This window comes from Mobula birostris, chromosome 10 (assembly GCF_030028105.1).
Source record: "Mobula birostris isolate sMobBir1 chromosome 10, sMobBir1.hap1, whole genome shotgun sequence".
Lineage (NCBI taxonomy): Eukaryota > Metazoa > Chordata > Chondrichthyes > Myliobatiformes > Myliobatidae > Mobula > Mobula birostris.
In genome coordinates, this window is record NC_092379.1 from 100,890,470 (window position 1) to 100,945,881 (window position 55,412).

Sequence of the window (55,412 nt, forward strand, 5' to 3'; positions counted from 1 at the left end):
AACATATAAGATACTAAAGAGGGTAGACATAGAGGCATTTTTACTAGAAGGGGATCAAGAAGAGTTACTTTCAAGTTAAGGGACTAGACAATTTAAACAGTTTTGTATAAATTTCTTCTCATAAAGGGTAGCGAATCTTGGAATTCTCTGCCTCAGAGAATAGGGGAGGCTCCATTCGAAGCACCTAATGGCAGGTAGATATATTTTTGAAAAAATGGTGGAACTGAGGGCTTTAGAGTATGGCACAGAAGAGGAGGTGTGGCCTGGGGTAGACTAACTATGATTATATTCAAAAGCAAGGCAGCTTTGGGGGTTGAGTGGTGTGTTCTTCCTATTACTTTACTGGGCTTTTCTGTTCTTGTGGAGAAAATACATTTACTATCTCCATAACCCCACCAAAGTCTGTATGAAATTAAAATTAGACACTTTGCACATATGCAGATTGAGTTAAAATCGCTTTCCACGCTTAGCTACTGTGGAGTGTGCCAGCTTTTGTAGGTAATTTTTCCAGGGTATGTATTAAGATCTTTTCAAGGCTCAATTGTTTCCTGTTGTCAAGGCTACACAGCTTACAGTGACATTCCTTCGGCCTGAACTGATAGAGCTAAATGAGTTCATTATCTCTAATGGAACAGAAAGAACATCACTTACAGTTACACAGATGTAGAAAATGTTTTTGAAAATCATGTTTCACGATGTTCTTTGTCAGCCTGGAACCATTCTGAGTCCATAAGTAAAACTTCCAAGACATACCCTTCTGGAATAGCCAAAATCATAATTTTCTGTATTTTATTTTGGAAAGGAATGAGTTTATTACAACAGCAAGTCACCTGGTGAGACATCAATCTCAACGCTGTCACCACTGTGCCAATGACCCTGACTGTATTCAAAATCATTTGGACATAAAATCCGAATTGCTGAACTCCCTTTATTCAGCGGTAGACTGTTCAATTAGATACTTGTTTTTTTTTTAAATCCTGACATTATAAACATATCTGCAATACTGACCATCAAAGCTAAATGGTTTTTGTCGGGAAGGAGCTTTCACTCTTCATTGCCAATACCGACAAAGTATCTTCAAAGGCACTGACTCTGATCTTCAAATCAAATCAGCCATGTTACAGCTAGTTAAAGCTCAGCATCAAAGCTGTGTGGCTGCATTGCATTTACTTCCTAGTTTTGAAATGAATCTAAACCAAACAAAATGAGAACCAAAGGAGTTTAATTGTTACAGTGCTTATTTACAAAGTGATACTCTAAAAATAATTACCATTATTATTATTAATACTAACAGAATGACAATTTAATGTTTTATATTTACATTTATTGAAGTACTTAATTATAAATTTTAGGAATCACGCAACTGTGAATTATTTTGAAGTATTCTCATCATACAGGATTGCAATCCCACATGAGGGATAGAACATCAAGCAATCAAGAATCACTCTGCTAACCACAAACTACAATTTAGACTGTCATTTCACTGAAATGACTGTATCACTGTTGTAGATAGTCTTCGGACTAGATAAATTTATAATACTCAATCTGCCCTCACAGCAGGGCAAGAAAGTAGACAGAGAAATGCCTGATCAACACTCAATCGATGTTAATGAAATGTGACATAAAGTAATTTAAAAGCATCAAAAACGCAGATGCTGGAAATGTGAAGCTGAAAACAGAGAATTCTGGAAATGCTCAGCAAGTCAGTAAGCAAATGTAGAAAGAGAATCTTAGTTAAAATTTCTGTTCTGTCAAAAAGTTATCAAACTGAAACATAAATCGAGTCCTGCATGCAGGATAAGAAATAAGGTGGATGATCTTGTTGTACAGCTACAGATTGGCAGATATGATATTGTGGCCATCACTGAGACCTGGCTAAAGGATGCATGTCTCTGGGAGCTGAACGTCCAAGGATACACGGCGTATCGGAAGGATAGGAAGGTAGGCAGAGGGGGAGGCGTGGCTTTATTGATAAGAAATGATATTAAATCATTAGAAAGAGGTGATATAGGATCGGAAGGTGCAGAATCTTTATGGGTTGAGCTAAGGAATAGCAGGGGTAAAAGGACCCTGATGGCAGTTATTTATAGGCCTCCAACAGCTGCAGGGATGTGGACTACAAATTACAACTGGAAATAGAAAAGGCTTGTCAGAAGGGCAGTGTTATGATAATTGTGGGGGATTTTAACATGCGAGTAGATTGGAAAAATCAGGTCGGCACTGGATCTCAAGAGAGAGAATTTGTAGAATGTCTGCGAGATGGCTTTTTAGAACAGCTTGTTGTTGAGCCCACTAGGGGATCGGCTGTACTGGATTGGGTATTGTGTAATGAACCGGAGGAGATTGGAGAGATTGAGGTGAAGGAACCCTTAGGAGGCAGTGATCATAACATGATTGAGTTCACTGTGAAATTAGAAAAAGAGAAGCCGAAATCTGATGTGTCGGTGTTTCAGTGGAGTAAAGGAAACTACAGTGGCATGAGAGAGGAACTGGCCAAAGTTGACTGGAAAGAGACACTGGCGGGAAAGACGGCACAGCAGCAGTGGCTGGAGTTTATGCGAGAAATGAGGAATGTGCAAAACAGGTATATTCCAAAAAAGAAGAAATTTTCAAGTGGAAAAAGGATGCAACCGTGGTTGACAAGAGAAGTCAAAGCCAAAGTTAAAGCTAAGGAGAGGGCATACAAGGAAGCAAAAATTAGTGCGAAGACAGAGGATTGGGAAGTCTTTAAAACCTTACAAAAGGAAACCAAGAAGGTCATTAAGAGAGAAAAGATTAACTATGAAAGGAAACTAGCAAATAATATCAAAGAGGATACTAAAAGCTTTTTCAAGTATATAAAGAGTAAAAGACAGGTGAGTGTAGATATAGGACCGATAGAAAATGATACTGGAGAAATTGTAGTGGGAGATGAGGAGATAGCAGAGGAACTGAACAAGTATTTTGCATCAGTCTTCACTGAGGAAGACAGCAGGATACCGGACACTCAAGGGTGGCAGGGAAGAGAAGTGTGCGCAGTCACAATTACGACAGAGAAAGTACTCAGGAAGCTGAATAGGCTAAAGGTCGATAAATCTCCTGGACCAGATGGAATGCACCCTTGTGTTCTGAAGGAAGTAGCTGTGGAGATTGCGGAGGCATTAGCGATGATCTTTCAAATGTCGATAGATTCTGGCATGGTTCCGGAAGACTGGAAGATTGCAAATGTCACTCCGCTATTTAAGAAGGGGGCAAGGAAGCAAAAAGGAAATTATAGACCTGTTAGCTTGACGTCGGTGGTTGGGAAGTAGTTGGAGTCGATTGTCAAGGATGAGGTTACAGAGTACCTGGAGGCATATGACAAGATAGGCAGAACTCAGCATGGATTCCTTAAAGGAAAATCCTGCCTGACAAACCTATTACAATTTTTTGAGGAAATTACCAGTAGGCAAGACAAGGGAGATGCAGTGGATGTTGTGTATTTGGATTTTCAGAAGGCCTTTGACAAGGTGCCACACATGAGGCTGCTTAACAAGATAAGAGTCCATGGAATTACAGGAAAGTTACATACATGGATAGAGCGTTGGCTGATTAGCAGGAAACAGAGAGTGGGAATAAAGGGATCCTATTCTGGTTGGCTGCCGGTTACCAGTGGTGTTCCACAGGGATCAGTGTTGAGGCCGCTTCTTTTTACATTGTACATCAACGATTTGGGTTATGGAATAGATGGCTTTGTGGCTAAGTTTGCTGACGCTACGAAGATAGGTGGAGGGGCCGGTAGTGCTGAGGAAACGGAGAGTCTGCAGAGAGACTTGAATAGATTGGAAGAATGGGCAGAGAAGTGGCAAATAAAGTACAATGTTGGAAAGTGTATGGTTATGCACTTTGGCAGAAAAAATAAACGGGCAGACTATTATTTAAATGGGGAAAGAATTCAAAGTTCTGAGATGCAACGGGACTTGGGAGTCCTCGTACAGGATTCCCTTAAAGTTAACCTCCAGGTTGAGTCGGTAGTGAAGAAGGCGAATGCAATGTTGGCATTCATTTCAGGGATGTGATGTTGAGGCTCTATAAGGCACTGGTGAGACCTCACTTGGAGTACTGTGGGCAGTTTTGGTCTCCTTATTTAAGAAAGGATGTGCTGACGTTGGAGAGGGTACAGAGAAGATTCACTGGAATGATTCCGGGAATGAGAGGGTTAACATATGAGGAACGTTTGTCCGCTCCTGGACTGTATTCCTTGGAGTTTAGAAGAATGAGTGGAGACCTCATAGAAACATTTCGAATGTTAAAAGGCATGGACAGAGTGGATGTGGCAAAGTTGTTTCCCATGATGGGGGAGTCTAGTACGAGAGGGCATGACTTCAGGATTGAAGGGCGCCCTTTCAGAACAGAAATGCGAAAAAAATTTTTTAGTCAGAGTGTGGTGAATCTATGGAATTTGTTGCCACGGGCAGCAGTGGAGGCCAAGTCATTGGGTGTATTTAAGGCAGAGATTGATAGGTATCTGAGTAGCCAGGGCATCAAAGGTTATGGTGAGAAGGCGGGGCAGTGGGACTAAATAGGATAAAATGGATCAGCTCATGATAAAATGGCGGAGCAGACTCGATGGGCCGAATGGCCTACTTCTGCTCCTTTGTCTTATGGTCTTATGGTCTATTTCTGTTTGGAGACCTTGTTGCATGTGCTGCTTGCTGACGTTACGAGTAAATTTGTTCAAATGCCGTTTTCACAAGAGCAGGTTTCCCAGTCTGGGGTCTATGGATCCCTACTATTAACCTCGGTTAATAGTAGGGATCCATGGCATAAGAAAGGTTGGGAACTCCTGCACTGGAGGGAGAATCTTGAATAAAGCCACAATTAAGGGGCTGGTAATTTAAAACTGAGAATGTGTAAATTTCTTCTCGCAAAGGGAGCTGAATCTCTGGAATCCTCTGTCTGGCTGGATGTGGATGTTGGATCGCCATGGGTATTAAAAATGAAGGTGGATAAATAGCTGATAGATCCAGGAATAGAGGGACATTGTGAAATGGCACAGAAGAGGAGGTGAAATAAGCATAAATTATATTAAACAGTGGGGCAGGCTTTAAGGGTCCTGTTTTCTCGTGTTCCGTGCATTTGTTATTATAAAGGCTATCTATACAAAATGTCTCAAAGAGCACAGGGCCAAATGATTGTCAGTCAACAGGTCCATTTTGTTGCAGTTACTAATTTCTAACACTATTGGGTATCCAAAGGCTGAATATTGGGGACTAGGTGTAAAGAAACCCACCTCCCCAATTTCCTTCCCTTTCACAGTTGTATAGCTGTTAGTGTTGCTGCTTCAAAGCTTCAGTGACCTGGGTTCCTCCCCGACTTCCAGCACAGTCAATGCAGGGTTTACATGTTCTCCCAATGACCGCATGGATTCCCTTTGGATGCTTCACTTTCCTCCCACGGTGCTGGCTTGCAGCTTCTTATCTGCTGTAAGTTACTGCTAGAATAGTCGGGTAGTTGGGAAGCAGGGGATATTTGAAGGTATGTGAGAGTAGACTGTGAAATCAATGGGAATTTTTCTGTCGGCTGGCACAGATTCAATGGGTCTCCTATATTATAAGAAATAAGGCAAGATCCATTTGGGCCAGAAGCCTGTTCCCAGACTGTGTTACTCTATGACTCTAAAAACATTAAAAAGTGAAACCCTCTGGTGAAATTCCCACCATATTTAATATTGCTGTCTCTTGTTTCATTTGATTGAGATTTATTTAAGTTTGTGCCAATAATTGGAGTCACAGTCAAGCAGGCTTTCTTCTTTAGTATAGTGGTGTGATGTTATTAAAAACATACTATTTTGAATGAAAAAGCCTCAGAATTCCCACATGTGGAAGTGGATAGTGAAAAGACCCTGCATAGAGGAGCAGGACCAGTTTAATGAGGGCTGTGACTGATCAATTTCCTTGCTGCACAACGTGCATATAGTTCTAAGCATCTAAGCACTAGGCATCGTTTCCAAAGCCACACAAAAAAAGGGAACTAATAATGATCTCCTGCATAGTTTTAGCTCGAAAAATCCTGACTTGATAAAGTAGATTTGCAGGTGATGTTTGCTTCTCCAGAAGGACCCAGTATAGGGCTCACAGTTCGAAAACCAAATTTTTTCCTTCTCTCAGAAGGTTACAAGGTTTTGGAGCTCGCTTTCTGAAAGGGTGGTGGAAGCAGTTTCTAAGGAAAGAACTTTGGAAGTTGTCGGTGAAGGATGGAAGTAGACGGTGTATCTCTATAATCGATGGTATATCAGGTGGTTGGAGATGGTATTCATGTCAGGACTGATGTTTTTATGGCCCCTCACACACCCTGAAAAATAGGATTTATCTCAACCAGTGGAAACACCATGGTCCACTGCAGAGATTTACTCTGAGTAGGCTTTATTCCTCCCACTGAGACTTACGCTTGCAATCTAGTCCCATGAAACTTATAAAACATCTAATGCATTTTCATATTGTAAAGCATCAATGGCCTGTTAATCTTGTTTCCATCCTCCAGTACATTCTGTGCGGAAGCATATCACACAAATAAAAGACATTAATGAGGAAAAAAAACATATGCACTAAAAAGTAGAGCTTCTAGTGTATGAAATTTAAAATAAAACAGTGTTTAATAGTTACCAAAATGTTAATCAAATCAAGGAGAGGTTACTAGTGGCAACAAGTGTCAGACGACTACTAGGCAGGTTGATTAATAAGTACCAGCTGAGCACTGGGGCGGAAACTAATATAACAGTGAGCATGGGACAGGGAGCGACAGCAAAGTACAGTGTTGTGGGATGCCCTTGTGAACACAGCTTGCATACAAGTTGAAGACTAGACAATCTTTGCAGTTGAAAAGACTGAGAGTGATCAAAAACAGGTAGGAATTTGTCTTGGAAAAAAATCTGTTAAAGAACATGAACTTAAATTAAACCAACCAAGCTTTTCTGCATTTTGGTAGGTAAGAAAGAATTACAGTGCTTACTGTTAGAGTACAATGATATCTGTATGTTAGACTAGAGATTGACAACAACGTTGAAACCCACCTTCAGAGATAGATTGAAGGTTGAAATTTACCTTGGGTTGGGCTGGATGGGGGCTGATTTAGGTTTGATCTCCTCTGGTCCTCCAAGGCACAAGGTTTGGAAGATTTTAACTCTCTCTGTATCGTAAGCATACTGACCTCCGCCCAAAAGTGCAGAGGAGTGTGAGGGCACGAATGCCATTCGATGAGAGTGGAATTTTGCAAGAATTGTATTGCTGAGGGAGAGGCACAGCAGTGGTTTCGGCAAAGTAAGTGAGGAAAGGAGGGACTGGTTTACCGTTCTTGCTCTCCTCAGCCGACAGTGAGCCTATAAACCATGTGCACCTGCTGCTTCCTTCTGTAGGCCCTGCAGTCTTTAGTTGTCGGACAGAAAAAAACTGATATATGCGTTCTAAGACATTGGGCAACCTTCCTGTATTGGATCTGAGAACCTGTAGAGAATGGTAAGAATTCCCATGAAATCATAGTTCAGAAACCATGGGCACCAGACTAGAAGGTGCAGAAAAGAGAAAGGTTAAAATATCTTCTTAAGGTTGCTGTAATCATGAAGAATTAACTAAACGGTATTCTGTGTCCATGCTCTGGTCGTGAATTCACTTGAATCATTCAGCCAAGCCCTTGGCACAATGACAGCACAGAAACCATCCAACCCATACCAATTTTATGTGGCATTGCCGGACACTGTAACTTTGTAGTTTCTGCCTCTTGATGTTTGCATAGCATTCAACAGCACTGCTGACACTTCTGTCAGTGACTCTCCTCTGTCAGCCCACTTCATCTGAGTTTCTGTTGTTCTGTCCTGAATGCAGCAAGATTACTTCCATCAATTGTTCCCCTTCTCCCACAGAGTCAGTTCTAGAATTTCTTAGGGATCTGGATTTTTTCCCCTACATTGATTTTGTCCTCTACATTGAGTGTCCCTAAGATAAAAAGAACATTGTTATTCAATCCTGAGCTGAGCAATCAAACTCATCTCCCATTCATCTATAACACACATCTTTGCGGCATTAAGTATTCAAATACAGAAGCTCCTTTTAATTTTCAATTTCAACGCCACCCTTCTACATCCCAGTCTCAATAGAGTAAGAAAATCATGGCATGCATCTTGTTTGCTTTCCCTACTGCTGCTGCTCTTCCTGATTTTATCTTTCATTCCACCATTTAATGGTTAAACTCAAAATCTTTGTTCTTCTCTTTCAGTCATTGTGGGAAATTGGCAGTTTCTGATTTTATTATAATTTTTTTTGGAATGTGGAATATCAGCTACCTATCTATTGTCTATGTCACCGACTTTGATGTCTGAATATTCCACAGCTCAGGTAGCATTTGAGGAAGAAAAGTAGAGTTAATGTTGGGAGTCATATAAGTCATAGAGTAATACAGAACCATATCAGGTCCTTCAGCCCATCTGATCCATGCTGACCACAGTATTCTCCCTGCAGGTCCCATTTGCCTGTGTCCAGCCCATTACCCTCCAAGTCTTTCATCTCCATGTACCAAATGCCTCTTAAATGTTGCAATGATACCTGCCTCGACCACTTTCTCTGGAAAGTCGTGCCCGGTACTCACAGCCCTCTGTGAGAAGAACTTACCACTCAGGTCTCTTTTAAACCTTTCCCCTCTTATCTTGTATCTAGGCCCTCTAGTTTACTGTAGGACTTCCCACCCCTGGGGTAAATCATACCTGTCATGAACTTATGAACTTCTTTGAGTTTATTCTCTTACGTTCCAATGAAAACAGGTCCTCTGTGGCCAACTGCTGCCTACTGTTTTTGCCTTCTAGTTCAGACAGCTTTATTGTAATTCTGTACTACACTCTCTCAAGCTTGACAATGCCTTTCTTGTAATAAGGTGACCAAAACTGTACACAATACTACAAATTTGGTCCCACTAATGACTTGGATAACTGCAGCACAATATCCCTTCTCCTAAACTCAAGACCCTGACTGATGAAGGCCAACGTACTAAATGCCTTCTTCACTGCCCTATCTTCATTCATCTCTTTAGCTACCTCTTCAAAAAACTCCAAAAGGTTTGTCAGACATGACCTCATACTCACAAAGCCATGTTGACTATTCCTGATCAAGCCTTGACTATCCAAGTGATTGTAGATCTTGTCCCTCAGAATTCCCTCCAGCAAATTCTCTACAACAGAATGGAGGCCCACTGACCTGTAGTTCCCTGCCCTGTCCTTGCTATTATTTTTAAACAAGGTGAAGACCCTTCATCAGAATGGCTTCTGTGAAGTGTGTTTGATCTGAAATTTTAACTCTGTATAATCTTCCGTAATCATAAGATATTTTGGAACCAGCTTGTTCTTTGCTCATTACAGTGCAGCCAGGACAACCTGTGAAGTAGTAAGTGAGATAGGTAGACAATCTTTTAATGTGATGTCAGATAAGGGATAAAAGTATGAAAAGAAAGCCCAAAGAACTCTTTGTCCCTCCTTGAACTGGAGTATCATCATTAGCAATACCTCACTATTAAACTACTGGATATGTAGATGCACTTTCAAATCAATTTGACTTGAAATACTCTTCTGAGCACTACACATAACTCCAAATCCAGTTTGCAAGCCAGTGCAATATTAAGGGATCTCATAGCCTTCCCCAGAAACCTTTTATACTACACCATACATCAATCAAGCCACTGTTATGGTAGTGATAGATTCAGAGGTGCTCCTCAACTTTGTCTCCCCTCACCCACGAGCATCTCCCATCCACTCACTCAGATTTTCATCATATATTGCTTTCCACAATTCTAGGCAAACTTCTGCAAAGCAATTTCCTCTCTTACCTTCAGCACTGAATGATACTTCACCCTCAAGTTACAACTAAATCACCACAGTCCCTTCAACCCTCAATGCTATTCAGTTTGGTGTAAATGCAAAATCTTCCCAAATGTTTTTATCAATTTCAAACATCCTCCCCATTAAATTGTTCAGTTGCCTCAACCTTCAAAGACTTTGGGTTCAATATTTACTTAGGGCTGAGTGAAGAGTGGGGTATGAGGACAGTGACATTTCGGAGAGAAAATTAGTTTAAAAAAGAGCTTCTCAATGACAAAGCAGAAGTTAATTGCAGATATTTTTACCACTTTCTTTACAAGAACCTGCATCAAAATTGATCACTTCAAATCTTAATTTAAGTAGTGGCAGTTGTCAGTGTAAGCTCCACAAACAACAGTGAAATACAGTAAATGGCCACTTGTGATTGCTGTGCTGGATCTTGGTGTGCTGAGATCTTGGTCGAATACTCAGCTTCTTTAAGTGTTGGTGAAAGACTATATGAAACCAAGAGATCATCTCTGTTCCACAAGCTAGGTTATACCTAAGAGGGTGAGGACTTCTACATCTCAGTGGAAAGAGCAGGGCATCCAAACTGTAACAGCAGAGTGTTAGGACACATTAACCATGAAACTAGGTTTCAGCCATTTTTGATGTGTGAAATGATTCTTGTGTTTCCTGATACCAAATCCAAAACAGTTGTTACTTTAGAATATCCTTACTTTTAGAATTAGCTATTTTTTTTCTCATGTGAAAGCATCGATAGCCAACTTGAACACTATGGAGAGTAGCTGTCTACAGAACTTATAGCCGTTGTCCTATCATGTACTTCCTGACATGAGGCTGATAGGCATTGTGAAAAATATCTCTTTGTGCCACTTACACAGGTAGTGAAACAAAATGTGGAGGGCAAAAAGCAAGCACAGGAAGTGTAGACACAAACAAGTCCCCACATCAGAGGGAATTTGACATAAAATACACAATCTTGTTTCACATTTGTCAGTAGGTGAACATACTTCAAGACACCTGTAATGAATTTTCAATGTCTGGTGCATGCTTAAAAATGGTAATTTTTTAAAGGTATTTATAATGCTCATGTACCTGGAGTCAGATTTAAATCACAAACTGCTGACTTAGTCCAAAGAACTAAGCCTTCATTTTATGAACAATGCCATAAAATCTTCTCTCCTGCTATATTCCTAACTCTTTCTCCCTCCCTGCTATATGTTTGCTCTGTCATGCTGGCTAATCCAAAGTGAAGACACGTGCTACTCAGAGCTGAGCTTCAAAAGAGCACTACTGTGCATTTCCAGCTCTAGATTTTACCAGGTAATCTCCCATAGTACATCATCAACAAGTCTGACTGGTCCAAACCCTCCCACATGGAATTCTATTTGTCTGTCAAGCACATAATCACACTGCTGTAAACTTTCATCTCCAAAGCCCTTCATGAAGCAAGGTCATGAGTCCTCTTTCATATTTATTGCAGTGCTGGGGTCAGTAACATCACGCTGATTGAAAGATATTTCTGGCTCTACAAATCAACTCTAGTCAACTTTGTGGTATGCTTTAATATTCATACCTCTAAAATTATTGAAGTGATCTTCTCCTCCTTACTCAACCCATCCTGCCATAATCAAGTATTTCATGATACCAGATATTATTTAAGAACACACCCCCCCCGTCTCCATTTCTGTTCACACTGTACACCTCATAGTTTCAATATAAATCTGAGTCTTGTCACTTGCAGAAGTTCTCTGGTGACTCTGCGGAGGATGGGTGTATCAGAGGTGGGCTGGAGTCGAAGTACAGAGGACTGATAACAAGTTTGTGGAGTGGTGCGGGAGGAATCACCTGCTCCTGAATGTGGCCAAAATCAGGGAGATGGTGATTGATTTTAGGAGGCAGAGGACTGTAACAAGTCGTGTATACATTCTGGGAGAAGTTGTGCTGGTGGAGGAGTACAAATACTTGGGTGCTCACCTTGACAACAGACTTGACTGGAAAACCAACACAATGGCTGAGCAGACTCTATTTTCTAAGGAAGCTGAGATCCTTCAATGGGTGCAGCAGGATGTTGGAGATCTTTTACCAGTCTGTTGTAGCAAGTGCAGTCTTCTTTACAGCTTTATATTGGGGGAGCAGCATCAGTGCTGATGATGCAAAAGCACTAAATAAACTCATCAAGAAGATTGGATCCATACTTGTTTACAACCAGGACTCTTTTAAGTTGGTGCTGGACAGGAGGTCACTAAATAAATTGTTATCCATTACAGACAATCAGGCACATCCTCTTCATAACCTACTGAATAAGCAGCAGAGAGCCCTTTCAAACAGGCTCATTCAGCTCCGTTGTCACAAGGATCATTACAGAAAATCTTCCCCTCCAAATGCAATAAGCATATTAGATTAGATTATGAGAATACTCAGTCCTCTTTTATTGTCATTTAGAAATGCATACATGCATTAAGAAATGATACAATGTTTCTCCGGCATGATATCACAGAAAACAAGACAGACCAAAGACTAACACTGACAAAACCACATAATTATAACATATAGTTACCGCAGTGCAAAGCAATACCATAATTTGATGAAGAACAGTCCATAGGCACAGTAAAAAAAAGTCTCAAAGTCCTGAGTCTACTGATTCCCGAGTCCCCAATAGCGGAGGCAAAAGGGAGAAACTCCCCGCCATAAACCTCCAGGCACCGTCAACTACAACAGTTCATTTCTGTGCGACAGGAGAATATACATCATAGTACAATAGTCTCTGTTTATTATTTCGTACATTGTTATTGCACATTGGTAAACTATCATTGTGTACATTATTATTAGTTATTATTATATTTATTACTGTTATTTATTATTATTGCTAAGTGTGTTTTTAAGTGTTGCTGCTGTAACAAAATAATATCCCAACTAGGATCAATAAAGTACTTACTATCATTATTATTACAAAATTGGATCCAGTCCAATAATGAGATCACACGACCCAGAAATGACCCCAATTTCAAAGGAATCCAAACCTCTTTCATCATCTCCGATCTCTGACTAGTAAAATGTCAACTGTCCTGAAGTAACCACTTTTGAGGCCCTGTTTCTCAGTCCAATTCTTACATTGCTGTACTGTTGTGGGACCTTATTTTTATTCTTTGTAATATGAACTGTAGTTAGCATTCTTCTTCTCAAAATCTCTGTACCTGGCTCATAATGAACTTTAACATGGACTAGTGGGCTAATGTACTTTTACAGTAATCATATCTTCCTCATCAATATCTTTTCATTGCACTGTGGTGCTGTTCATGACAAGTTCAGTAATACTAATGGATTTACCAAAGTAATATTCTTGGAGGACTCCTACACTCCCTTTTTGCTCCTTATTCCATGGATTGTTTAACTTTACCCTTTCCTCCAACTCTTTCCATAAATATCCCTTTCCTAGTCATCACTCTCACGGTACAGTATAGGTCAATACAGCTGCTGATGTACTAGCCCAGGCACTCTCCCCACCCATCAAAATTTCCTATATGCTGGAGTTCCTCCACAAGCTTGTTTTTATTTGCCCCATATCCTAGCATCTACAGTCCTTTGTGTCTTCCTGCATGTACACTGTATATCACTCAGACCAGTTTTAGTGTCAAATGTGACAAATTGTGATTCTAACTTGCTAATTCTGTTGATGTTCAATTGCTTTTCAATGGACTGCAATAAAATCAAGTGCCTTGAACAAATGTTAATAATGGGCTGACTCCTATTGTGAGCACTTGCTGATACTCAAAGAGGCTGAACTTGTTACCATTGCATGAGCATGTGACAGAGATAAAGTAAACACTTGTTTCCACCATAAATTAACCTATGCACCACAAAACTACATTCATTTTGCAAGAAGAAATAATACCTTTACACCATCAAAGAGAAGACAATGATTGTTAATAAATACAGGCTGCAGATTAAGATAAAATATTCTTCAAATTCTTTTGAAATAGAACTTTCTGAAGTGCTTTAGAACATTGTATGCTATGGTAATATAGATTAGAACAAAGGGTTTAGAGAGTTAATAACAACCAAATATTTCTACAAAAAGAATTACTTCAACAAATCATGAATTAAGCCAGGAATGGTGGTTATTTCCTATTTTAAGCAACAGAAGAAACCTAAATGAATATTAAGACATAAGACTATAAGATGTAGGAGAAGAATTAGGCCATTTGACCCATGGAGTCTTCACCACCATTTCACCATGGCTAATCCATTTTCCTCTCAGCCCCAACCTCCTGTCTTCTCCCCATATTCCTTCATGCTCTGATCAACCAAGAATCTATCAACCTCTGCCTTAAGTATACATATAGACTTGGCCTCCACAGCTGACTGTTGCAACGAATTTGACAGATTCACCATTCTCAGGCTAAAGACATTTCTCCTCATATCCATTCTAAAAGGAAGCCCTCTATTCTGAGGCTGTGCCTTCTGGTCATAGACTCTCCCACCATAGGAAAAACATCCTCCCCACAACCATTCTATCAAGGCCTTTCACCATTCAAGATGCTTTGATGCGGTCACTCCTCATTCTTCTGAATTCCAGTGAATACAGGCCCAGAGCCTTGAAATACTCTATATATGACAAGCCATTCGATCATGGAATCATTTTAGTGAACTTCCTTTGAACTCTCTCCAGTTTCAGAACATCCTTTCTAAGATAAGGGGTCCAAAACTGCTCACAATACTCCAAGTGAGGTCTCATCAGTGCTTTATAAATTTTTAACATTACATCCTTGCTGTTATATTCCAGTCCTCGTGAAATGAATGCTAACATTGCATTTGTCTTCCTCACCACTGACTCAACCAACAAATTAACCCTTACAGAATCATACACAAGGACTCTTAAGTCCAATTGCACCTGAGATTTTTGTATTTTCTCTTCATTTAGCAAACAGTCAATCCTTTCACCAAAGTGCATAACCATACACTTCATAACATTGTATTTTATCTGCCTCTTCATTGCCCATTCTCCTAATCTCTTTCTGTAGTCTCTCTACTTACTAATAACTACCTGCCCCTCTGCCTATCTTTGTATCATCTGCAAACTTTGCAACAAAGCCATCAATTCCATCATCCAAATCATTGACATGTAATGTAACAAGAATTGGTCCCAACACAGACCCCTGTGGAACACCACTGGTCACCAGCAGCCAACCAGTAAAGGGTCCCTTTAATCCCACTCTTTGCAGCCCACCAGTCAGCCATTGCTTTATTCATGCTAGAATCTTCCCTGTAATACCATGGGTTTGTAGCTTGCTAAGCAGCCTCATGTGTGGCAGCTTGTCAAAGGTCTTCTGCACATCCAAATAAACAACATCAACTGATTCACCTTTGTCTATCCTGCTTGTTATTTCTTCAAAGAATTCCAAAAGATTTGTCAGGCAAAATTTTCCCTTGAGGAAACCATGTGAACTGCGGCCTATTTTATCATGTGGCTTCCAGCACCCTGAAACCACAGCCTTAACAATCGACTGCAGCATCTTCACAACCACTGAGGTCAGACTAACTGGCCTATAATTTCCTTTCTTCTACCTCGCTCCCTTCTTGAAGAGTGGAGTGACATTTGCAATATTCCAGTCTTCCGGAATCATTTCAGAATCTAATGATTCTTGAAAGGTCATTACTGATGCCTCCACAATCTCTTCAGCCACCTATGTCAGAACCCTGGGGTATGCACTATCTGGTCTAGATGACTTATTTATCTTCAGACCTTTCAGTTTCTCAAGAACCTTCTCCCTAGTAATGGCAACTTCATACACTTCATGACTCCAAACACCTGGAACTTCACTCATACTGCTAGTGTCTTCTACAGTGAAGATTGATGTAAAATACTTTTTGAGTTTGTCTGCCATTTCCTTGACCACCATTACTAACTCTCCAGCATCCTTTTCCAGCGGTCCAAATCCACTCTCACCTCTTTTTTACACTTTATGTTTCCAAAGAAACATTTACTACCCTTTTGAACATTATACACTAGCTTAAGTTTATATTCCATCTTTACCTTCTTAATGACTTTTTTGAATTGCATTCTGTTGGTATTTGAAAGCTTCCTAATTCTCTAACTTCCCACTAATTTTTGCTCTATTTATGCCCTCTCTTTGGCATTTATGTTGCCTTTGACTTCCCTTGTTAGCCATGGTTGTGTCATCTTGCCTTTAGAAAACTTCTTCCTCTTTGAGATGTATATGTCCTGTGTCTTCCAAAATGCTTCCAAAAATTCTAGCCATTGCTGTTCTGCTATCATCCCTGCCAGTGTTCTTTTCCAATCAATTATGGTCAACTCTCTCATGCCTCTGTAATTCCCTTAATAATATTGATACATCTGACTTTGGCTTCACCTTCTTAAAATTCAGGGTGAATTCTATCATATTATGATCACTTTCCCCTAGGGTTAATTTACTTTAAGGGTCTCTAAACAATTCTGGTTCATTGCGCAACACCCAATCCAGAATAGCTGATCCCCCAGTGGGCTCAACCACAAGCCATCTCAAAGGAATTCTAGAAATACCCCGTTTTGGAAACCAGCACCAACCTGATTTTCCCAATCTACTTGCATATTAAAATCCCCTTGACTATTGCCACATTGCCCCTTTGGCATGCATTTTCTATCCCCATTGTAACTTGCAGACCACATCCTTACTACTGTTTAGGGTCTGTATATTATTCTGATCAGCGTCTTTTCACCTTTGCCGTTCCGTAGCTTTATCCACAATGATTCAACACCTTCCTACCCTATGTCACCTCTTTCTAATGACTTGATTTCATTTTTTACCAACAGATCAACATCACCGCCTCTGCCTTCCAGTCATCCTTTTGATACAATATGTATCCTTGGACATTAAGCTTCCAGCTATAATCTTCTATCAGTCATGAATTAGTGATGCCTGCAACATCATACTTGCCCATCTGTAACTGCTACAAGTTCATTTACCTTATTCCGTATACCATGCGCATTCAAATATAACACCTTCAGTCACGTATTCACCATTTTCAATTTTGTCCACCTTTAATGTTGCAAGTCTCCTTACTAAGAGTCTCACTACACATTTCCTCTGTTTGTAAACCAATGACCTTATCTCCGCCACTATCACTCCAGTTCCCATCTCCCTGCCAAATTAGTTCCAAGGATATTGGACCCCCTTGGGTTCAGGTGTAACTCTTCTCTTTTTTTACAGGTTATAGCTTCTCCAGAAAAGATCTCAATGATCCATAAATCTGAAGCCCTGCACCTTGCACGAGTTCCTCAGCCACGCTTTCACCTGCTAGATCATTCTATTCTTACGTTCACTGGCATGTGCCACAGACAGCAATCCTGAAATTACTACCCTGTTTCTCAGCTTTCTACCAAGCTCCCTAAAATCTCTCTTCAGGACCTCCTCACCTTTTCTACCTCTGTCATTGGTACCAATATGTATTAAAACTTCTGGTTGCTCACCCTTACCTTTGAGAATGCCATGGACCTGACTCAAGATATCCCTGATCTTGGCATCTGTAAGGCAACATACCATCCGGATGTCGCAATCACGCCCACAGAACCTTGCCTCTGTTCCTCTGACTGAGGAATCTCAAATCAACACTGCAGTCCTTTTTCACCTCTCTGCTCTTCTTAGCCACAGCACCAGACTCGGTGCCAGAAACCCAGTCACTATGTTCCCCTGCCCCATGTCCCCACTAGTAGGTCATCCCCTTCAGTAGTATCTAAAGTTGTATGCTTATTATTGAGGGGAACAGCCACAAGTGTAGTCTGCACTGATTGTGAATTTCTCCTACTTCTCCCCAGTTACCTGTTTCCTGCAACCTAGAGGTGACGACCCCTCTCATTCTCTCATATGAGTCGAATGTCATCAAGTAGCAGCTCCATTTTCTTAATACATCCTCTCAGGAGCTGCAACTCAGTGCACCTGGTGTAGATGTGTTTACCTGGGAGATTTGAGGACTCCAAGACTTCGCACATCCCACATGGAGTACAAAATACTGCGCCGGGAGCCATTTTCTCTATACTATGCACTAATATATGAGGAATGAACACATAAGGAATGAGAGAGAGAATCTTACAAGGTGATGTACCTCACCCAAACCTGACCTTGTCTAAGCCTGATGAGGCAATGTTCCTCTAAACACTGGCACACTCCAAAAGAACAGCCGCACCACTTGCACTTGAGTTATTCTTATTGGCGCTTTCTACAGAATCCCTCTTGCTGATTGGTCGCTCCTCAGCTCAGAGAAACTGCCGCAAAGCTCTGCCTTTGAAATCTCGATTGCCCTCCTGATTAAAAGGTAGCTCTTTTTACGCAGCCCTGACGTGGATTGTATGAAATTTTGAGTTTAAAAATTCACAGCAATTTAAATCCTCCAGTAATTGTGATGCTTCATGCAGAACCTACACCAGTGAATTGATATTTTAAGTTATTTTAACCATTAAATAGGGTGCTGTGATTTAGCACTTGTTATGACTGAATGGTAAAATCATGGCATTCAGCCTCTGTTGCTGTCTAGAAGCATCTAATGCCTGTCTTTTTTAAATTTCAGTTTCCTTCTCAAGACTGCCACTGAGGTAAGCAAAACTTGTTTTCTTTAAGTGTCCTTGATTAAATTCTAAACAAGTAGCTAGATATACTTAGAAAACTACCATATTGCCAGATGAACTATAAAAGAGTAACAAACTACATAATCCATAAAGCAAGTTTGCTTTAGGTATCTAACAGCAAAACTCCCCGCCAGGATATTGGTCTCCCTGAGATTCAACCTGTCCTTTTTGTACAGGTCACTCCTGCCCCAAAAGAGGTTCCAATGATCCAGAAACCTGAATCCCTGCCCCCTGCTCCAATCTCTCAGCTGCTCATATATCCTCCTCCTCATTCTCTTCCTATACTCACTGTAACGTGGCACAGGCAGTAATCCCAAGGTTACTACCTTTGAGGTCCTGCTTCTCATCTTCCTTCCTAACTCCCTATATTCTTCTTTCAGAATATCGTCATTTTTCCTATCTATGCTATTGGTACCAATATGTACCACGAGCTCTGGCTGTTCTCCTTCCCACTTCAGGATATCATGGACACGATCAAAAACATCCCGGGCCCTGGCACCTGGGAGGCAAACTACAAGCCCTGTTTCTTTCCTGCGTCCACAGAATCACCCCTCTGACCCCCTAACTATAGAGTCCCCTATCACTGCTGCCATCTTCCTTTCTCTACCCTTTTGAGCCACAGGGCCAGACTCTGTGCCAGTATTGCTTCCCCCGGGTAGGCTGTCCCTCCCAACAGTACTCAAACAGGGGTACTTATTGTTAAGGGGGACAGCCACAGGAGTACTCTCTAGCACCAGACTCTTGCCCTTCCCTCTCGTGACTGTTACCCAAACTGAATTTTTTGAGGATGTGACTAAACACATTGATGAAGGTCAAGCAGTAGATGTAGTGTATATGGATTTCAGCAAGGCATTTGATAAGGTATACCATGCAAGGCTTATTGAGAAAGTAAGGAGGCATGGGATCCAAGGGGACATTGCTTTGTGGATCCAGGACTGGTTTGCTCACAGAAGGCAAAGAGTGGTTGTAGATGGGTCATATTCTGCATGGAGGTCGGTGACCAGTGGTGTGCCTCGGGGATCTGTTCTGGGACCCCTACTCTTCATGATTTTTATAAATGACCTGGATGTGGAAGTGGAGGGATGGTTTAGTAAATTTGCTGATGACACCACAAAAGTTGTGGGTGTTGTGGATTGTGTGGAGGGCTGTCAGAGGTTACAACGGGATATTGATAGGATGCAAAACTGGGCTGAGAAGTGGCAGATAAAGTTCAACCCAGATAAGTATGAGGTGGTTCATTTTGGTAGGTCAATTATGATGGCAGAATATAGTATTAATGGTAAGACTCTTGGCAATGTAGAGGATCAGAGGGATCTTGGGGTCTGAGTCCATAGGACTCAAAGCTGCTGAACAGGTTGACATTGTAGTTAAGAAGGCATACAGTGCATTGGCCTTCATCAAGCGTGGGATTGAGTTTAGGAGCCAATAGGTAATGTTGCAACTATATAGGACCCTGGTCAGACCCCACTTAGAGTACTGTTCTCAGTTCTGGTCACCTCACTACAGGAAGGATGTGGAAACCATAGAAAGGGTGCAGAGGAGATCTATAAGGATGCTGCTTGGGTTGGGGAGCATGCCTTATGTTGAATAAATTTGGCCTTTTCTCCTTGGAGCGACGGAGGATGAGAGGTGATCTGATAGAGGTGGATAAGATGATGAGAGGCATTGATCATGATGATAGTTGGAGGCTTTTTCCCCAGGCTGAAATGGCTAGCACGAGAGGGCACAGTTTAAAGGTGCTTAGAAGTAGATACAGAGGAGATGTAAGGGTAAGTTTTTTACGCAGGGGGTGGTGAGAGTGTGGAATGGGCTGCCGATGACGGTGGTGGAGGCAGATACAATAGGGTCTTTTAAAAGACTCTTGGATAGGTGCATGGAGCTTGGAAAAATAGAAGGCTATGGGTAGCCCTCAGTAATTTCTAAGGTAAGGACATGTTCGGCACAGCTTTGTGGGCCAAAGGGCCTGAATTGTGCTATAGGTTTTCTATGTTTCTATGAAAAATATACAGAAGGCCCGCTTGCTTCCAAACCAAGAGTCTCATACACTGATTCACCGGCATAATTTTTGACACTGAACCCATAAAGATCCTGGGGTTACACTGATAGGAGAGAAAGCATTTAAGTATAGACATATTGTAGCAAGATCAGTAAATAAAGTGGTCTGAAAGGCACATGAGCACTTCCCTCTTGTTGGTCAAGAAATAGAATATAAAAGTAGAAAGCTCAAACAATAACTAAAGTACAGCTAGATAGCTTTAGTTAAGAAATTACAAGAACATGATAACACAAGATGGGATGTAGACGTTTATCTTAGCAGGATTGAAAAATTTTAGCTAAGAGGAAAGATCCTATTTGCTGGAGTTGTTTCCTTTGGTTCAAAGATGGCTGAGAGGTTTAATCAACATGCGTTTAGGAGAGATTAATACAGTGGATAAGGTAAATTGATATATTTTTACAGTGAAGTGGATAGATTTAAGTCACTGGTGGAAGGATTAACAGGACAATGATGAGAATCTTTTCACCAGAGGATGATGATGGTTTGGAGCTCAATACTGAAAGGATGGTACTGAGAGGAAATTCACTGCAACTTGAATAGCACTTGACATCTCATAAATGACAAGAGATGGGCACCTGCTGGGATGCAGGATCATGCTGCCTTTTATTTTGACAAAACAGACAGTCTATTTCTATGACCTTGTGGTTAGTGCCAAAAGTTGCATAAGCATATGTTAAAATTAGCATCCCCCCCATACACACACACACATACACACAGACACACGCGCACACACACACACACACACACACACACACTTTTATATTCAAGGATTTTTCTCATTTATCTCATTTATTTTGGTTTTGTTCAGTGATAGATTCCTACCTCTCTACTGTGAATTCTTTTACTCTGTCTCATCTCATTAGTTAGCCTGTATAGAGTGAATCAGAATCAGGGCTAATATCACTGACATATATCGTGACATTTGTTGTCTTTGTGGCAGAAGTACAATGCAATACATAATAATAGAGTAAAAACAGTGAATTACAGTAAATGTAATAGTTAAATTAAATAATTTTATTATCAAAAATAAAAAAAATTTAAAAGTAGTGAGATAGTGTTCATGGTTCAATTTCCATTCGGTTGGCAGAGAGGAAGGAGTTGTTCCTGAATCATTGAGTGTGTACCTCCAGTCTCCTGTACCTCCTCCCTGTTAGGAACAATGAAAACAGGGCATGTCCTAGGTGATGAGGGTCCTTAACCATGGATGCCCCCTTTTTGAGGCATTGCTCCCTGAAGATGTCCTGGTTACTACAGAGGCTGACTAAGTTTATAATTCTCTGAAACTTAGCTTGATCCTGTGTAGTAGACTCTCCCCATACCAGATGGTGCTGCAGCCAGTTAGAATGCTGTTCACATACATCTGTAGAAATTTGCCAGTGTTTTTGTTGACATACCGAATCTCCTCAAACTCCTAATGAAATACTGCCTCCCGTGCCTTCTTTGTAGTTGCATTGATATGTTGGGCTCAGGATAGATTCTTAGAAATGTTGATACCCAGGAGCTTGAAATTGTTTGCTCTTTCCGCTTCTGATACCTCAATGAGAACTGCTGTCCACAATTAGTTCTTTGGTCTTAGTGATGTTGAGCGCAATAGGCTAGGCCCATTAATAACATCGTTTTAACATGGATTGGTTCCAGTTCAAGTGGCATGATAAGAAACTTTTCATTTGTTTCAGTGGAATCATTTTCTATTCTGTTCTGCTCCACATATTTCAAGGTGATAAAATTTCTGGATTTGGAAAGACTTTTATTTCAATCATTTAATGTACAGTAGATGACGATCTCACTCAGGTGAAGTACAGGCATTGTCAGTCAAAGTAAGTACAGAGCTTAACCTTTATAAGCACAAATGTATCATCATCTAGTGATTCAGTGTTCATTGGATCACTGCTGCTGACTTTAGAACATTTTCAGGAAGGTATAATTTTATGAGTAAAAAATCCTGTGCATCAGACCATGAGACAGCTCTCCCCATTTCAGTAGATATTCTTGAGGAGAACTTTCCAGGCTGTGCCTTTGCCATGTCTGAATCTGGTGCCAGTTCCACTGTTGGGAGATTTTAGCTCAGAATTTGTGTCCAGCAGGAAGCCACAAGCAATGCCTTTGATGGCAATAAGATCCAGATACTGTACTTTGCTTTAAAAGCCCAAGAATCTGAACTAGGACAAAATAATGCGAGATTTTTCTGCAGAGTGACTTTCAACAATGTTGTTTTGTAGTTCTATAAAATGGCATAATGAGAGCCTATTAAAATTAGACCTGCCCACAAAATAAGAGCAAGAACATCTCTAAGGTATGCCCTTGAGTTTAATCCGAGCTGCTCAGAGGTAAGCCACTTTAGAAATATTTGGAAACTTGAAATCCTGTGTACTCTATTGAGAAATTTAAGCTTGTGAAAAATCCTAATTTACATGCTACTAAACGTATTATACAAAAGTTTGGGAAATATTTAAAAGGTCTTTTAAAATCATTAAGCTGCTTAAAAAATCTGCTGCCTGGGTCTGACACAGCTATTCTCCTTTATTAAAATCTCCATTTAACAGAAGGAACAGTTCACTGCACCTCCTTTGATCAACTGAAAAATCATTAGTTCAGTTATTTCTGTAAGTATTGGGCAATTGGCTCCCTTGTTGATTTTGGCATTGGCGTGTATGCTGAAGAGTTGCATCAAATCACTGACAGAAACCTGGAATTTCCAAGCTAGCACCATACAAATGCAGAATTTGCTTGATATTGAAAGTTGGTGTGAGTTTTCTCAGTGAACACCTGCACTTCTGCCATCATTGTTATTGCGACCGCTCAGCCATTATATTTTGGTGTACCAGTTTGATCTAATGAGGTGACTTGCTGTGCATCAGAGAGGTAGGCAAGAGTCAGCCACAGTGCTCTGGACCTGGGATTTCATCAATTTCAGACAGGTAAGAGGTAAATTTATTTTGCTAAACAATGTTACATGGATGTTTACAGCTGTGTCAGTTTCATGGTAGTCATTTTGCCTCATATTTAATAACATTTAAATTCTCGCAATGCCGTTCAATCCCATGACACTGGATTGTCTACCCCAGAATATGCATTACTGGTCTTGTAACTTAATCACCATGCAAGCAGTTCTTAACTGAGTATTGGTCCCCCATATTTGTGAGCTGTCTTTCATGTCAGGATAGAATTATGCTGTGGATATATCAAAATGGTTGGATTCAATGTCATATGTTTCAGGAAGGACATGTCACACATGAAACCGAGCCACTTGTCTTTAAAGAAGGTAATAACTGAAAATGCTGCACTCAGTGGGAATGGCAGCATCTGAGGAAATAAAGTATAGCCAACTTTTCAGTTTGAGGAAACTTTGCCAGGAAACATTTGTTTGTTGGTAGCGAGCTAGAGAGTGTGGTCTCCAGGAGGGGTCGGAGAGAGTCAGAGAGGAACAATGTGAAAGTGAGAACGAGGTGGAAATTAAAAACAAGAATGATATTTCTTGCATTCCAGAACAGTGCAGGAAACATATTTTTTATTATTCTTGATAGAACTTAAGAGGGTAAGAGATTAGTGGTTTAAATGCTAAATGCAGACACTGAATTTATATACAGTATTTTTCCAGTGGAAAACAACATCTCAGGGTACAGTACACTGTATTCTTAATATTACAGGCATATTTAAAGTTAAGCTGAACGAATTGGGCCTACAATGCAAAATGTACTTCTAAAATGTTGTTACTTAAATACGAGATATAACACAATTTTGACTCTGTGAAAATTCAATAAGAACTGTTAATATTTGTAAAGTTTAGTACTTAGAGTAACCAAGTATTCAAGGTCATTACTTGATATTAGTAAGTCTTTAATCTTGCTGGTTTCAGATACGCACATGAAGGCAGGTGTCTGACGGCAACCACAGATGTTTGAAGCACAAGTTTGTACAGAAAGTATGCAGTAAGGATCCACGTTTTTCCAGCTTTAAAATCTTTTGAGTTTCACAATGGCTAACACTGCCATGCAACTGGTAGCCTTGATTGTGTGCATAATTGGCATGATTGGGACATTGTCTGCTACTATTATGCCACAGTGGAGTATCACAGCACACATTGGATCAAACGTTATAACTGCCATTATCTACATGAAAGGGTTGTGGTGGACGTGTGCCATGTTTAGCACTGGTGTCTTTCAGTGTGAGACCTACAACTCTGTTTTGGAACTTCCAACTGATCTTCAGGCTGCTCGAGCCCTGATGGTCATCTCTGTTGCCGTCTCAATGCTCGCTATTACAGTCTCCGTGGTTGGCATGAAATGTACTGTGTGTGCCAGGGATTCTCCAATAAAGGACAAGGTTGCTGGAACGGGAGGAGTTTTGTTTATCATAGCAGGACTTATGGGCTTAATACCTGTGGCATGGACAATGAATGAAGTGATAACGAGCTTCCATGACCCCTTAATTCCAGGTGACCTCAAGTTTGAAATTGGTGAGTCCTTGTACCTCGGGGTTGTTGCTGCTGGTTTGACCATCATTGGCGGAGTCATGCTGTCCCTGTCATTTATAGATACAAAATCTGATCACTACAGAAGACGACCAATGTCCTACCAAAATCCTGCAACAAACCGTTCTGCTCCTCCACGGTCAGCTGCATCTCTTCATTCAAAAGCACCAAAATCAGAATTCAACTCTTACAATCTGACTGGTTACGTGTAAGTTCAGTTGTGTATTCGGTGGCAGTGTGAGAATCACAGTGATATTACTTAAACGAGTAATTATAAAGGTTATTCTTTATAGTAAAATCATTCTCTATGAGGGAATAATTTACATTCAGCTGTCAAGACCTTTGCAAAATAAAGATTAAAAATATCCATTTATAGCACGCAAATGATTATATACTCATTTTATTTAAAGGTAATCAATTTTTCCAAAGTATTTGAGAATGAGTGAAGTAATTTTCTAGGATAGAAGTAAAACTGGTTGGTGAGATTGAAACTTAAAGAAGCATGGTTTCTTCCTGCTTTTACTCCTAGGTGGAAGGATATTGCCTGAAATGCTTGGGGACTGATGCTATTTAAAATTAGCTCTAGGTTATGTGTAAAAATGACCACAGAATAAATAAATTACATTTTGTTGAAGGGAAAATCATGGATATTGGTGCAGATTTTTCACCAGGATTGGTTTTCATATGAATGATTGATTACTAATGAGGAACTATCCATGTGACAGATCTGTAGCTGTGAAGGACAGTTTTTAAAATAGGACTTTATTTCTGATGCCATGATGAAACAGGGCTTAAAATTCTTCAAAAATACATGTTAAAATTATAGATTTAAAGTAAGTCAATGTGACGCACTGACACTTATCCCTTTGGTTCAGTAGCTCTCCCATTCTAACAATTATTTCAAATAGAATAAGGCACAATGATTTTTTTTCTCATCAAAGGTGAGATCTATAAATAATTAATACCTCAGCATTAATTATTTATAGCTGTCACCTCCTGTTTACAACATTTCCAGTTAATTTTAGTTAATATCCCCAGAAAAAGTTCCTTACTAAATTTGAATATTTTAAAATGATAATACTTCTTCAGCATTGAACAGTAGTGCATTATGCACCCAGAAAAGAGTTGGGTGAAGCATTCCCCAAGTGAATTCAGCAGCTGTGTTGTCAGTGTCATAAAAGCTCCATCATTTTACTACCTTACCTATTTACTCAGATTTGCCTGTTCCAAAATAATACATCAGTTTGCTTAACTATTTGCTTGACAATTTTTATCCATGATTTAAATACCCAATAAGTTTTACGGTGCAATGCAGGAGATCAACATTTCATACCAATTCAATTTGGTATACAGATAATTCACAGAGAAGCATTCATAGGAAACCATAAAATGTCTTGCATTGCTTTTAAGTTGGTTAATTTGTCAATCATAAAAAAAATGATCCAATTTAATGCAAGAGCAACATTGTATGATTACTTGCCCAGTAGCAGAAGAATTAAATGGTGTGGTGTCTTGTAAAGTAGGATAATATTCATATTGGCAATTATTACATTTATTACAAGTTAATTGTTACATTATAAAAGTAACATGGTAATTTGGGTTGAAAGGGCTAAGCCGAACATGAAAGATCTACATTTAGCAAAGAAGTGATCAGTAAGATCCCTATTTATGATAGCCTTTTATTTTCTCAGCCCTGAAAGTGTATGGTTAACTAGTTGAATAGTCTGCAGTGCCTATTGCTCAGGATCATTTCTGAGATTGTTGGCACATATGAGATATTCTTCAGACCATGTGAGCATAGAACATAGAACAGTACAGCACAGGAACCTTTTTGAAAAGAATGTAATACTCTATTTTATACCATGTTGAGAATTTTAATGGATGTGAGTATTGAATGCAATAACATCCATTGATTAAGATGTCATTGTAAATTGTTTAGCTTTGCCAGCAGTCTCTGTGGTGAGAATAATGTCAATAGCAAAATAAATGTTCTCAGGGGCCTTTCACACTATGTACGTACAGGCCCTAGTGAATGCCTGCTCCACCATGGCTTCTCAGGAATTCCCATGTCAGGGTGACATAAACTGACTGCTCAACCGATAACACTTGGCTAATAACGCTATTGTCTTCAACTCAGTCTGTCAGTGGAAACAAACATTCAGCATGTTATTGCTGAATCGAATTTGGACATTATGTGGTGTTCTCACACATCAAAGTAGTACTTTGGCATGTATCCATTCGGTAACATTCCAAAAGTGCAAATGGAATCCTCACATCCTTCCCTGGTGTCAGCCATCTCAGTACTCTCCACTTCAACTGATTAGAAACTTGTCGTACAACAAGAGTTACAAACAAACTGTTGTTGGGTCTTTGTATAAGTATTTGATTAAAAGAACCTACAGTCAAAGAAACAACAAGGGCCTTGCATGATACTGATTATGCTTGTCCAATTCTTCAGCAAAACAAAGCTGTGTTGGTTCTCAAGAAAGATTATGTGGACTTTGAGACTATGGCTAATTTTCTTGAAGCTGTAAAAGTTAAATACTTGGAGCTTATGCCAATTTATTTTGTGAACTCTAAACTTTTTACACTAATTTTGATTTTAACTATTGAAAATAATAATATTCCTTTTTGTTAGGCATTTGGAAAATAACTACAAGATATTAACTTTAGAACATTTTAAAATGGAGTCAAATTACTGTTCTGTTAAAGCTTCATTAACTGCAAGTTACTATTGTTATTACTGATTTGAGTTTCTCAGGAATGTTGAAGATGAAATTGATGTGTAATTTTTTTACTTTCTCTCACTTTTTGATAATTTCCTTAATATTATAAATTTAAATGTAAAATGTCATTGGTGATTAGCAATTGTAATCAATATTTACTGGAAAAAAATAAAACACATTGATTATGGTCATTGTCTTTTGCCTCCCTCCCTTCTTAAAGAGTGAAAAGATACTTGCAGTTTTGCAGTCCTCCAGACCCATTGCAGAATCTAGTGATTCTAGAAAGATCATTACTAATGCCTGCACAATCTCCTCAGCCACCTCAGCATCCTGTACATGTATACTGATCAATGATAACCAAATCTGAAGTACATTTGAGTGATTTGTATCTGTTCCTCACTATTATTACACAACCATACTGGTGCAGTGTTTTCTGGTCTGCTTGAACACATTGAATTATGGAGATGGAACTTTTCATGTTGCACCAAGTTGCTGTTTCAGTTGGATTTCAGCAGAGATCTGTTTTGAGTGGATCACAAATTAATAACAGTCAGGAATACTGGGGATTGAAATCGGCATTGTCCAGAACCTCCTCACTCCCACAAAGTGCTCTGTCCCATCAATCAAATGAGCTAAATCAGATTTTCTGTGACCTGGTTTCACACAGATATGATTTCACAGTTTAACAAGTCTGACTGTTCTCTGGTTATAGGTGATCGGACCTTGCATATTGAAATGATTTAGTCACACAGGTGTTGGGAGGCCTGGTCTGGTCTGGCCTGACCACACATTGATTACGCTAAAACAGATACAGCAGTGAAATACAATGAAACTTTATAATCTGAAATAAAAACATAACATTTTGGAAATGACATACCAGGCAATATATGTTGATGTTTCAGATTGTCTTTTGGCAGAGCTATTGGATAAAACGTCAGTGACATGACACTCTGATTCCTCTCCCACTATTTCCAACATTTTCTGTTGTATATATCCTATAAACACAGGATCCAATGATCAAATGACTGGATGACATATTAAAAGGCACTGAAATTTAAAATTTAATGTGCCAAATTAACTCAGTGTTTAAATGCAGGCAGATGGCAGCATCTGCAATACTAAGTGTGTATAAGATTCAATACAGCATCAGAATTAACTTAAGGATTTCTTTGTGATCTTGGAGAAGTTGCCCCTTTTTAGGGTAAAGCTGAGTTGAATATGATACACATGCTCTGTGCATTTGAAGAGGAATATTAGTTGACGGAAATCAGTCATAAAAATGAAAAATATAAGAAGAAAATAACCGCAGATGCTGCAAATCTAAAATAAAAACGGAAACACTCATCAGGTCAGCCTGCATCTGTGCGAAGAGAAAGTGTTCACCGTTCAGGTCAATGACCCTTCAGATCTGGGAAGGGAGGGAAAGCTCATTGAGTTGCATGGAGGTTTCAAAAGAAGAGTTTCTCCACAAGTGTAAAACTGGGGTGAACACGGAGATAAACTGAAAACAAGGTTATCCGGTCAATGACTGAATCAAAACAGTTAGAGAGTAAGAACATAGACAAAAAACAGAGAGGCACAAGAAACCACAGAAACTGGAATAAGGAGTAACAAACCGATGCTGGAAGATTTCAATGGGTCAAGAGTATCTGTGGATTGGCGAAGGAGGAGAGGAATCGTTGATGTTTCAGAATGAAACCCAGTAGCAGAGTGCAGAGGGGAGATGGAAGGTGAGACAGGGGTTAGTAGGAGATAGGTGGATCAAAGAGGGGTGAAGGATGGAGGGGGAGGGATGGAAGTGGTAATTGGTGGAAGTGACATGGAAGAAAAGGCAAATGGAGCCAGGTGTTGGGGGAGGGAAGAAGGTGAAAGTGGAGAGGAGTTGTAGAGTGGGTGAAATGCACAGGTGAAGACAGGCTCAGAGCCATCAAACACGTCTCATAATTAACCTTTTCATTCCCAGAATCATTTGCGTGAACCCTTTTCAATGCCAGCATATTCTTTCTTAAATTTGGGGCCCACAGTACTCCAAGTACGATCTGACAATACCTTGTAAAGTCTCAGCATTACATCCTAATAATTCCTTTGAAATTCTAGTCCCCGCAAAATACTAAGATTGCAACTGACTTTTGTACTTCCAACTCAACCTGCAAGTTAATCTTTAAGGAATCCCGCAGTAGGACTCCCAAATCCCTTTGCACCTCTGATTGCTGAGTTTTCACCCCATTTAAAATTTAGCCTATACCTGTATTCCTTCTACTAAGGTACATTTACCCACACTGTATTCGATCTGCCACTCCAATGCCCATTTTCCAAATCTGACCAAGTCCTTCTGCAGCCTTCCGGCTTCCTCAACACTGCCTGACCCTCTATTCACGTTTTTATCATTGCAAAAGTGGCCACAAAACCATCTATTCAATCACATAACATGAAAAGTATCAGTCCCAACGCCAACCCTGTGGAACACCATCGGTTACCGGCAGCTAACCAGAAAAGGCTTCTTTACTCCCACTCTTTGCCTCTTGCCGGTCAGCCAAGCTTCCGACCATGCTAGTTACCTTTCCTATAATATCAGGGGCTCTTATCTTTTTAGTAGCCTCATGTGTGTTCCTGGTCAAAGGCCTTCTGAAGGTCCAAGTAAACAACATCCCCTGACTCTTCTTATGTCTTCTGTCTGTCATTTCCTCAAAGAATTACAACAGATTTGTCAGGCAAGAACTCCCCTGAAGGAAACCGTGCCGACATAGGCCTATTTTACTGTGTGCTTCCGATTACCCTGAAACATCATCTTTAATAATGGGCTCTAACATTTTGCCAAACACTGAAGTCAGGTTAGCTGACCTATAATTTCCTGTCTTTTGTCTCACTCCCTGCTTAAAGGGTGGAGTGACATTTGCAATTTTCCAGTCCTCCAGAACCATTCCAGAAACTAATGCCATCACATGGGTGCAGAAACAATACAAATGACAAAAAAAAGTCAAGTCCCAAACACAGAAGATTCTGCAAATACTGGAAATCCAGAGCAGTATACACAAGTGCCGTGGAGGAACTCAGCAGGTCAGGCAGCGTTTATTATAACAGTTGGTATTTTGGGCTGAGGCCCTTTATCAGGACTGAAACAGAAGGTGGAAGAGACCAGAATAAGAAGGTGGGAAGAGGGGAAGGAATACAAACTAGAAGTTGATAGGTGAAACTAGGCAAGGGTTAAGATAGGTGAGTGTGGGCGGGGTTAAAGTGAGAAGCTAGGAGGAGATCAGTGGAAAAAGTAAAGAGCTGAAGAAGAAGGAATCTGATTGAAGAAGAGAGAGGACCATGTGAGAAAAGAAAGGAGGAGGGGCTCCAGAAGGAGATGATAGAGAAGTAAGGTGGTAGGAGAGGAACCACAGAAGGGAATAGAAGAGGGAATGTGGAGGAACAAAAATTAAAGTTACAGAAATCCATATTGATATCATCATGTTGGAAGCTACTCAGATGGAATATGAGATGTTGCTCCTCCAACCTGAGAATGGCCTCATTGTGACAGTAGAGAAAGCTGTGCGTGACATGCTGTTATGGGAATAGATATTGGAATGAAAATGTTTGGCCACCAGGAAATCCGGTTTGTTGTGGATGGAATGCAGGTGCTTGAAGGTGCTAAATGTTGGGATATGCAGAGAAGGAAGGTATGTCTGGCAGGTCCTGTGGAAGATCTCCTCCACTTAAAGAGGGGGAATGAATGGAAAATTAAATAAACAAGATGAGTCAATATTAAAGGAGGAGGGTTGATACAAACAGAGGAAGCATGTTACCTTAAGTTGTAGAGTTCAATGTTGAGTCCAGAAGGTTGCAACATGGTCTGACAGAAGATGAGGTGTTCTTCCTCAAGCTTGCATTGAGGGTCATTGAAACAGTATAAAAGGCCATTCACTAAAAGGTCATATTGGGAGTAGGATGGAGAACTAAAGTTGCCACCTTAATTGAAAAACAAAGCTTATGGCCTAATCTTACCTATAGTCTATTTTATGTTCCATACAAAATGAACTATAATTATTGTAGCAACACACATCAAAGTTGCTGGTGAACGCAGCAGGCCAAGCAACATCTGTAGGAAGAGGTGGAGTCGACGTTTCAGGCCGAGACCCTTCGTCAGGACTAACTGAAGGAAGAGTGAGTAAGGGATTTGAAAGTTGGAGGGGGAGGGGGAGATCCAAAATGATAGAAGACAGGAGGGGGAGGGATAGAGCCAAGAGCTGGACAGGTGATAGTCAAAAGGGGATAAGAGAGGATCATGGACAGGAGGTCTGAGAAGAAAGACAAGGGGGGGGGCCCAGAGGATGGGCAAGAGGTATATTCAGAGGGACAGAGGGAGAAAAAGGAGAGTGAGAGAAAGAATGTGTGCATAAAAATAAGTAACAGATGGGGTACGAGGGGGAAGTGGGGCCTAGCAGAAGTTAGAGAAGTCGATGTTCATGCCATCAGGTTGGAGGCTACCCAGACGGAATATAAGGTGTTGTTCCTCCAACCTGAGTGTGGCTTCATCTTTACAGTAGAGGAGGCCGTGGATAGACATGTCAGAATGGGAATGGGATGTGGAATTAAAATGTGTGGCCACTGGGAGATCCTGCTCCCTTGTCCATTCGTCCCCCCCATCCCTCCCCACTGATCTCCCTCCTGGCACTTATCCACATAAGCGGAACAAGTGCTACATATGCCCTTACACTTCCTCCCTTACCACCATTCAGGGCCCCAAACAGTCCTTCCAGGTGAGGCAACACTTCACCTGTGAGTCGACTGGGGTGATATACTGCGTCCGGTGTTCCCGATGTGGCCTTTTATATATTGGCGAGACCCGACGCAGACTGGGAGACAGCTTTGCTGAACATCTACGCTCTGTCCGCCAGAGTAAGCAGGATCTCCCAGTGGCCACACATTTTAATTCCACATCCCATTCCCATTCTGACATGTCTATCCACGGCCTCCTCTACTGTAAAGATGAAGCCACACTCAGGTTGGAGGAACAACACCTTATATTCCGTCTGGGTAGCCTCCAACCTGATGGCATGAACATCGACTTCTCTAACTTCCGCTAAGGCTCCACCTCCCCCTTGTACCCCATCTGTTACTTATTTTTATGCACACATTCTTTCTCTCATTCTCCTTTTTCTCCCTCTGTCCCTCTGAATATACCTCTTGCCCATCCTCTGGGTCCCCCCCTCCCACCTTGTCTTTCTTCCCAGACCTCCTGTCCCATGATCCTCTCGTATCCCCTTTTGCCAATCACCTGTCCAGCTCTTGGCTCTATCCCTCCCCCTCCTGTCTTCTCCTATCATTTTGGATCTCCCCCTCCCCCTCTAACTTTCAAATCCCTTACTCACTCTTCCTTCAGTTAGTCCTGACGAAGGGTCTCGGCCTGAAACGTCGACTGCACCTCTTCCTACAGATGCTGCTTGGCCTGCTGTGTTCACCAGCAACTTTGATGTGTGTTGCTTGAATTTCCAGCATCTGCAGAATTCCTGTTGTTTGCTATAATTATTGTGTATGTTTCACCTATAAAACCTCCAAAATCCACAAACTCTCCCACTAGCAAGGGCAAGAACAGCAAGCATTTTTGGACACCCCTGTAGTTTTCCTTCCAAATCACCTTCCATATTGATTTGGAAATAAATGCCATTCAAAGGGATGAGCAGTTCAAAAAAGTGATTATCTGTATTCTTTTCAGAGTCATATTGATGTAGCCAACAAAATGCCCACATACCACAAAACAAAGTATAGAATTGTTACCAATAGCATTAGTATCTGGCCAGTGTAAGGGCTTTTCAAATTATAATCTTCAACATCAGCAAATCATCACTTCCAGAATTCAGTTTTTTTTTTAAATCAAATTATCAATACTTTTCAATGTCAAGATTAGAGAGTCATTGAGTTGTACAATACAGAAATGAGCCCTTCAGCTCTATGTCCATGGCAACTATGAAGCCCATCTACACTAATCCCATTTGCCCATATTAGGCCGATATGCCTCTACAGATGGGTTTCCTAAGCTTTTTTAGGCCATGGACACCTATCATTAACCGAGGGGTCCATGGATGCCAGATTGAGAACTCCAGCTCTACAGCTTTCCTATCAAAATACCTGTCCAAAATGTTATTTAAACATTTCAATTGCATCTGCCTCTACTACTTCCTCTGGCACCTTGTTTTATATATGCATCAACATCTATGGAAAAACCTGCCTTTGAGAACTCTTTAAGTTTCTCCCCTCTCACTTTAGACATGTGCACTCTTGCTTCAGACTCCTTCACTACGGGAAAAAGACTATCTACCCTATCTACACTCAATAAAGACTCCTCTTAGTCTTCTAAATTCTAATAAGAATAAACCCAGCCTATGCAATCTCTTTGTATAAGTAAACTGCTCCATTCCAGATGACATCCTAGTGATTCTCTTCTTCATTTTTACTAATGCCCATATTAGGCCGACAACTCTAATGCCCATATTAGACAATCTTACATTAGTGTGATGACTAAAACTGCACACATTCTTCCAAATGTGGCCTGACCAATGCTTGCCACATGACATTCTACGTCTTAAATTCAATAACTCAGCCAATGAAGGAAAGTATCCCAAATGCTTCTTCACTCAACTATCTATCTATATTGCCATTTTCAGGGAATAGGGGCAAATTCAGGGGTTAACTTCACCCCTGTCATTTACTGTATATTCCCTGTCATTCTGATAATATTTGACATCCCAAAATGATTACTTCACACTTATCTGGATTACATTTGTTCTCCAATTCTGTGCACAGTTTTTCTATTGGTTTATGTCCCTCTGTACTCTTTCACAACCTTTGCTTACCACTGCTCCACCAATTTTTGTGTCAGCAGCAAACTTACTGATCAGTCCACCTACATCTGCATTCAAGTCATTTTCATATATGATCCTAGCAGTGATTCCATTGGTCTCAAATGCCCAGTTAAAACAATTACCCTCTGCCTCCTATCACCAAGCCAACTTTGCATATATTTTGCCAACACGTAGTGGATCTTATATTCCCTCACCTTCTGGGCAAGCTTGTTCTGTAGAATTTCCTCAAAAGTCTTGTTAAGGTCCAAGCAAACCATCCTTCCTTAGTTGACTCCTCAAAAATCTCCGTCAGATTTGCAAGACAGCGTTTTCCACGTACAGAATTATGTTGACCAGTCCTTGTGTTTCCAATCTTGTCCATAAATAGTTTTCTAATAATTTCCCTGGTAATGATGCAAGGCTCACTGGCCTGTTTTCTGGACTGACCCTGCCATCCTGGTCAGAATCAGAATCGGGTTTAACATCACTGGTATATGTCATGAAATTTGCTAATGCTGCAGCAACAGGACAAAGCAATACATGATAATAGAGAGAAAAAAAAACTATGAGTTACTGTAAGTACTTATATTAAATAGTTAAATTAAATAAGTAGTGCAAAAAAACAAGAAAATAAAAAGTAGTCAGGTAGTGTCCATGAGCTCAATGTTCATTGGCAGAAAGGAAGAAGCTATTCCAGAATCGCTGAGTATGTGCCCTTCGAAAGGCTTCTGTATCTCCCTCCTGATTGTAGCAATAAGGGGGCATGCCCTGGGTGATGGAGTCCTTAATGAAGGAAGCTGCATTTCTGAGGCACTGCTCCTTGAAGATGTCCCGGATACTACGAAGGCTAGGAGCTCACTAATTTTACTACTCTCTGCAGCTTACTGTGATACCGTGCAGTAGCCCTCACCATCCCAGAGGGGGATGCAGCCAGCAGGATTCGCTCCGCGGTATCTCCACGGCTGGCTAATTTCAAGTCACTTTCTATCCAAAGAAAAATCTGTATCTTTTGAACAGTTCAGTGACCTATTAGAGAAGCACTTTTACTCACCTATATTCATTAGCAAATACTCAAGGTTGAGCAGCTGGAGAAGAAAGAGTTAATAAATGTAGAGTCAGAGTAAAACATAGATAATCAGAGATAAATAGGGAACATGTTGCAACTGAGTGGGAACTCTTTCAACACCAAGTTAGCAAAGGAACTGGTGTAGAATTCAAATAAGCTTTTATAAAATACCAAGGATCCACATAATTTGTGTAGTTCCCTTTCTGATACTACCACACAACATTGAATTTTCCTGATTAGTTTCACTGATTATTTTCCTAAAACTATTCTCTCTCACACATGTCAACTTCATTCAATTCACCTACCATACACTTACCAAGCTTAAAATGTTGGGGATATAACAGGAAACCAAGAATGGCCAGGCAAATCCCACTAAATCACAGAGGAAAACATGCAAACCCCACAAAAGCAACACCATGGGTTGAAACAGCTGCTGCCCCATTGTGCCACAATTAGTGAAAGGAAACATGCTGCCTAACGCTGGGTATTATGGGGCTAGTGGTCATAAGACCATAAGACATAGGAGCAGAATTAGGCCATTCAGCCCATCGAGTCTACTCCGCCATTCCATCATGGCTGATCCCGGATCCCACTCAACTCCATACACCTGCCCTCTTGCCATATCCTTTGATGCCCTGACCAATCAGGAAACTATCAACTTCCACTTTAAATATACCCATGGACTTGTCCTCCACCACAGTCTGTGGCAGAGTATTCCTAATATTGACTACTCTCTGCCTAAAAAAGAAATTCCTCCTTACCTCTGTTCTGAAAGGTCACCCCTCAATTTTGAGGATGCGCCCTCTAGTTCTGGATACCCCTTCCATAAGAAACATCTTCTCCACATCCACCTTATCTAGGTCTTTCAAAATTCGGTACCTTTCAATGAGATACCCCCTGCATTCTTCTAAATACCAGTGAGTACAGACCCAAAGCTGCCAAACGCTCCTCTTATGTTAACCCTTTCATTCCTGGAATCATCTGCACAACTGATGTTTGAATTTTCTCCCCAATTTGTCTACAATCGCATTGTTTCCTCAGCACACCTACCCCTCCACCTATCTTCATATCATCAGCAAACTTCACCACAAAACCATCCAATCCATTATCTAACTAGAATGATTCCGGGAATGAGAGGGTTAACATATGAGGAACATTTGTCCGCTCTTGGACTGTATTCCTTGGAGTTTAGAAGAATGAGGGGAGACCTCATAGAGACATTTCGAATGTTGAAAGGCATGGACAGAGTGGATGTGGCAAAGTTGTTTCCCATGATGGGGGAGTCTAGTACGAGAGGGCATGACTTCAGGATTGAAGGGCGCCCATTCAGAACAGAAATGCGAAGAATTTTTTTAGCCAGAGGGTGGTGAATCTATGGAATTTGTTGCCACGGGCAGCAGTGGAGGCCAAGTCATTGGGTGTATTTAAGGCAGAGATTGATAGGTATCTGAGTAGCCAGGGCATCAAAGGGTATGGTGAGAAGGCGGGGGAGTGGGACTAAATGGGAGAATGGATCAGCTCATGATAAAATGGTGGAGCAGACTCGATGGGCCGAATGGCCGACTTCTGCTCCTTTCTCTTATAGTCTTATGGTCTAAACCACTGACAAACAACGTGAAAAGTAGCGGTCCCAATACTGACCCCTGAGGAACACCTTCAGTCACTGGCAGCTAACCAGAAAAGGCCCTTTTATTCCCATTCACTGTCCTCAGCCCTTATCTTACTGGTTCCCATTCCCCTGCCATATTAGTTTAAACCACTCCCAACAGTTCTAGTAATCCTGTCTGCAGCAATGTTGGTCCCCCTCAGATTCAAGTGCAATCTATCCCTTTTGTACTGGTCCCACCTGCCACAGAAGAGGTCCCAATTATCCAGAAATCTGAATCCCTGCTCCCTGCTCTAATTCTTCAGCTATACATTTATCTGCCACCTCATTCTATTCCTATCCTCGCTGCCATGTGGTGCAGACAGCAATCCCAGCTTTCTCGCACCAACAGGATGACCTTTCTGTCCCCCTAACCATAGAGTCCCTATTACTGCTGCCATTCTCTTCAGTTCCCTACCCTTCTGAGACTCAGGGCCAGACTCAGTACCAGAGGCACGGCCACAGGGGTTCTCTCCTCTTTATGACATTCTCCCTTCCCTCTCCTGTCAGTCACCCATTTAGCTGCCTCCTGTAGCCTTGGGTTGACTACCTCCCTGTAACTCCTGTCCATCATCTCTTCACTTTCCCTCACAAGCCAAAGGTCATCAAGCTGCAACTCCAGTTCCTTAACACGGTCTCTAAGCATCTCAATGCACCTGGTGCAGATGTGTCCATCAGGAAGGCTGGTACTCTTCCAGAAATCCCACATCTGACACCCAGAACAGAACACTGGCCCTACAGACATACACTTATTCTCTCAAGAGCTACATAAGAAAAAAGAAATGAGAAATACTGAGAAATACTGAGCCTTACCACTCTGACTCAGACCACTCCGATGATGACTGCTCCTATAATGACCACTCTGCTAGATGGTACCCCTCTTTTATGGAGACTGAGTTTTTAAAGCTCTTCACCGGACTTGCATGGGAATGCTTCTACTACATCTGCACTATACTCAAATCAAAGACCCCCATTGGTAAACTTCCTGCTTTTTAAGACTATTCAATGGAGATGGAGCTGACTAATAAAAAAAATTGAATAAAATTACCTGGGATATGGTTTCTCTTGTCCTCATCTACCAGCCCACCAGCACATAATTCTCTGGAACTTCCGCCATCTCCAACAAGATCCCAACATCAAACACATCTTTCCTTAACCCCACTCCCACCCCCACGTTCTGCTTTCCGCAGGGATTGCTCCCTATGTGACTCCCTTGTCCATTTGTCCCTCCCGGCACTTATCCTTGCAAGTGAAACAACTGATAAACCTGCCCCTACACCTCCTCCCTCACTACCATTCAGGGCCCCAAATAGTCCTCCTAGGTGAGGCGACACTTTACCTCTGTGAGTCTGTCGGGGTCATATACTGTGTCCGGTGCTCCCGGTGTGACCTCCTGTTTATCAGTGAGATCCAACGTGGATTGGGAGACCGCTTCGCCGAGCATCTACGCTCCGTCCACCAGAACAAGCGGGATCTCCCAGCGGCCTCCCATTTTAATTCCACTTCCCATTCCCATTCTGATATGTCAATCCACGGCTTTCTCTACTGTCGTGATGAGGCCACACGCAGGGTGGAGGAACAACACCTTATACTCTGGGTAGCCGCCAACCTGATGACATGACCATCGATTTCTTGAACTTCTGGTAATACCCCCCCATTCAGCTTATCTCCTGCTCATCGCCTCCCGGTGGTGCTCCTCCCCCATTTTCTTTCTTCCATGGCCTTCTGTCTTCTCCATTCAGATTCCCCCTTCCCCAGTCCTGTATCTCTTTCACCAATTAACTTCCCAGCTCTTTACTTCATCCTTCCCCCTCCCAGTTTCACCTACCTCCTTGTGTTTCTGTCTCCCCCCCCCCACCTTTTCAATCTACTCCTCAACATTTTTCTCTCCAGTCCTGCTGAAGCGTCTCAGTTCAAAATGTCAACCGCACTTTTTCCATAAATGCTGCCTTCCCTGCTGACTTCTTCCACCATTTTGTGTGTTTTGCTTTTGTAAAATTACTTTATTTAAGGAGGAAAGTCTTTGGGGGCCATTGTTATCAGCAGTGCTGTATACACTGCTACAGGAAACATCTTTATTACAAATTGTTCTAGAGAGAGTGAAGAAGCAGGGAAGGCTGAGAAGTTAATTAAAAACCAAAGATCTTCTGGCCATTTACCGTATAAATAAAAACAAATGAGTTTTGCTGTATTCTCTGCATACATTAAGGAGATTCCAGCTGGTGTATGGTGACCATTGTGGACATTACACTTCAGTTAGGGCCTTGGAAAGCACATAGAGATGATGCACTGTGATGGTACTGCGTATGAGGAGATCCTCTCAAAGCACTTCATGGAATGTTTGACAGAGCCACCAGGCAGCCATTAGACACGTTACTGTTCTTTATAGGTCTTCTTCTTCAGCTGTCCATCGATTTCGATGTTGACTGAGGTCTGGGCAAGTTTGTATGGAAGAATGGCAGTTGCCCATGCTGCAAGTCTCCCCTCTCCACGCCGCTGATGTTGTCCAAGGGAAGGGCACTAGGACCTATACAGCTTGGTACTGGTGTCGTTGCAGAGTAATGTGTGGTTAAGTGCCTTGCTCAAGGACACAACACTTTGTCTCAGCTGAGGCTCGAACTAGCGACCTTCAGATCACTAGAGCAATGCCTTAACCACTTGACCACGCACCAACTCTTTATAGGTGCCAGGTTGATATTGGTCTTCTTAAAACAGGTGGGAACCTTAGATTGAAGCAGAAGGAGGTTAAAAATATCAGAAGATATCACTGCCAGCTGAGCTGCACAGGATCTAAGGACACAGCCAGGGGCACCATCAGGTAAGATGCTTTCTGCAGCTTCACTCTCCAAAGTATTGCTTTTATTTCTGCAGTGTTGACTGTGGGCTGAGGTATATTGGAGGCTGTCGGGGTTGGTGGTGACATTTCAAACCCCTTCAGTTTAAAAGATTGCATCAAATGTGTTAGGCTAATTAGGAAAGAATGTGCAGTTGTCGGCAATGTTGCCCCTGCATTTTGTAGTTCATTGCAGAAAGTAAGCCCTGCCACTACTGACTGATCTGGGATACAAACTCTGGCTGGTATTGTCTTATAGCTCTCATAGTTTCATAGTTCTCAGGAGTAAAAGTGAGGTGAGAGTTGATATTGGACCAATGGAAAATGATGCTGGTGAGGTACTAATGGGAGACAAAGAAATGGCAAATGAACTTAATGAGTACTTTGCATCAGTCTTCACTGTAGAAGATACTGACAGTGTGTCAGAGGTCTGTGAGTGTCAGTGAGCAGGAGTGAGTGCCTTTGCTATTACAAAAAAAATGCTAGGCAAACTCAAAGGTCTTAAGGTGGATGTCACCTTTACCAGATGGACTACATTCCAGAGACCTGAGGGGGGTTGCTGAAGAGATAATGCATGCAGTGGTCATGATCTTTCAAGAATCACTTGATTCCGGCATGGTCCCAGAGGACTAGAAATGTTACTTCACTCTTTAAGAAGGGAAAAAGGCAAAAGAAAGGAAATTATAGGGCAATTAGTCTAACCTTCATGGTTGGGGAAGTATTGGAATCTATTATTAAGGATGAGGTCTTGGTGGTACTGGGAGCCTAATGATAAAATAAGTCAATGTCAGCATGGTTTCTGTAAAGGAAAATCCTCGCATGACAAATTGGTTAGAGTTCTTCGAGGAAGTAACCATCAGGGTGGACAAAGAAGAGGCAGTAGATGTCATTTACTTGGATTTTCAGAAGACATTTGATAAAGTGCCACATATGAGGTTGCTTAATAAGATAAGATCCTATGGTGTTACAGGAAAGCTACTGGCATTTATGTCAAGGGGAATAGAATATAAAAGCAAGGAGATAGTGCTAAGGCTTTATAAGACACTAGTCAGGCCACACTTGGAGCGTTGTCAACAGTTTTGGGCCCCATATCTCAGAAAGGATGTGTTGTCATTGGAGAGAGTCCAGAGGAGGTTCACCAGGAAGATTCCAGGAATGAAGGGGTGAACATATGAGGAGCATGGTGTGAGCAGAATTATCTGCAGTTTAATGTGAAAAAGACTAAGGAGCTGGTGGTAGACCTGAGGAGAGCTAAGGTACTGGTGACCCCTGTTTCCATCCAGAGGGTCAGTGTGGACATGGTGGAGGATTACAAATACCTGGGGATATGAATTGACAATAAACTGGATTGGTCAAATAACACTGAGGCTGTCTACAAGAAGGGTCAGAGCCGTCTCTATTTCCTGAGGAGACTGAGGTCGTTTAACATCTGCCGGACGATGCTGAGGATGTTCTACGAGTCTGTGGTGGCCAGTGCTATCATGTTTGCTGTTGTGTGCTGGGGCAGCAGGTTGAGGGTAGCAGACACCAACAGAATCAACAAACTCATTCATAAGGCCAGTGATGTTGTGGGGATGGAACTGGACTCTCTCACGGTGGTGTCTGAAAAGATGATGCTGTCCAAGTTGCATGCCATCTTGAACAATGTCTCCCATCCACTACATAATGTACTGGTTGGGCACAGGAGTACATTCAGCCAGAGACTCATTCCACCGAGATGCAACACAGAGCGTCATAGGAAGTCATTCCTGCCTGTGGCCATCAAACTTTACAACTCCTCCCTTGGAGGGTCAGACACCCTGAGCCAATAGGCCGGTCCTGGACTTGTTTCCTGGCATAATTTACATATTACTATTTAACTATTTATGGTTTTATTACTATTTAATTATTTAAGGTGCAACTGTAACGAAAACCAATTTCCCCCGAGATCAATAAAGTATGACTGTGACTATGACTATGACAATGACTATTTGGCAGCATTAGGCCTGTATTCACTGGATTTTAGAATAATGCAGGGGGATCTCATTGAAACCTACCGAATGTTGAAAGGACTAGATAAGTTGAATGTGGAGAGGATGTTTTCTGTCGTGGGGGTATCCAGAACTAGAAGGCACAGCCTCAAAATTGAGGGGCAACCTTTTAGAACAGAGGTAAGGAAGAACTTTTTTATCTAGAGTGTAGAGATCCTGTGGAATACTCTGTCACAGACTGTGGAGGAGGCCAAGTCAGTGGTTATATTTAAAGTGGAAATTGATATTTTCCTGATTGACCAGGGCATCAAAGGTTATGACGAGAAGGCAGGTGTATGCAGATTGAGTGGGATCTTGGATCAGCCATGATGAAATGGCAGAGGAGACCCAATGGGCTGAATAGCCTAATTCTGCTCCTATGTCCTGTGAAAGTCATATCATGACTTCTTGTAAAGGCCAGGGTCACTAGATTTTAAATCTATAGTCCTAGACTTGTTTACTGTTTGTACATATTCAACTTTCATCCCAAGGAAACAAAGCAAAGGAAATGGACAAATTAATATTAAAATGCCAGCTATGACTCACCCTTATAAAATAAGTTTATCCCTTCTGCTGTTTATTTATCTCCTTTTTCAAACTTATGACTGAAACTAGTTTGTTTTTATTGTTGGGGGAGAAACATTTAGCACACAGGAAATGAGAAATTAATTCACGTGAATTGATCAACTAAATCATAAAAGCTCTCTTAATGACCATTTAATGACCAAAGCTGTTGCACTAATGTACTATTTAAATCCTTGAAGTCTCTCAGGGCATTTTTAAAGATAAAAAGATTAGCTTTATTTCTCCCATGTACATTGAAACATACAACGAAATGCATTGTTTGGATCAAGGCCCAGCCTAGTCTGAGGATTGTGTTGGGGACAATCTGTGAGTGCTGCCATACTTCCAGCACTAACATAGCACGCCCACAACTCACGAATCCTACCAATAACTCTTTGTAATGTGGGAGAAAACTGGAGGAAACTCACAAGGTTATGAGGAGAACATATAAAGTCCTTATTTGCTCTCAGCGGCGGAAACTGAACCCAGATCTTTGATCGCTGGTGCTCTAAAGCTTTGCCATAACCACTGTGTAACAATATCACCATACTTTGAATAATGTCCCTGTCTCTGCTTTAGTCTATAGCAGGGGTTCCCAACCTGGGGTCTCACGGATCCCTTGCTTAACAGTATTGGTCCATGACATAAAAAAGGTCGTGAGCCCCTTGTCTATAGGCATTTCATTACAAATTTATTTTCATGTTCCATATTTCCTCCCCACCATGACACCAAGCTGCCACTGCTCCATTAACTTCTTATCTAATTCTCCAAGTTCTAAATTTAGTCATTTATTTCCTATTCCCCAGAGTCTTGCTGTTAAAATGTAGAATTATTTCCACAGTTTCTTAGAATATCAAAAGCATAGAGCTCCTTAATAACTTTCCACCTTCCTAGCTTCAAGATTTAGGAGTTCAAACTCAATTTCATTCACTCAATATACAGTGTCAGTTTCTCTTTCACTCATTGTTTTTATACAAGACCAGGCCTTTCAACCAGGTCCTTTAGTATGTAACAAATGTCAAACTATTTTAGTTGGAAACAAAAAGATGCATCTTACTTATTCTTCAGGGTCAAGTAGATGCAGAGTACCCATTAAAGCAGTCACATTCATTGTGGCACAAGGAGCTATATGCATACCATTTTTGTTTTTTCTTCTCCAGAATGAGAGTTTCACTCTTTGCTTGGCAGTGACATGAGACACTTAGCTTTGATGCAAGAGCCAAAGCAATGAAAGTTGTCACTCACTTTAACTGTGACACAAAGAAGCTGGGTCAAAAAATGCTTTCCTCATAGGCAGTTACAACATGGCATTTAAATAATCAGAACCCCCAGTCCTGCTTAGATTCATTGTGCATTGAGATTTAACCTTTTAAATAGACCTTTTCTTTTTCTCTCCAGTGACTCAGAGTATTAATCCATTTGAAATCAGATTATGTAGCTAGGCTGCCCAAGACATTTACACAGCACTGCAGTAATTTTATGCGTTGCACTGTACTGTTGCTGCAAAAAAAAAGATGAATTTCATGACGTGTGAGTGATGATGACCCTGAATCTGATGTGGGTCTCTATTGTGGACTGAGAGTGAGAAGGGAGCAGGGACAGGGGAAATCATGGTTGGGAAAAGGGGAAAGAAGAGGGGAGGGAATAGGAAGCACTAGAGAGACATTCTGTAATGACCAATGAACCAGTTGTTTGAAAGCACATGACCTTGCCTGCTGTCTTAGGGCTGATTATGTCTGCACCTGTGTCAACCCCCACCCTGGCACTCCTTCTCTGAGACCTGTCCTATACCCCTCCTGCAGTGCTCCACCCTCTCCATTCCCAATATCCTTTGCTCCTACCAAATTTACAAACTCGGTCTCCATTATATGTGTTGACAAATACAGTACAGTACTGTGAAAGTCTTGGTCACGCTACCAATATGTATGTGCCTAAGACTTTTGTACAGTACTGCATATCACATTCCGCTTTTATCAGTAAAACATTGGGAAAACTATATTTATGCTATCTTTAAAAATAATTCATCTATTGCAATGTAGCCCTAAACTAGCACAATATTTATAGTGAATTCACCCTTACTGTCAACACAGCCAGGTAACAGGAGATAGCCCACCTGTTTGATTTTCCCAGGACATAGTCACTGAAACTTTCCTGAATAGGAAGGGTTTCCTTTCCTTCAATGTGCAGTATGTCATGGTCCCATCTGGCAAATCCCCATCTTGCTATTACTTCCTTAATTGAGCCTTAATCCCCTCGTCTGATTTCCAATCATTCCCAGTTCCACTAATTACAGCACACTTGGTTCCCATTAGCGAACATAGGATAAAACTCATGCTTTGGCAGTTTGTTGGTTGACTCTAGTGTGAGTAAATCTTGTTGCCTGGTTCATTGGGACTGTCAGTTCTAATCTCCACATCATTTCCTGGATACTCTATGTAAACCTTGTCTCCGTGTAAAGACTGTCCTGGATACTGGTTCCCCATTCGAGGTGGTGCTAATGCCTCATGACTGTCTCCGCGCCTGTGTCCTGCGCTTGGGTTCGTCCTCAGTCTCATCCTTGCAACAGAATGAACTAGCCAAGAATGAACCCAGCGGACAAGGACCCTGTGCAACAGGCCCTTGCCAGCCAGGGTTACCTACAGGGCGCCCACGACCAACTGCTCAGAGAGGTCGCAGAAAACCTTCATGTGCTATCCACGAATGTGAGGAAGGTCGGTGAGCAAGTTGACCGGATATCTGCTTCCCTGACTCCATCCCTTCCAAGATCCATGACTGACCAAACTGCACAGCCTGGGATGGCTATGACCCTTGGATCTGCAACACAATCCCCTCGAGAGTCGTACGTACCCAAACCGGAACCCTACGCTGGGGACCTAGGGAAGTGCTGGCCCCTCTTGTTACAATGCTCTTCGGTCTTTGAGCAACAGCTACATATGTACACCTTGGACAGATCAAAGATTGCATACATCATGGAGCTGTTACAAGGGGATGCCTTGGCATGGGACACTGCTATCTGGGACAACCAACCAGAGGTCTGTTCCTCCTTCCCTTCCATCTCCGAAATGAGGAAGGTCTTTGAACAGCTCATTCACAGTAAGGACGCCGCTAAGCGCTTGCTAACTCTCTGTCAGGGTTCATGAAGCATAGCAAAATATTCCATCGAGTTCCAAACATTAGCGGCTGACTCAGGGTGGAATGACGAGGCACTATGGGAGGTGTTCCGACAGGGCCTCTCAGATAAGATAGAAGATGAACTGGCAGCGAGGGATGACACAGACAGCCTGGACTCTCTAATCTCTCCAGCCACCAGGCTCGATAATCGACTTCAAGAGCGTCTGAGAGAAAAGACCAGTCTCCCCACTGCTCGGGTCAGCCCACGTCCCACCTTACCATCTTCAGCCAGCCTCCGTTCCCCAGCCTCTCCAAGTATAGCTCCTGCTCCAACCATCCCCACTACCCTGGGGGAGGAACCGATGCAGCTGTCCCCTGCCGAACGACTTTGGAGGTAGAGAGCTGGGGTTTGTTACTATTGCGGCCAGCCGGGACATTTCTGGGATACCTGTCCTCTGCGGCCAAAAGGGAGGGCTCACCAGTAGAATGGGGGACCCTGGTGAGCGGACGACACTCCCTTCAGTCCCCCAGACCCGGATGCAGATCCCAGCTACCGTGAATTATCAATAACAGTCCCTGTCCCTATCCGCCGTGGTGGATTCCACTGCTGAGGAAAATCTGCTGGACAAGGACATAGCCTCCTGGGCTGGAATACCTCGGGAGCCGTTAAGTACCCCTCTGGAGGCCCGGACGCTGGATGGAAAACTGCTGGCTCAGGTTACCCACTGTATGCCACCCCTGATCTTGATTCTGTCTGGAAACCATCGAGAGGAGGTACGATTTAATCTCATGCCTTCTCCTCAAGCCCCTGTAGTTCTAGGATATCCCTGGCGGACCACCACAACCCCTACATCGACTGGTCTACCGGGAGGATAGCCAGCTGGAGCCCATTTTGCCACGCCACCTGTCTGCAGTCAATTCCATCCCCTAGGGAGGCTGCTGCAACCTCGCCTGTCTTGGAAAACCCTCCACTTGTCTGGAGTTCCTGCAGAATACCATGACCTGGGACAGGTATTCAGCAAACAACGGGCTCTTTCCCTGCCTCTGCACCACCCGTATGATTGCACTATCGACCTTCTCCCCAGAGCCTCATTACCCACCAGTCGCCTTTATAACTTATCCCGACCGGAGAGAGAGGCCATGGAGAAATATATTAGTGAGTCCCTCGTGGCGGGCATTATTCGACTTTCCTCCTCCCTGGTGGGCACCGGTTTCTTCTTTGTAGAGAAGGATGGGTCGCTTCATCCCTGTATTGATTACTAAGGCCTAAACGATATAACAGTTAAAAAATAAGTACCCACTACCCCTCATTAACTCAGCATTTGAACCACTTCATGGAGCCACCATCTTCTCGAAGTTGGACTTTCGGAGCACCTACCATCTAGTTAGGATGAGGGAGGGGGACGAGTGGAAGACAGCCTTTAATACACCTTTGGGCCACTTTGAATACTTGATCATGCCGTTTGGCCTCACCAATGCCCCTGCTGTTTTTCAAGCCCTAATCAGTGATGTATTGAGGGACTTTATTAATCACTTCATGTTCGTTTACCTAGATGATTTCTTAATATTTTCTAGCAGTCCCCAGAAACACATTCACCATGTCCGTCTAGTCGTCCAGAGACTGTGGGAGAACAAGTTATTTGTGAAGGCAGAGAAATGTGAGTTCCATGTCCCTTCAGTCATCTTCCTGGGCTACATCATCGAGAGCGGGCAGGTGAGGGCAGATCCCGAGAAGATCCAGGCAGTGGAAGAATGGCCCAGACCCATGACCTGCAAGCAACATCAGTGGTTTTTGGGGTTTGCAAACTTTTATCGCCGATTTATCAGGGATTACAGTCGGGTAGCAGCACCCCTTACCTGGCTTACCTTGCCTACCACACCTTACTGTTGGGACTCCGAGGCTAATTCAGCATTCACTGACCTGAAGAGGCGGTTCACAACTGCTCCCATCCTGGTCCAACCGGACCCCTCCCGGCAATTCATTGTTGAGATTGATGGCTCCGACTCTGGGGTATGAGCAGTCCTGTCCCAACGATCAAGTCCAGATGAAAAGCTTCATCCTTGTATCTTCTTTTCTCGCCGACTGTCCCCCGCCAAGCGGAATTACAACGTGGGGAATTGGGAACTATTGGCGGTCAAGCTAGCATTGGAGGAGTGGAGGCACTGGCTGGAGGGGGCAGAACACCTATTTATTGTTTGGACTGATCATAAGAACCTGGGATATATTCAGACCGCCAAACGTTTGAACTCCCACCAGGTCCGTTGGGCATTATTTTTTGGACAGTTCAAGTTTTCCGTCACATACCATCCAGGGTCCAAGAATGGGAAGCCATACACACTCTCCCACCAATACAACTACAAGGAGGACACTTCCAGCCCAGAGACTATCCTCCCTGTGTGGTGGCAACCCTCACTTGGGAGATTGAGTCCATAGTAAAGGAAGCCCAATGGGATGACCCTGACCCCGGCAATGGACCCGCCGATCCCCTTTTGGTGTCTGATTCCATTAGATCTCGGGTTCTCTGGTCGGGGCACACATCTCGGTTCTCCTGCCACCCTGGGAGTGATCAGACCCGGCTCTCCTGAAAGGACACTTTTGGTGGCCTTCCATGGAGGCAGATACCTGTTCCTATGTCTTTGCATGTTCTGTCTGTGCCCATGGAAAAGCCTCCCATCAGCCAGCTGCAGGATTACTTCATCCCCTACCTGTCCCTGGTCATTCTTGGTTGCACATCGCTCTAGATTTCATCACCGGTCTACCCCCTTCACATGGAAACACCATTGTACTCACCGTTGTAGACCAGTTCTCCAAAATGGCGCACTTCATAGTCCTCCCTAAACTCCCTTCTGCTCAGGAAACCGCAGACTTTATCATCCGCCACATCTTCCGCCTCTACAGAATCCCCATGGACATCATCTCTAATCGAGGCCCCCAATTCATCTGACAGGTATGGAAGGCTTTCTGTCAACCCTTAGGTGCCTCAGTCAGCCTGTCATCCAGCTTCCACCCACAGACAAACGGGTAAATGGAACGGCTCAAACAGGACTTGGAGGCGACGCTACATTGTATTACAACCAACAACCCGTCTACCTGGAGTGACCACCTCGTGTGGGTTGAGTATCCCCACAACTCTCTGGTTAGTACTGCCATCGGAAGGTCTCCCTTTGAGTGCTCCCCCGCTGTTCCCCACGCAAGAAGAGGAGATCGCACTGCCGTCTGTTCAGGCCCATATTGATCGGTGCTGCAAGGTTTGGGAGGACACACGCAGGGCACTGCTCAGATCAGCCGATCGCAAGATTGGAGAGAAGGAGGATGAGAGGAGACATGATAGAGGTGTACAAGATAATAAGAGGAATAGATAGAGTGGATAGCCAGCACCTCTTCCCCAATGCACCACTGCTCAATACAAGAGGACATGGCTTTAAGGTAAGGGGTGGGAAGTTCAAGGGGGATATTAGAGGAAGGTTTTTTACTCAGAGAGTGGTTGGTGCGTGGAATGCACTGCCTGAGTCAGTGGTGGAGGCAGATACACTCGTGAAGTTTGAGAGACTACTAGACAGGTATATGGAGGAATCTAAGGTGGGGGCTTATATGGGAGGCAGGGTTTGAGGGTCGGCACATCATTGTGGGTCAAAGGGCCTGTACTGTGCTGTACTATTCTATGTTCTAATAAGAGGATTGCTGATCGACATCGGACTCCTGCACCTGAGTATCAACCTGGGCAGATGGTGTGGCTTTCATCCAAAGACATCCCTCTCAAAAACGAGCCTAAGAAACTCACCTCTCCTTTCCTGGGACCTTTCAAGGTCGAAACTATCATCAATCCCACAGCAGTCCGACTTAAACTACCAAGATCGATGCACATCCACCCTATTTTTAATGTTTCCCTATTAAAACCACTTTCCATTAGTCCCTTGTCTCCACCCGCCCGGATCATCGACAACCATCTGGCATACACCATCTGGCGGCTACTAGATGTGCGCCATCGGGGCAGGAGCCTCCAATACCTGTTCGACTAGGAAGGGTACAGCCCAGAGGAGCGTTCCTGGGTTCTCCGCTCCTTCGTCCTGGACCCCTCCCTCAATCAAGACTTCCATCAGGACCATCCAGACAAGCCTGGAGAATCGCCTGGAGACTCCTGTTGAAGGAGGGGTACTGTCATGGTCTGTCTGGCAATTCCCCATCTTGCTATTACTTCCTTAATTGGGCCTTAATCCCCTCATCTGATTTCCAGTCATTCCCAGTTCCACTAATCACAGCACACCTGGTTCCCATTAGCGAACATAGGATAAAACTCGGGCAGCACAGCCATGCTTTGCCAGTTCATTGGTCGACTCCAGTGTGAGTAAACCTCGTTTCCTGATTCCTTGCGACTGTCAGTTCTAAGCTCCGTATCACTTCCTGGATACTCTACGTAAACCTTGTCTCTGTGTAAAGACTTTCCTGGATACCGGTTCCCTGTTCGCGGCGGTGCTAACGCCTCACGACTCTGCCTCCGCGCCTGTGTCCTGCGCTTCAGTTCATCCTCAGCCACCTCCTTGCAACAAGCATTTTAATTTGACAACATATTTCAGAGGAAAGAGGGAACAAGCTACTCGAAGAAAACCCACACAGTATCAGTTAGAGTTTCACACACACATCAATGACACGGCTTAATCCCAGCCTCAGATGGAGTTGGCAGCAGCAGCTCTAACTGCTGTGCTCCTGAGCTGCCAAAGTGTATGTGATAATATTTGAATAGCAGGTGCAGCACATTCAACAGAGGCATTGATTGTCAGCGAGGAGGAGATGATGTTTCTGGTCTGCACTGACTGTGGCCTCCTGGTGAGGAAATCAAGGATCCAGTTGCAGAGGGAGGTGCAGAGGCCCCGGTTTTGGAGCTTGTTGATTAGTACTTGTGGTGTGATGATGCTGAATGTAGGTACTGCTATTGTCCAGACGATCCAAGCCCAAGTGGAGAGGTAGTGAAGTTTCTTCCCCTGTAAACCTACTGTGGCAAAAGGCTATTCGCATCCAGTCCAGGTCCTTGCTTACGCCATGACCAGTATCTCAAAGCACTTCGTTACCATATATATGAATGTCACGGGTGATAGTCACTGAGGCAGTTCACCCTGCTCTTCTTCGGCACTGGTATGTCTGTGGCCCTTTTGAAGCAGGTGGGAACCTCCAGCCAAAGCAGTGACAGAGTAAGGAAGTCCATGTACACTCCCACCGGTTGGTTGCCACTGGTTTTCAGTGCCCTTTTAGGTACACCATGAAGGCCTAATACCTTGTGAGGGTTCACACTCTTGAAGCATGTTCTGACAAAGATCACAGGGTCACCAAATGCTTCAGGGATTCAATTAGCTGTAGCTTTATTCTCCTTTTCAAAGCTTGCATAAAAAGCATTGAGCTCATCTGGGAGTGAAGTGTCCCAGCCCTTCACAATGCTGGGTTTCGCCTTGAAGGAAGCAATGGTCTGCAAACCCTGCCAGAGCTGACATGTATCTGATCCATCTCCTACTTCATCAGCATTGTTTTCTCTTAAAATGGTCTTCTGTAGGTCATACCTGGACTTGCTGTATAGCTCTGGATGACTGGTGTTCAATGCCACAGATCTAGCTCTCAGTAGACTATGGATCTCCTGGTTCACCCATGACTTTTGGTTTGAGTTTGTCCACTATGCTCTTGAAGGCTCACCCTCATCCACACAGGTCTTGAAGTCGATGACAACTGTAACATATTCATTCAGGTTCAAAGATGAATCCCTGAATATTGTCCAGTTCACCAACTAAGGGCAGTCCTGTAAGTGCTCCTCCACCTCTCTTGTCCATATTTTCTCGATCCTCACCACTGGTGCTGCTGTCTTTAGTCTTTGCCTGTATGCCGAGAATAAAAGTACAACCAGGTGATTGGATTTTCCAAAGTGTTGGTGTGGGATGGCGTGATAAGCATTCTTGATGGTGATAAAACAGTGGCCAAGTGTGTTGGCTCCTTTGTTTCTAAGGTGATATATTGATAGTAGTTGTTCAAGGACGATTTCAAGTTGCCCTGATTTAAGTCCCCTACAATGGTTGAAATCCTCCAGAATACTGCAATGATTCAACCAATTTGATTTAACATATCAAATAGCTTTGATACTAAAGCATTCCTGAAGGAGTACATTTTAGAGGATAAGGCAGAGGATTCCTCAGGGGGTGATGTATGGAACCTTAGGCCAGGCAACGAACTATCTGCCACAAGTAATGAACTACTCACCTACAACAGAAAAACATCTTAAAGCCAAGATAGTTTTAGGAATAGTTCATAAAAATTTCAGAAAGGAATAATTGGTTTGTCATATTCACTGAATCCTTTGAAGAGTTGATGTTCAGAAGGGACAGCAATGTGATAAATCTTATATCTACTTTTTAAAAAGCCCTTAGTTACACTTCAATGGCTTATATTGATAACAATTAATAAAGGTTGAATCACAGTATATTTTGTAGGATGGATAACTATGAACTAGCTGGCTGCAAGATATGTAAACAAATGGCAATTACTTTGAGTGAGAGAAGACATTAAGAGAGACCCACAAGGATCAATGCTAAGATGTATATTAATTTTTTATATATAGAATCAAAAATAGAATTTCTAACTGCAGATCGCATGAAATTCAAAGAAGTCATCAACACTAAGGAGATGAGCAACAAGATTCCAAGGATATTAATAAACTGTTGGCAAAATAACCATACATTTGTCAAATGAATCTCAACATAAATAAGTGAGCAGTATTACATTTTGGAAAGAAAAATAATGTCGTCATTAGCTCAAAGAGTATAATTTAAATGAGATAGATGTACAGAGGGATTTGGAAATACAAATACACAAATCATTGCAAGTACTGATGTAATACAATAAGGCAATAAAGAAAAGCAAACTAAACAATGTTTAATTTCTAGGAGAATTGAATTGAAAATGAGTTATGCTAAACTTGCATTGAACCTTGGTTAAATCATACCCACAGTACTTTTAATCTTCTGGTCAGCAGATTATTAGGACATAGAGGCACTGGAAAGGGTGCAAAAAAAAAGGAATAACAAAGTGCACATTCCATTTCAATGAAGTCCTAATTGAGTACATACACTTTTCTAGCAGCATGCTGCACTATGTCTTGCATTTGCCAGTTTTTGTGCTTCTCCTAGTTCAGAGGTTTCCAATATTTTCTCTTTATAAACCCAGTACTAAATTTACCAACCACCCATGTGCTGTAACAGTTTAACTACATATTCGGTGCTGGTTTAAAATGGTGCTGGTGAAGCACAGACTGTCAGCAAAGACTACCAATTACTTCATTAATCACACTTTTTCTCAAAATGGATCTAGCTTCCCATTTGGAGATGAGCCTTTGAACTGCTTGCAAACCTGGTATTTTAGCATTGTGAACTGAAGTCACGAAGGAGCAGGATGGTTACGGCAGGGCATGTACGGGCCGGACTGAGGTGGAGGGGCCTAGAGCTGGGCCCAGGAGCAGGGAACGAGCTCATGTCTGGCTGTTGCTGGAGCAGACTTGGACCCAATTCAAAGCGGCAGGTCCAAGGTGAGCTGGCAGGGCCTGAGCCCAACAGCAAGAAACAAGCTGACATCTGACCGATTTCAACTCTGGGCCACGTTGGAAAGGTTGTGTACAGGCCGAATTGAGGTGCCGGGTTCCGGGCCCAAGAGCGTATCGAAGTGCAGGGCCGGGTCTGAGATTGAGGAACGAACTACCGTTTGGCTGATTTAAGTGATGGGCCAGATTTAAAAGGTCAGAGTATCGGCTGGAGGAGAGAGACAGGCCATTGTGAAGTTCGCTGTTCTGTGGTGTTTGCTTGTCACTTCGATGAACTGAAGCTGTGGCCTGCAGCTCACGGGCTCCGGGGTTGGCTATGATCGGCTTTGTGACTGTGGCCTCACTTTCGTGACCTTCAGTTCTGAATGTTATTTGCTTACTTTTACTGTTTGCACTATTTTTTCTGCACTTTGGGTGCATGACAGTCTCCTTTTTATAATGGGTTCTATTTGGTTTCTTTGTTTTTTGGCTGTCTGTAAGTTCATCCTGAGATGAATCTCAAGGTTGTATATAATATACATACTCTAATCATAAATGTACTTTGAACTTTCACTTCCTTAAATGCCAATAATTATCACCTGCCTCACAATCATTCTTCAGGTCCAATCATCTTCCCAACCGTATCAACTATTTTCTTTCCCCTTTGGTTTTCCTCTCACTTAGGCCAAAATATGCATTCTCAAAGTTTAAAGTTAATTTATTATCAAAGTACTTGTATGTCACCATATACATCCCTCAGATTCAGTTTCTTGCTGGCATACTCAATAAATCTATAATAGAATAATAACCATAGTAGAATCATTGAAAGACTGCACCAACTGGGCGTTCAACCAATGTGCAAAAGACAACAAACTGCACAAATACAATAAAGAAAGAAATAATAATTAGAACAAATAAGCAATAGATATTGAGAATGTGAGGTGAAGAGTCCTTGAAAGTGAGTTCAAAAGTTGTGGGAACATTTCAGTGATGGGGCAAGTGAAGTTGGGTGAAGTTATCCCCTCTGGTTCAACAGCCAAATGGTTGAGGGGTAATAATTATTCCTGAACATAGTGATCTGGGTCCTGAGGCTCCTGTACCTTCTTCCTGATGGTAGCGGCAAGAATAAAGCATGTCTTGGGTAGTGGGAGTTCCTGATGATGGCTGCTGCTTTCCTGCAACAACACTCCATGTAGTTATTCTCAATCATGGGGGGGGGGGGGGGGGAGGCTTTACTGTGATAGACTAGGCCGTATCCACTACTTTTTGAAGGATTGTCCATTTAAGGACATTGGTGTTTCCATACCAGGCTGTGATACAGCCGGTCAATATACTCTCCACCACACATCTATAGAAGTTTGTCAAAGTTTTAGGTGTCATGCTGAATCTTGGCAAACTTTTAAGAAAGTAAAGGAGCTGCTGTACTTTCTTCGTAACTGCACTCTCTCTCCCCCCCTTCAAGAATTCTTACTACTAACACGTCTACAATTGCATTCTTTCTTCTACATTAATCATTGGGATATCTTGCAGTAACTGAGAGAAATTTGATATTATACAATACTCTGGCAATTTTGCCTTATAATCATTTCTGTTCCTAGGCTCTGATCAATAGATGACATGGTTTACATTAGATTATAGCACCCAAGCCAAAGACCTTAGGAAGACTACAGGTCCTCTAACAGGTACAGTACAGCTGTCTTGCAACAATCTTGGACAAAACTTCTCAATAAGAGATGGTTATAACATTAAAATAGTGATTATTGTCAGATGCACAAGTGTGTATGCACAGATGCAATGAAAAACTTATTTGCAGCATCTTTGGAACATAGCATCATATAAGCTGCAGAAATATGTAAGTCCCAATAAGTGTAAATTTTAAGAGCTCAAGAGCTAATCACCTATTTCCACTCATAAAGCTGTGCAAAAAGCTAGAAGCTCAATTCAGTGATCCAGAAATATAGTTCAAATTCCACCACAGCAGCAGTGCTGTTTGAATTCAGTTACTAAAATAAACTTTAGATTTTTTTTTTAAAGAATCAGCTATCATGAAACTACTAGACACCCATCGAAACCTAGCTAGTTAACCAGTATCCTCTGAAGAGGGAAATTTACAG

At 42.1% G+C, this 55,412-nt stretch overlaps 1 protein-coding gene across 3 annotated transcripts; it reads left to right on the top strand.

Moving 5' to 3' along the window:
* The first annotated feature begins 6,740 nt into the window (after positions 1–6,740).
* Positions 6,741–27,858, top strand: cldn2 (claudin 2). Of its 3 annotated transcripts, XM_072270710.1 has the most exons (3): positions 6,741–6,864; positions 18,386–18,410; positions 24,356–27,858. In XM_072270710.1, exon 3 carries the CDS (start codon positions 24,475–24,477, stop codon positions 25,180–25,182), a length of 708 nt encoding a protein of 235 aa, XP_072126811.1. In that variant the 5' UTR covers positions 6,741–6,864; positions 18,386–18,410; positions 24,356–24,474; the 3' UTR covers positions 25,183–27,858. The 3 variants fall into 3 exon arrangements, with proteins under 3 accessions (XP_072126811.1, XP_072126813.1, XP_072126814.1); XM_072270712.1 differs by lacking the exons at positions 6,741–6,864; positions 18,386–18,410 and adding an exon at positions 23,105–23,417; XM_072270713.1 differs by lacking the exons at positions 6,741–6,864; positions 18,386–18,410 and adding an exon at positions 23,740–23,761.
* Positions 27,859–55,412: the final 27,554 nt, after the last annotated feature.

Bases quoted from the DNA above. Each gene is read 5' to 3' on its own strand.
- cldn2 (XM_072270710.1), top strand. From the start codon at position 24,475: ATGGCTAACACTGCCATGCAACTGGTAGCCTTGATTGTGTGCATAATT.